This window comes from Physcomitrium patens, chromosome 13 (assembly GCF_059467195.1).
Source record: "Physcomitrium patens ecotype Gransden chromosome 13, ASM5946719v1, whole genome shotgun sequence".
Classification (NCBI taxonomy): domain Eukaryota; kingdom Viridiplantae; phylum Streptophyta; class Bryopsida; order Funariales; family Funariaceae; genus Physcomitrium; species Physcomitrium patens.
In genome coordinates, this window is record NC_143422.1 from 10561201 (window position 1) to 10633289 (window position 72089).

Below are 72089 nucleotides of genomic sequence, written 5' to 3' on the forward strand. Positions count from 1 at the left end.
AGGTTGAAAGCCTTACCAATCTAAGTTATTTCTACAAATACTCCTATTGTATTGATGAACTTTGACATCAATGGATAGAGACAAAATAGGTATAAAAAGTATTAAATAAGCATAATGAAATGAGATGCCTTTTTTGTCCTTAGAATTGGATTTTAGCTATTCATGTTTGGAATTACAACCCATATCACAAACTACAATGGTTCTTTTTAAAATACTTTATTCAACATGCATAGTATATTGTGTAAACATATTAACATGAAAATTTAGAAATACAGCCGCAAGGTTGACAAGGCAAGAAAAGCAAGGCGCAACATAGGCCAAGGATAGAGTGCAACATAACACAATATTAGAGGAAAATAAAAGGTGTGGCAAGAATACTAAATCAAGATTTGTCTCTTGCTCCCTTTTAAACAAAAAAATAGGATTTTTTTTGTAAGAGGCAAGAAATCAAGTGGCTACTATGATTGTAACAATAATAATAATTAGAATTAGAATAATGATGAATGTGGTTGATTTTCATTTGTTAAAAACCTAATAATAGAGAAATGAATCCAAAGGTTTTTATTTATTTATTTATTTTTTACAATAGTTAAAATGAGAGGATCAACTTAATAAAATCCTAGATTATTTTGACATTTCCTATAAATATAAATTATATATTATTTTAAATTAAACATAATACACACATTTTATAAAAATAATATACAAACTAATGTATATATTCTTAATTAATGTTTTATTTGATTTACATTTCCAATATTTATCATACAACTTTGACACCTATAAAATCTCATAGAAAATTAGAAAATGAATTATTATGTGATTTCTTAAAAGAATGGTAAATTCAATGTAACACTATTGTAAAGCTTTTGCTAAGAATATATATTGTGTGAAAATTTGAAATTCATGAGAATACAAATGGGCTTTTATATACATGATCAGGTTTGCATGTTCTATCAACAATTTATTCAAGGCATGTAGGTTGAAGTTGAGCTCCTATATAACTAAGTCTAAGGAATTACTTGGAGTGATACAAATATTATTAATCCTTTACTTCCAAACTTGTAAACTAATATACATGATCTTTTACTTCCAAACTTGTAAACTAACATACATGAACTTTTACTTCCAAACTTGTAAACTAACATATATGATCTTTCACCTGCATTCAATGTTACCAAAGCTCTTCTCCTTTTTATAATTTTAATTAACTAATTTTTAAAATTTTGACAAACTGAAAGACATTTTAATTTACCCTAATAGAACCCAAGGATACAAGGAATACCTTGACAATCCACCTCATGAGTAACATAATCCCTTGTGAAGCGTTCTACAGAATCATGCAGAAAGTTACCCCTGATACTAAAGAGTATGAAGTACCCTGCTACAGAAAGTCCAGCAAGTGTAAGTAGCCTTGCCAACAAACACTACTTCCACATACTGCAGGAGAAGTATCCACAAAGCTGAGAAGTGAAAAGACAATTCGTATATGAGCAGGTCTTGCAATGACATCTCACGTCAGCGTGCGGATTGAGAGGAGGAACTTAGGCTCTCAACTTGTTTCTGCAAGTTCCGAAGCTCACGCATCAGTTGCAGTACTTCGGCAGAAACATCGGTTGCTTTCAGATTTTCCTTGAGCTTCTTCACTTCAACTTCCAGCAACTTCACTCTGTTCTCTTGTTCCTTTACCGTGACATTCATATTCCCTACACTAACGGCCTCTGATCTTTGGGCTAGTTGTACGGCCTGTATTGGCACAATCCCTTAGAATCATCCAAAGAAAACACAGAGTACTATGCAATTCTAATACATCAAAAATTCCAGGAAAGAGAGTTACAGACGAATGAAAGGGGAATTGTTACTGAATTCTGAAAACTTTGGACGAAATCTTCAGCTAAGAGGTCCAAATACACCTAAAGCTTTTGATGTCAGTTGCAAGCCTTGTGTTGCTGATGAACCCAGTACTCGCCCGTGTTAGAAAATTGAATTGAAGTAGAGAGTAGTTCACCTTTTCTACAAAGAGAAGGCTCTGCGCATGAGCTTGAAGGGCTACATCATGGTTCTGTACATGTTGTAAAGTCTCCAGCAAGTGCTGCCCCACATATTCTGTACAATGGCTTTCCAATAAACCCTGCCACAGGATACAGGATTTGTGAGTATATCGAGCAAGTTTTCCAAATCCGAACAACTTATATCACTCACAGAGCATACAAAAATTCAAACATTACTTTGTTACATTGAGATAATTAAAAACTTATCTAAGCAGGCGACTTTGTCAGACTAGTGAAGAGTGAACCTGAGCCATAACATGAGGGCACCCAACCGTATGATAAGGGCATTTGATCTTCTTCATTGGGCATACTGTTGCACAATGATTCTCCATCTCCTTGCGCTGCACCGAAGACTCGCATTCAAGGAAACATGGGAGGAGTTTGTAAACGCATGAAGCATCATGTGCATCTACATGTAAAGCAGAGAAGACATCACCACAACCCTCGTTGGGGCATGTTATTGGCCTCAGGACACAGCTGGTTTTGTGCTTATCGAGTTCATCCTCAATCTCAAATCTCATCCCACAGTGGTATGTCTTCTTTTGATCAATTCTCTTCAACAATGCTTTGGCTAGAACCTGATGAATAAGATCAAAAAACAAGAATGTGATTGAGAAACTCACCCCTAGCCGTTTGCAATCATATGCAGTGACATTATTAATAAATTTGTTGAACTATCATTGTAAGAGCTGGAAAATTTGGTTCAAAGACAGGGACTATCTAATATTGTTATTGTTGGAATGATAAAACAAGATGCAAACCTCTCTCCGACCAGCCAACCACATGTCTGTCTGATCCAGCTCATGAACAAAGTCATCAATTTTTTCACCCTTGTGTGCATCAATGACAATACCCGAGACACGAGAAAACATGTTTCTCTTTGATTTGATGAAAGTTTCAAGCATATCCTTCACAATATGTGTTGGATATGTGACCTGGGAAACAAACACATGCTTTCAGAAGAGCACATTAAGTAACTTGAGAAAATGAAAACTAACCAAGCAAGCCCTTGGACATGCAAGTCACTCTGATATTGTGGAACTCCAAAATTACAGGACATAATTGCAGTCTAGCAGAAAGGTTGTTCGGAAGGGCCGTTCTGTTCTACAACAGAGAACCATCATACGCAGGCTGCCTATGATAGGACATTCCAAATGCATGAAATCCATGGAACATAAATAGTTGCCAAAAATTGCAAGGTAGCAGGTCTAAGAACAGAATTAACATAGACTCTTACTATGTTGAAATAATCAGATAGTTGGGAGTGTGGTGGTGTACCTGTAAGGAATTGCTGCGCTGTAAGCTTGAGCTGCTATTGGCATAAGTCTGGCTTTGCTGATTCAGATACTCAAGCATTTCTTTCTTGACACCCGGTAACACAGCCACCCGTTGGCTAAGTGTGCCTGAGGTCTTTTCCACACAAGCTGCCGCAAGAGCGACGAGTAAAGCATGTGAAAGACGCTTCACCTCCTCTACATCACAAAAGTCACACTCGAAAAGCTCTGATGAAGATGACTCTTGCATTTGATCACCTGCACAAGTTCATCAATTACTAACACAATTCACCTTCACAACTAACAAGATAAACTCCGCGCAGTTGTTTAAATTGTTTCGAAGAAAGTGATGTTGCGCGAAGAGGTGCATTAATCAAGCGATGTACGAAATTTCTAACTTAATACACAGATCTTGATGAAGAAATAAGGGGTACATCAGTTTGCAAAGAGATTAAGAGTATCCTAAACTTCCACGAAGACCATTTCCTAAAACATTTATTATCCCGGCAATGACAGAAGACATAACTAACAAGCAGTTATGAACTTGAAGTGGACGATGAGAATAAGGAGAAAATTGCAGCACAATCTTCTACATGAAACTTCCTGAAGCAGCTCTCAAAACCCTGGAACTTACAATGACAGAACAGGGTGTAGACAACGAAATCAAGGAGAGTGAAACTGACTACCTGTGACAATCGTTTCAGTTGCCATGACCTTCTCACTGCCAGGAAAAAAATACAATCGTAACTCAGTCGCATTAATCTCACTCACATCAGCATATAAAACTTCCAATCCAGTATCAACTCTTCTTGAAACCTCAGAAATGATCCATCTACCTCGTTTTTTTCTACTTTCATCGTATTCAATAACTATTCAAGAAAGCACGTCCTCAACCATTGATATTGCACTCTTCGAAACACCGCAGCCGCAATCGACGCTAAAGAAGAAAAAATGGTTGTCTTCTGAAAAAAAAGAACCTCCTCACTGGGCTTGGCTTTTCCACCGCCAACTAGACGCGGGAATGGGAATGGAGTTTCCAAGCCAAGAAATTAGCAGGGGTGCGTCGGATGCGACTGCAACGCAAACCAGGTTACTAGAGCTACGCAGGTGCGATGGAGCGGCAACTCGCGGCGAGAGCCTGCGATTTCTAACTGCAGACGTGGTAATTGAACTCTTCCATATCGTCCTGAAATATTCGATTTCTAAATAAGCAGCAACACGGAAAAATACGCAAAACACCGATCGATGTGACAAGAGTGATTCAGTCCAACAACTACAAAAACTGTGATTCCAAAAAGAGCACAACAGTCAAGGCACGCAACTCAAATTCCTTAAAAGCTGTGTACTACAAGCGAAACGTTCAAAGAATGAAAGCAGAGACAGGGTCGCCGAAAGGACCTGTAAGCAATGCAAACACAAATCCCACCTAGACAAACCTGACGCACAAAAAAAAATAAAATGGCCTAAGTTAATCACAAATTGTTTCGAACTCTAATCCTCAATCCTCCGACAAGAAACCGCCTGGATCCCAACCCTATATCACGGATTCCGGTCACGGTATCTTCACAGTTAGTCAATAAACTAGCCAAGTGTCGGGTTCAAAGCAAGCCGCCATTTGTAACAACTCTTTGTTGCCAACACAGCGCGGATCACATGCCCACTAAAAGCATCAGAGATGGGCCTTTCACTTGCCAGGTCAACTCTGAATCAAACATCCATTTTGATGTTACATAAGTTTACAAAAACTGGCTGAAAAAATGGTGCCACACAAGAGCTTAATTCATTACATGCAGTAGAATCCGGAAAGTCTGTCAGAAAAGTTTGTGCTATTGTTGGGATCAAGAACTCTCTTGTGTGAATAGTTATATCAGATGTTTCCAACCATGGCATAAACCATCAACTTGTTTTGTTGGCTGTGCTCGAAGGTTACATGAGAGATATTTTCACTCTAGAACATGAACCCTGATGCCTCGGTTTGCTTGTAAGATGTGTGTCGTGAAAAGCAAGAAGAAAGAAAAGCTATTGGCCAAAAGAAGTGGTGCTCTGTTGGCTAAACTCTGTGTACCACTTCGTCTCCAGGCAGAGAGGTCGACTTCTGTTGGATTCCGTCAGATCTTCACCAACTCGCTGGTTTAGGGAGCAACAACATGAGGAATCTGGTGTGGGAGTTACCCTTGAGAGAAACGTCAGGGCACACATTAGTCAAAACCACCTCGGCGAAACGAGTATTAGCCTCCTACTTTCCCCTTAAAAAGAAAAGTGAGAAAACTTCTCTTGTCAAAGAATGAATATTCAATACCATACGTTCAGTTGTTACTCTCTACTATCATCGGCTCAATGAATTAGTCTAATGTCGAATAGTTTGAAATTTATCTCATGAGTTCTACCCCTGCAAAGCACAGTTGGTACAGATATGCGAGATTTACTGCGGCTAAGCATTGCGATTCCTGTCCATTTAGAACAAACTTTTGTAGCTCTCTGTTACAGCCACTCACTTCGCTAAAAATTATATTATTAAAGGATGGAGGTAACATTTATCAGAGTAAGCTCAGCCTGGTTATTTTAAAGGGACTTTGCTACACTGACGTGGAAGATACATTTCACATCTATATTGTCACAACCACAATGTCAGAAGCTCCCGAAACCCGCGCCTCGGTTAAGTTGATCTCGTCTCTCTTCCTGTGTTTCTATATATACATATATATGCCTCGGTTGAAATTGGGTTCATTGTTGCTAAGTTTTCAATCAAGATTGATTCATCTCCATAAAATTTTCAGTCAGAAATGTATTTTGAAGATCAGTAAGCAACAAGAAATACGCCGGCGTGACACGCACATCAGGGGTGGGAGCATGAAACAGTTGGGTGAGCGTAAGTAGTGAAGAGAACGGAGTGTTAAAGATGTATATAAATTGTGAACGCAAATATGGAACTACCAAGCTGGGTCCAGCTACTGATTTAACACGGGGATGTAGTTCAGATGGTAGAGTGCTCGCTTAGCATGCGAGAGGTACGGGGAATAATACCCCGCATCTCCAAATAGTCCAAGTTTGCACCTCTATTGGCTAGAGAATCCCTGCAGAGAGCGGGAGGTTCAGAATTCAGCACTCTGTGGAAGTGATTCTTCATGTTTCAATTTCTTCCCCCTTTTTTCATTATTTACTAATCGATTCTTGCCGTGTACATACACAATGCGTACAGGTTTTCTCTGGTTCAATCGCATAAAGCAGACCAATTGCCCGGAAATTTGTGCCGTTACCTCATCAACACCCTACAATCTGAAAAACAGAAATATACACGATCAGAATGAGAGAACGTGCTCTCAGCGAGACTGAAGAAGCCATACCAAAATGGTAGTGCATAGAATCAGAGCTGAAAGTTTGAAGGTAGATAGCAGTGCACGCTTGATTCAAATACATAAAATGCGTCAAGTGAGAACATGTTAGAAGTTAAACTTACCCCAAACATCCATAGAGGCAAGAGCCACATCTCCGGGCAGCAATGAAGTGAGAACTTCTAAGCAGATGTGGATATTCTGGCACTCAAGCGGAGAGAGAACTCAGTCTCGGTTCCACACCAACCTTGTCCACCATCAACGCCAGGACATTCAAAAGACAATGTTTCGATGCTTTAGCTTGCGACTCATGGTCAAAGACGCATTCCAAGTTTTTGCTTCGCAGAAAGCCACCCACTCTATCAATCAAGCAGGCACTGTGAAAGACATGGAAAACCTGCAAGTTCTGAAACTTATTTTGGTGAGCTCTCTCTACTCAGATCCGAGTGGAGACATACATTTGTGTACTCTAATTTTGCTTTAAGACGTAATCAACAACCGTCCTTGTTCATTGGTTCCAACGCAGCTTGTTTTCCACGTTTGCTGACCTTGTAATTAGGGGTTTTCGAACCTCAGGATGCTATCAATAGAAACCCTGTGGAAGTGCATCACCTTCCAAGACTAGTGAACTAAACGAGACAGAGGTTGCATTCACGAGATTGCACGAATTCGTAGCTTGTAGACCTTCCCTTGCAGAGTTTCTTTTACTATAATTGTGATGGACCAGCGATGATCGGCATGGCCGTACTTAGTTACTAATGAACGACGTTCGTCCAGTTACCCCTTCAGATGAATGAGAGGGGGCCGAAACAGAGCATTCGAGACTTCCAGCGCCTTCCTTGTCTTCTTCTTCTCGGCCACCGAGTGTCTCCAGCAGTCTCTTTCTTCGGGGCGTCTGTATGGTTCTGGCGATCGCTCCAAATTTCTCTGTTTGGCTTGCGTGGGGTATCGTCGGTCGCGGCGCTTTGGAGAGTTCCAGAGGGGTTATCAGGGAGCAGCAGTTGGTTTTTGAGCCAGGGAAAGGGGTTTTTGAAGCCAAGAAAGTGGGATTTAGGCTTCCTCTGAAGTGAGGTTGGAGTGGTTTTCTTGATTTGGGATTGTTTTTGAGAGTGAGGAAGGGGAGATTTTAGGTTACGGGAGTTGGAGTTTCAGGTATTTAGAGGATCGGATTGTCGGTTTTGAGGGCTTGAATTGGGGTGGGGAGGAGCAGAGAAGAGGGGATCATTAGTGTGGAGTTTACAGTAGGAAGAGTGGTGGGGGAATTTTTGGAAGGAGACCTATGCTGGCAGCAATTGCACCCGCCGCTATAAGGCGAGTGAATGGGTTGAGAAGAGTAGTGCCCCTCCCCTGTGTCAGGGAATGGAGCTCCCAGGGGTTACAGAGGGCGGACCGAGCGCCTCTGTTAGTGCTTTGGGACTCGATGGTGCCGCGGTCGCGTGCCACAGCGAGTCCCTTGTGGTCTCGCTTTTTGTCCTCGTCGGCTTCGGGGTCGGGACATGGTGAAGGCTCCGATGGATCAGGGAAGGATGGGAAGGAAGGGGAAGGTGGCATTCTGGATGCAGCGCGTGAAGATGGAGCTTTGAAAGAGGAGTCCGGTGAGAATGAGGTAGTCGGAGAGACTGGGAAAACCGAAGTGAGTGGTAAGTGGCCACAGGAAAGATTTGGAGTTTTACATTCTCTGCTAAGTGTTACGGATTAGTTTTAGCTAGCGTTTCGAAAGAGAATTATACGAGGGGTTTTTGCCAGGAGAGAAATGCGCTCTGTTGGGAATTTTTGTAGGACTTAAGACATTATTGGAATCTTCAATAATGCAACATTGCAAGTTGTTCAAGGACTTACTATCACGTTTAGAGTTCAGCTTGTGCGCCAAAATTTTGATTTGCCGTCGATACTTAAAGATCAGCTTGATTGGAGATTATTGATAAAAGGCATCCAGTGTTGGACGGCCTACGTCCTCTACTTTGAAACCCTATATCCTCGACGATAAGCAGTATTAGGTCTGCCAATGACGAATCGTGTCACCCACCGCTTTCGTTAATCATGTAGGGTTTATGCAGGGTTTAATGACTTAGTGATCAGATGTTAGGAATCCTTTGAAGATAAGGGGTCCATGCATAGTATATCTGTGACTGTTAATTCGATTAGAAAGTACGGGACGTGTGCTGCGTGTGACATTTCCGAGTAACGGTTTGTGGTTTTTCAGTGCGGTATATCTGTGCCTTAAAGGAATCAGTTTGTGTCGCATCTTATTTGTTAACAGCACATGTTGACTCTATGAACTGTAGGTTAGTCAAAACTCAGGACGCTCTGTAGTCGATTACACACTAGCGTGTTCTGCAATTCGAAATGCTTGTTTTGTCTGCGCTAATTGATCTGTCTGTGAACGTAAAAATGCGTTTGCCTGCTCGTACTCTTGGACCAGGTGAGAAGTTGAAAGAGCCCAGAGATGATCCGAAAGAGAGTACTGGAGAGAAAGAGGGTAGCGGCGCAGCGGAGTTGAATAATAGATCTCAACATGGTGCCATTGTTCCTGCTCTAGGCCCTCGGCCTGACCGGGTACGTAGGTCCCTCTTTTCCGCGTATTGGTTGTGGTTGAATCGAAATCCAACTGTAATTTGAGTTGAAGTTAAATGGTTGCCATTTGTCTGTCCTTGTTTCATTTCAGATCGTAAACCTGTATTCGACAATAAAGGATTTAGACCTGATATTTCGAAACTTTTTACGAGAAGTTTTCATATACATAGAAGTTTATTCATTCAATGCTATAGTGTCAATGCATTATGTGCACCTCTTTTCTCATGGCTTCTGGTTTAGTGTATAGCTAATATGAATTAGTTGGTTTAATCTATAGTGCTAGTTTGTAGGACGTTTTGTCCTTGATTAATAGCTTATGTCTGTCGAGTGATGAAGTCTATTCATGCTTGCGTAAGGCTCTCATACTTGTTGAACATTGCAGGTGGTAGCTGTTCCATTAACAAGGAGGCCATTATTTCCCGGATTCTATGTCCCCGTGTCTATCAAGGTATTTCGAAATTACAAAGCTTTCATGATCTGATACTCTACCTTAAGTTTAATGAAATTTCAGGAATTTGAAAGTCGATGCAAAAGTCATACTCATTACGTTGGACACACGGTTCCTCCTACAGGATCAAAAGCTTGCAGATAAGCTTTCGGAGTTAAAATCTGCTGGAACACCCTGGGTTGGAACATTCTTGCTTAAAGATCAGAAAGCTAGAACAGATGGCTCTCAGGTGTTGTCTACAGCTGAGGGGGGAGAAGGCGAAATACTTCGTGGAGAAGAGCTTTTCAAACGGCTTCATGAATACGGCACATTTGCACAGGTGAATATTAGCCAATGTGTAATCTGTGTCGAGTCTGAATGGTTTATTTAAATGGCGTAAAAAATTCTCTGAGTCTTATTTACTTGTGCACATGTTCATAGGTTGCCCTTAAGTTTCCTCTTTATTATTACTGATTAGATTCTGGTGGTTAGTTTTCGTCATGTTTAATCAACTTGATTCTTTCATTTAGAATTTTCAAATAATCGTGGGATGAAATTATCGCCTTCTAAAATATCAACCTAGTTAAGACCTCTGCGATGAAAAGTGCTTTAAAATTTGAAGGGTTCAGTTTTCTTGATTGTGTTGTTTATTGTTGACAGATAACAAATGTGATGAGACCTCTTGATGGAGAAGGTGCTACTCAAATTCTTCTCATGGGGCATCGTCGTCTTCGAATTACTGGCATGGTATGCTACAATTTCCTTTGAAGAGTCTTTTCAATGTATGGTTGCACTTACTATTTATTCTGATCATTCATCCTTGCAAGTGTTTCTTTATACTGTTTTGATGTGTGTTAAATGTGGATTTGATTTGGTTGAAGCTGGATACTGAGCCGCTGTCAGTGGGCGTCGACCATCTTAGAGTACGTGACCTTAACCTCTTGCCTCTGTCATGTCTGCCTTGAGATTTTTTGGGGATTGTTGAACTATTACATTTGGGGATATTCAGATTTGATTGTTTTTAAATAGATCTATTTAAAAACTACGGACTTTCTTGTTTTCAATAGTTCGTAGAACCGTGAAGCTGATTTATATATGAAGGTTGTCACTAGACATCAGCAATCCTGGAAATCGCTTATTTAGCACACAGTTCACCCCTTGAGTCTCATGAAATTTGGAATCGATCCTTTTCAGATCTAGAATATTTGAACTCAAACTTACTGACAGCATTACAGGATAAACCTTATGATTCAACTCAAGATGAATTAAAAGCCACTATCCTGGAAGTTGTCACAACGATGAAGGACCTTATGAGGCTAAACCCTCTGTATAAGGAACACATTCAGATGTTTGTGCAGGTACGAACCTTTCGGTCAGAACTTGTTGCCATTCCCTCTCGTTTCTTTGAATATCTTTTTGCTGTGAAGACCTCGATCAAAGGTCTGTTTACATATGTATGTAATATCTTAGCCACATTATATCTGGGAGAAGGTATCTTTGCGACATATCTGAATGTTAGAGTTCGCAAAAAATATATCGTTTCGACCGTCGTACTTTCAATTTTATGAGGATTGTAAGAGTGACTCAAATGATTGGCTTGAGCAGCACATGGGCGAATTTAATGCCTCAAAATTGGCAGACTTCGGAGCTGCGCTTACAACTGCAGATGAGCCCGTGTTGCAAGAGGTTCTTGAAGAGCTCGATGTAAGCATCTTATTCTTTATATCTTTTCTGCGTATTACCGACAATGTTATTTTGTTGCAGAGTGGGAAGCGGAATGTTCATTTTAAATATCTTGTGTTTTTGTTGGAACTCAGTAGTGTATGAGATATTCTTCGGAGAACATACTTGTTTTTTCTTGGGGTGTGTCATTTCAGCACTTAACAAAATGTGCTGAAGTATTATCGAAATGCAAGATTGACTATTTGTGTTAGTTATGTCATACATTTCTTCTGAATTGTTGTTCTAAAATCTTTGCTCGGTGTCAAGAAGGTGATGAAAGTCCAGTAGTTACTGTTTCAGCTATCAGCGTTATGAAGATGTAGTGTAAACTACAAGTATTTTACATTTGTGTTGCTGGCTCTACTGTATATGCCCAGGTTCTGAGACGATTACATTTGACGCTTGTTCTGCTAAAGAAAGAGTTCGAACTTAGCAAGCTTCAGGTGATTTTTTTGAACGGGAATGTTCTCAATAGTTGCAATTGTTCATAGGTTTGAATTCTAATCCACGAGCACTTAATGAGATTTGAAGTTAAGTGAGAATTTTTGCGGAGTATACTCAGAAAGTTTCATCAACTGTTCGTTGCAGCAATCGATCGCAAAAGGAGTAGAGGAGAAAATGACCGGGGATCAGCGGAAGTATTTCTTGATGGAGCAGTTGAAAGCCATCAAAAAGGTAGGGCAATATTTAAAGTATATTGTAGATATGGCGTGATGCATCTACGTCAACAGTCAAGAATTATCACTTTCTACGTAAGTTTTTTCCTGTGTTGTAAATAATATACTTCCCAGTAGACATACTCCCCGTATTGAATAGCATGTGTAACTGATGAAACAGGAGCTGGGATTGGAGACTGATGACAAAACGGCACTGACAGGTCTGTTTACATCTCAACTTTTCTGTCTCTTGATGCACATAATTTTATCGTCAACTGCTTGTGTTGTATATGTCCATAATGTAATCAAATGGTTTCATCCAGGTTATCTTTGGGCGATCCATTTTTTATTACGTAGATTTTTAGTTCAATCAAATAGCTTTTAGTGCATCTTTTTGTGATCTACCATCTTTTGTTGGCTTCTTCTGGGTTTACTCACATTAATCATGATGGTTCAGCCAAGTTCCGGGAGAGATTGGAGCCGCGTCGAAAAGACTGTCCTCCTCATGTCCTGCAAGTGATTGATGAAGAGTTAAACAAGCTGCAAGGACTAGAGTCTAGTTCCAGCGAATTCAATGTTACTCGCAATTATCTTGATTGGCTCACGTCTTTACCATGGGGTCATTTCAGGTTTGTTTCTCTGAGGATGATTTTTTTTAACAGACCAAGCAGCGGGTTTGTGGAAGATTTTTTCGGTTAGCATATAATTTATGTTTTAGGCAGTAGAGAAGCATTGTCGATGATTGCATTAACATTTTGACCATGTTGAGGGTAGTTAAAAGTATGTTGGCACTTTATGTTGATGTTGCATGCAGTGAGGAGAATTTTGATGTCAACCGAGCACAGAAGATTTTAGATGAGGAGCACTACGGCCTGGAGGATGTGAAGGAGCGCATTCTTGAATTTATAGCTGTTGGTCGATTACGAGGGAAAACTCAAGGTATGTTTTTCTACATGGCCTTTATTTTGTATTGCATTCTTTTTGGCTAACTTCTCAGTTTTACTTGTTCTCGTTCATTTCTATGAACAAAGATGGCATAAGAGTTGCCTCAGCGGAATAATCTGCAACATAATGCAAGCCAAGCGCTTTGATGAGTAGGTTCGTGTATATGTACGCCTTAACATGGTTTTTATAATTACGTCTAGATGCGAGTTATTCGGTATTATCGTATTTTGGTCAAAGTGGTGATTCATCACCTCCTATGTTCTGACTTGTATCTATGTTAATCTAACTTTTGTATGCAGTTGACGTAATTGTATGTGGCCGTCGAATATTTGCAGGGAAAATTATCTGTTTAGCAGGGCCACCAGGTGTTGGCAAGACGAGCATTGGGCGGTCCATAGCCCATGCTCTCAATCGTCAATTCTACAGATTCTCTGTTGGAGGATTGGGTGATGTTGCTGAGATCAAGGTAAATTTTATTCTGTGTTTTTGTCTCCTTGATCTTGTTGAACTAGGTGTATATACAGAAGTTTATTTACAATATGTCTTGATTATGCAGGGGCATCGTCGAACATATGTTGGAGCTATGCCCGGGAAGATGGTACAGTGTCTGAAAGCTACTGGTACTTCTAATCCGTTGGTGTTGATTGATGAAATCGACAAGGTACTGAAATCTCTTGCAAGCATGTTTAATTTCATTTGTTGCTACATAGCACTTAATGTTTATTGTATGTCAGAATGTTTAGTAGCGCATGGTTTTTGATAGTTGCATATTTCAATCTACACTTTTCAATTTGAAACAATCTAAGGGCCATGTCTTTCCCTTCGTGTGTTACCAGCTGGGGCGTGGGCATTCTGGAGATCCTGCCAGTGCACTTCTGGAGCTTTTAGATCCTGAACAAAATGCCAACTTTTTGGATCATTATCTTGATGTACCAATTGATTTGTCAAAGGTAATTGATTTGGTTCCTCATTGAAATGTCGTATTTTTCCTACATTGAAATGAACATAGAAGTAGTATATAGAGTTGTATGAATGTATTTGGTATTTAACACCATATGCGTTCGTTTAGGAACTTGAAGACTCAAAATTTTGAGCGCACACCCTGAATTATCTGGATCCGTCATTGAATTTGAGGTTCTTGGTGTAATTACAGCCCTATTGTGTGAATGATACTCTCTTAAGAGTGAATACAGTATTCACTTAAACTTAATATCACTCAGTTCTGCCTCCTGACCTTTTCCTCTTGATGTAGGTTCTTTTCGTATGTACTGCCAATCTAGTGGAAAATATTCCAGGTCCTCTATTGGACCGAATGGAAGTTATCCGCCTTGTGGGCTACATTACTGCTGAAAAAACTCATATAGCCCGTGGATATTTAGAGAAAGCAGCACGTGAAGGTTCAGGTGTCGAGGCTGAGCAGGTATTATTATGACTTACATTCAGAGCTGTACTTAAAACCATTTTTGACCTGCTATCAGCAGGTTATGTCGTAGCTTACTAAATCATGTATAAGGCAAAGTATTCTTTCTTTCGAAAGACTCAAATATGCAAATTCTTATGATGAGTTCTATCCAGGTGGACTTGAGTGATGGAGCATTACATACGCTGATTGAAACGTACTGTCGGGAAGCCGGAGTACGAAATCTTCAGAAACACATAGAGAGGATATATCGCAAGGTAATGTTGCCTCATTTGTTAACTTTCACATGCTCCATGTGATCATATGATAATAGGTCAAGAGTGTTTCTCGTTAGTCATTTTCCAGCTAGGATTCCTGCCATCAGGTGTAGGTATTGTGGAGGCTCTGTAACCAACTTAATCTGACGAACAATTTAATGCAAAAACAAAATTCAGTTTTAAATGCCAGAATCCTGATTGCAAGGAGATTTGATGTCCATTTTTTGTGGTATCAGCTACGATCTTACGAGGAAGAATTGTGCTGTGCATGAATATTTGGTACTTTGAAGCGGAGTAATAATCAACTTTTACTTGATTTGCAGGTTGCTTTGAAACTGGTTAGGAAGGAATTGGAAGCACTAGGTACAGGTAAGGAGGTACCTCTCACAATTGAAGAAGTGCCAGTTCTCACTGGAACTGCGACTGAAATGGAACAGGAAGGAAGCGCTGAGAAGACAAGCTCGGATGTTGTACTAGTTGAGGTGAGTGCCCATTTCGAACGATTTTACATTTGTTACAGTAATGACTGATAATCGGTGTGTGTTTCTGAATTGGAGAGCGGGAGTTACTTCTGTGGGTATTTTATTATTCAATAAGAACTTCCGTGTGAGTTGTAGACTTGAACTTGATCTTGAAGTCATTGTAAAATCTCTAAGTGTTGACCCAGCATTCTTGCAGAGAGTATGGTCGACACTATAAATGTCCCGAAGAATTTATGAAACGGTTTTACATATAAATAGGTGGAAACTCAAATGATGTTGCATGGATGCTGCGGTACAACTAGTGATGTTACGTCTGAATTTTTCAGGAGCCCAAGGACGTGAAGGAAGATGGTCCAGTTGAACCAGTGGAGAAGCTGCTTATTAATGAAACCAATCTTCCTGACTATGTGGGTCCTCCAATTTTCCAAAGTGATCGTCTCTATGAGCAGACTCCTGTGGGTGTTGTGATGGGGCTAGCTTGGACAGCTATGGGAGGATCCACGTTGTATGTAGAAACGAGCCTAGTAGAGCAGGGGGAAGGAAAAGGTACACTACAAATGACGGGACAATTGGGAGATGTAATGAAGGAAAGTGCATCAATTGCCCACACACTTGCTCGTCAAATTTTGAGGGAAAAAGAACCAGAAAACAACTTTTTTGCCAATTCAAGGATGCATCTACATGTTCCCGCTGGGGCCACCCCAAAGGACGGACCTAGTGCAGGATGCACTATGATTACATCGATGCTCTCTCTGGCTATGAATATGCCTGTGAAGAATGATGTAGCAATGACAGGCGAAGTTACTCTAACAGGACGTGTTTTACCAATTGGAGGGGTATGACACCTTATATCCTTACAACTTCATGTCCATCGATTGGCTGTTTTGTGTTTTTCTCCTAATTCGTTTCCTGAACAGTTGGGGGTGATGAGTTTTTTTATCAACTCGTCAATTTTTAATTCTTGGTTGTTGAATCGTAACTCCTTTATTATTTTTTCAACTTTGGGGTTTGTCCAGCTTTTAACTTACTGTTTTTTTGTTGGATTTTAAAAGGTCAAGGAGAAGACTGTTGCAGCAAGAAGAAGTGGGGTCAAGATGGTAATCTTCCCGTCTGGAAATAAACGAGATTATCTCGAGCTTCCAGCTCATGTGAAGGAGGGTCTAGAAGTTCATTTTGTAGATCATTATAGTGAAATCTTCACTCTCGCTTTTGATGTCAAACCAGAGTCGGAGAAACAATTGACTCCCATTGAATCTACTGTAGTGTCACAAAATGACCCAGGAGTACTTTTACATTCATAGTGAAGAGAGCAGTATACGCTTACATCTCTGTAATCCCTGTTAACTTGGGGACGACATCTCTAAATTTCTTTTGAGGTTTCTAGTAAACTCTCAGTTCAGTAATTCTACGCTCACATATGCCATTTGGTTTCTTTCCCGCTGTTCATGCGATAATCCTCTTATCCCTAGAACTTCAGGTGAGTCTGGAAAGCATCTGATCACTAAAAGACAGTAACGATTATAAAGTGATTTGGTAAAAGAAATAATTCTTAGCAGATTCTTTGTCTTCTTTATGATGAGCCAGCTAAAATCCGCTGTGAAATGGAAAAATCACATCTAAATTTGTACACTTATATTTCTCCCATTACTTTTCTGCAAACACAAAACCTGTAAGATAACGATGGGAAGAACAACGCTGAAATGAGATCGATGGAAAAGGCTGTGAAGTTCCAAGGGACGCGCCAGGTAGGGGTCGAACCTACGACTTTCTGCTTAGGAAACAGACGCTCTATCCACTGAGCTACAGGCGCCCCGCAAATCCCATTCCCACTCATTGATGTGCATAGAACATTTGTGGGATAAATTTTATAAAATATTAACTCACTAGTGGTGCTATTCGATTTGAAGCAGTCCATGTTCCTTCTGAAGCAGCAAGTCAGCCCTGCTCTGGACAAACATGAATACTAAACACGAGCAAAAGCTTCAGAAATAGTCGTACCTCAACATCTTAGAGCTCATTGTTTCCGCTGTGGGTTTGTGAGCTGCAAAGAAGGATTTCGACGAGATCATTCTCTGTGCTTCTTCTGCTCCTCATGCTCACAGCGCTTTCACGGTGGAGCTGCCGCAGCAAGTTTTGTGGTAGATCCGTGTGTTGATTCTGTGCAGCTTCTGCGAGTCGATTGGTTGGGCTGCATCTCCAAGAAAAAAAAAATAGCAACGGATGCGTCAGTTGAGTTGAGTTCAAGTAGCAGTGAGACCAGAGCGGATGATTGCGGGACACCTTGTGGAAACCCTAAAACCAAAACCCTAAACCGAAACCCTAAATCCAAAGGCTGCACTGATGATTAAGCAAGTGGGTAGGGGGGGTTTCTGAAACCTCTTGAACTAGTGAAGTCATATCTCAAAGTTGTCATTTTCATTTCCAAGTTTCAAAAAATAAGAATTTTCCACTTATTTTGCTTTTATGTAACATGCTAGTTGAATGTTGTGCAAATAAGAAAAGAAAGTTGTGATTGAGTAATATCTGCAACTACTAAATGCAACATCTGCACCTTTGTCATAAGTTTAATTCTATTTTTTTGTCATAATTCTTCTTGTGTAATTTGGAAGAGTAATAATGTCCAATTCAACCATAAAAAGATTGTCACATGTTTCTTCAAAGAAAACACCCTAAGACATACTATTGAGTACCATTTAAAGAAAATACATTTACAACTCATTACCAATTTGGAGATAGCTTTCAAAAAAAAGGTACATCTGTAGATAATTATTTTTGACATTTTATCATTGTTTATATTCAACAATCAATTAATTTGAATTAAAATATATTAAAATAGGAGCAACAACTTCAATACATAAAGTTTGCAACCAAGTATTAGGAAGTGTGAGTAAATTCAACTCCTCAAGCTATAAAAATAGGATATTGTTACTACCACTACAATCTACCATCCATCACATGTCTATAATTTTTGCTACTACCACCACAAGTTGCAACCCACTCAACATGTTTCTTTATTTTTTTTTTCCAATAAAAAATACTATTAATATTTCAATATGTTTTCTTTTTCTTTTTCAAATTATATAAAAAATATTGTGGATGAAAAATAGTGGTGGCAATAGCAAAATTTGTGACAGCATTAATAACACCCTAAAAATATAAGATATTTTAAGGCTTTTCTTAATTTTATATTTTCTTTGATTTATCTATATTTTTTAATGTAGATGTGACACCTAAATTGATATTCCTAAAGATATGTAAATTTAACAAGATGAATACTTTTAACATCTAGTTTTTAAGCTTAAAAGTATCTCAAAAATAAATTTATATCTATATATTATATAATGCATGTAGATAACCACCTAAGATTGGATCAGGTGAACAAAAGAAGATAGTATGCACTGAACTAATGAAGAGATAAGGAAAATAAAATAAGTTAAAAATTAAAGTGAGTTAAGAATAAATAGAATAAAAAATAAACCTGTACAATTAAACATAACTATGACCAACATCAAATAGTTGTAGCTTATTCGAAGTTACTTCAGTTTTGTAATCCAAATATTTTTCTATTTATAAGAAAAGACACAAAAGTAGACACATTTAGATCAATTTTAAACTGAAATTAAGTATGAAATTGTATTCTTAATATTTCTATCCTGAAAATGATATAAAGGAGTTGAAACATGTTTTGAATGTTTATATAAGAATTTGTTGAATTGACATTTACTTGTGAAGGTTGTGGTTTTTCACAATTTTTTTTCATTTGAGGATGTTATTTTTTTTGTTATTATTGTTGTTATTTGGGTTCAATAACTTATTTCTGTTAATTTTTGAAAGAATGATTGTTTGACAATCATGTGATTATTGTTAATATTATTAGTATTATTAATATTCAAAAATCTCTTTTTGTTATTTACCTAAGAACTGAAAAACAAATACAAAATAAAAACTGTGGAATACAAAAACTCTTGGATGAATTCAAATTATGAGTTGCATTAAAAAGGCACTTGAAGATTTTGTATAACTTAACAAGCTAAATACAAGACTTTGATATCCCTGTGCATAAATTTATCTAATAAAAGTCTTTTAATATTATCCATGCAACATTGTTTAAAAATGTATTATTACACAATATTCATACATATACAAACAAGTAATTGACACTTCTAACATGAGTTCTAGATAAATTAGAAACTATTACAAGCATAGCAATGAAACCGAAAAACAAAATTTCCATCCACTAAAAGCTGATGAATTCAATTCCTAAAAAGAAGAGAAGTGTCAAGCATAAAGAACATATTAAACACACTACCCACTGTGGAGTATACTGTCAAACTGTCCACTGTGAACCATATGCAGCATAGAAAATCGACACAACCATGCCATTCACAATGCTACCAGACGGACTTTGAAGCCTCGAACAAATTGTCTTTTTATGATGTTCTGCTTCTACGGTGAAAAACAAGGTACATGCTTGCCCCACGCTAGATCAAGTACACAATTAACCCACATGACAGGAGCTACAAGTACCGTAAAAGTGAAGCTCTTTATTGGCAAGATGTGCAACCCCAACGAATCAGTAACACCACGTCCCCTTAGAGAACTTGCAGCAAACATCACCAACGCCGCAGCTTGGGTTCATGGCTGAGCTCCATGTGTAGCTCCAATCTGCAATGCACACTTAACATACAGCCATGCTCCAAACATGTTTATGTACAAAAGCCATTGCTCAAGCCTCCATGGGTGAACCAGACATGAAGCGATCATTAGTGTTTGACAGTGATCAAATCAAATGCGAAGTGCCAGCCAGACACCAAACATCACAAGGGAAACTGAACCCAATTGGTGAAAGAAGAGCTGTTCCCGTATACGAGCGGATCAATGCTACATTCTTTACCTGAACATCTTTGTATAGGCCACCCACTTCCCGGACGTGGGCAAGCAACACCAACCATGTGCAAGCTGTTGTAAAGGAACTTGAGCCTGTAAAGAGCCCCTGTTCTAATATTCTTCTGCTCCGACCCCAGTGGGATGTTGCTGGAAGAGACAGCGAGGGAGACAGAACAGTACGCACCCTAACCTGAGCCTATCTACAAGCGTTGGATTGCCGTTCTGTACAACGATAGTACTATACATTAACAAGTCGACGATGAAATCGTGGAGTTGAGCGATTTCTACGCGCATGGAAGCGACCGGGAATTCAAGTGCAAGTCGTGATGTTGGAGCTGCTGAACTTCTCGCATGTCTGTACCGCCTGCTGCTCCACCACGGGTGTCTTTTTCGGTTGCCCCGCCACCTGCAGCCGCAGCCGCATTATCTCCAACTTCAGACTCTCCCGTCTCTCCATGTGCTTCTCCTGCATCTCCAGCTTCCGGTCCGTCAACTTCTGCTGCAGCTCCAGCCGCCGCTCCTCCATCTTAAGCTTTCTCTCCAAGTACTTTTCCTCGCACTCCTGTCGCTTCAGCTCCACCCTTTCCATAAACTCCAGCCGTCGCAGTTCCATGACCATGTTCATCTCCATCTTGGCCTGCTCCACTCGGGCGTAAGTATCCGCAAAGCCCTGGACAATCTTTGCTAGATTCGCAGCTGTGATGCCCGCCCCTAGCTTCCTCCGTTTCACATTCTCTCTACCGTGACCCTCACCAGGATTGCCACGGCACTGGGAGCACGGAGAGGGAAGAGTCTGATCGGCATTCGGGGGACAATGTTCCTCATGGCAATCGCCGATCCTCGACGCCGCAACATTCTTCAAGTTCAGGCCATGGCGATCGTCATTCAGATGCACTTCAGGCTGCATCGCGGCTTGTAATGGAACCAACCGGCTGCTATCCTGGTGCTGCATTATGTCCACCGAATGAGCATGGGCGGCCTCCACACGGTGCTGATGTTGGTGCGCCCCTCTCACCAAGCCCATGCCAACGCTGCTCATCTCCCGCGTCGAAGTACCCCACAACATGTCGCACCGGTCGTACCACTTCCACGTGATCAAATTCCGGTCGCTCTCCCCCTTGCTCAGCTTCTCGCGCTTGTATCGCTTCTTCAGCGAGTCAATCTTGTTCTTCATCTGCGGCTGCTCTCGCTGGTGCGTCAGCCGTGCGTTCACCTCCCGCACCACCGTTTCCCAGTGCCGCTTCCCCAAATTCTCTCGCTTCACATGAATGTAAGTATCACCCCACACATCCAGCAGCGCCTCCACCTCTTCGTCAATCCATGTCTCCCTTTCTGAGCCGAGACTCTGCAGACCCGAAGTACCATCCATCCTCTCCCAGAAAAGGATGAAGAAGGAGAAGAAAAGATAGAGAAAAGTCCTCTTTAAGCCTCCGCACAAAAATCAACGTCCTCGCCAGCTCTTTCCCTCACAATCCACAACGTAAACCCAATGCTTCACACGACGACATCGTCGATGACACCAGCAGCAGCTCAATCAGCACTGGCAGCAAGCAACACGAGCTCGCCTCAGCCACAAAAATCTGTAATCATTCCACCCCACCTGGGCACCCGAGCGACAGAGCACCCGAATACCAAACCCTACGACAGCCCTGCACCGGAGACGGAAATCCGACTCCCGACCTCAATTGGTAACCGATTCGGGAACAGCCAGGCGGGAACCAGCGGCATCACGAGGCCGCGCACGAGCAGCTGCAACTTTACGATCCAAACAGGAATCCGCGACTCGGTGGCCGAGCGCAGCTATGCGGCGGTGAGTCCGGGGGTTCGAGGTCACGAAAGCCAGACTGCAACCCGCCCTCACTCTTCCCATGGCTTGCGGCAGCGGCCGGCCTGCTTCCCTCCCGCCCCCACTTTTGCCTTTTCCTGCCCTTTTGCTTTAACCGTAGACTGCCTTAAAGTAACGCCATAAAGTATCTGCGTAATTCCTCCGCACATTCACCACACCCACGTCGCCCATCAAAAGCGGTTATTTGCGTGCCACGATAACATTCGCAGGAAATATTTGACTCTTCCAAATAACACCGAATCTTCAGCGCGAAGTTTTGCATTTTCTACTCCAGATTCATTTCTTGTTGCCAGTTTGCTTGTGAAGACGAAGCTTGTGGGCGTCAAACCGCAATATTTTCAGTGTGGAATTGTTCGGAATGTTATCTTAAGTTCAGGTTTAGTTACCTTTATTTTAGTAATTGTGTCGATACACAGAATTAACTTAAGATGGATGCGCATGACGTTGGATGTTGTGAAAGAAGGGGAGCATCACAATCAAGGGTAGAGCAGTCGTGCAAATTGATTAGAGCTTTGAATTTCTCCTACCAGTGTACAGAAACATGTGTCTAAGATGTCTACTTACGTAGCGTTGCTGTCCCTACCCATGACAATACTATTTTCTGCAACAAATGTGAGCTGTTCCGCTACTGCGGCGTTGAAGCTCATGAGCGTGGAGAGAACTTGCGATGTAACCGCCAGCTCACCGCATCACTGTTCCTTGAATCGATCGTAGCAATCAATGCAGCTTTGCGGATTCTGATGTTCCCTCTTGTGATTCCGAGAAATGCTGTTCCTGAGAACTTGCTGATCATCCTTCATTTACCGATTGACGAGGTAAACTACAACGGCCACTGGCCTGTTTCTCCTTGCGAAGTTTAGCCTTGTTCCAAAAGAATATCGTTCCTACGCTTGAAGTCTCCCCACCACAACCATGAACTCGGGAACTTCGATGCTACGCTTAAGCACCACATGAGAGATGGTATCCATGAGATCCACTGCTTCCATGGAAGGCGTTATTAAAGACTTTGTCTGTTGCTTAAGAATGAAGCTTACCTATCCGCTGCTGCAATATTGTACAAGCGGTGTTGTCACCAAGTCTGACTCGAGACTTGATGCCCATGTATGAGGGCGTTAACCATAATGATAATAATAATAATAAAATTTAAAGGGGGGGGGGTGCCATATTGTCCCCGCAGAAAAACGAAAAAAAAAAATTAAATATTTAAAACGCGCCATCCTGTGCAATCAAGTTCCGTTTTCCATATCCGAGCGGGCTTCTTCTCTCCAAAAGAGCACAACTTCGTCCTCCGTCACATGAATCACGGCTGCTAGCAGCCGCGAGGTGGCCAGATTGATGCAAATTGGAAGTGTAGCATCGAAGCATGTGATCGATGCACTGGAAGCGCCTATAGGATCCCGGACCGTGGGATTTGGCTGCTGGGGATTTGTCGCTCCGAAGCTTGAATTTCGAAGAGGTATACTTCATGAAGGAGCAAGCAGCTGCGAGTTAGTCAAGGGGCCACGGGAGCTGGTGTGGGATTCCCTGCTACTTTGGATTTGGCGCAAGGGACTAGTCTGAGAAACAGAGTGTTCCCTTTCGCCTTGTGCAAGCTCTTCACCCTGGACTTCCGCTGATGAAGCACAAGCAAAGGGAAATTGTCAGTGTCGCCATACAAATGCATCCAGAAGACTGACCGGAAAGCGATGGTTGAGAACTTGATCACTCTTAGTTGAGCAACTTACCATCAAAACGCCGTGCTGAGGTGATGCTCTCCTGCAGCACAAGGAACTTTCTCTCGGTAATCCACGCTGAGCATCGACCCTGTGTTTCAAACAGAGATTCATTTACAATGTTGAGGCACGTATGGTGAATGCTTAGTTTTTAACTCATGCAGTCTATTTGAGATTACGGCAATCGATTGAGAGAGCATACGCTTACGTGCTATTGCGGATGTCAGGTCTTGCTGGCGCTTCGCTGTCATTTTGCTGCTGCGAGCTGTTTCTCTGAGCTGGATGTAGATCTTCAACCTCGCCTAGACGATCCTCGAACGTGGTGCTCAATGGTTTCTCGTCTTTGGGAGGTCTTCTGCCACCACCTACGCTACCGAAACTGCTGGAATCTTTTGAAGCCACCCTTATCTCCCGCACATGAATGGCTGTCTTGGTTCCTTTAGAGCTTGCTGCCTTTGCATCCCCGGATCGTCTCCCTCCCCGTCTCCGAATCGGTGGCGACCGGCGAGGAGTAATGCCCTCTGGCTCTGACTGCTGCTGAATATCCGGTTGAATCTCTAACCCCTCTGTGGTAGAGGATACTTGACGATGCCTTCGGGTTTTAGTGGCTCGTCTCTGATGACTAGGTGAATGCGCTCCCTGCGCATCCTGCACATGGGCACCATGAGCGATGGAATCATCATCTACAACACCCTTGTTTTTATGCGGTTGTTGAGTAGATGGTCCAGGTTGCTCAGCATTAGAATCCTCAGTCACGATCTCCAAGTCCTCGTGATGAGTGGATGGACCCGGCTGTGCGTCGGCCAGAGGTTCACCAGCACGTGCAAGCGCAGCATTGTCGAGAGGGTTGTTGCTCAAACTAATTTGAAGCTCAACATCAGTGTTGAGCACGGCTTGAAAGGTAGAGGAGATGGTCCTCCATGACCGCTCCGCTTTGTACTTATCACGCGGATGGTCGAACTCCAATGACACAACAGCCAATGACCCATCTGGAGTTTCAGAGCGAAAGAGCGGGTTAAAATTACATGTCACAACCACTAAACCCTAAATCCAAGGAATCTCTCACAGAAACGAAAGCAGGTGACGCAATTAACTTTCATTCGCAACTTACCACTGGCGACGCCTCCTGCAACAAGTTGCCCATGAGTCTGTAGTAGCTGCCTCAAATTCCTCGACGTGATGTTCCAGAGCACTGCCCTCCAAAGCTCCACCAATTCATCGTCTCGAAATATCTGAAACCCTAACGTCGTCTCTGACGCACGTCTGAGTGGTTCTGAAGTCTCTCCGACATGCTTATCCATCGACTTTTGTTGAGCTGGCCCCCTACCCCAAGCTTCTTCCAATTTCTGCTCCGACAAGGACATCCCACCGTCCTCTTCTGGAACCTTGGCAGAGGATTTCTTCGGCCTTCGCTTGTCTGGTTGGGGAGTTTGAACTGTCCTTATAGATTCTGTAACTTGAGCCTGATACTCGGGTTCGTTCATCGATAGATGCTCTGTCTTGGAAACGGGGAGACTGGTGGATGGTCTCGCGCTTGTTAGTGCCACATCCGTACTTGCTTCGGAGGGAAGAAATGACCTATCGGGTGCAAACTGCAAAAGCGCGGCTGTCAGCCAGGTTGCTTTATCGCCTGCTCCTCGCAATTGCAGTTCAGCTTCCGACAGAACCTTGAGCGCTTGTCGTAGCCGATGTTGCTCTACCTTCGCAGCTGCAATGAACGACAGAATTGCTTGTTGACAAAAACGTACGTATGTAACAACAACAGTAATAAACCGCCGAGTGTTGAAGTATGCATTCAACATGAGATGATGAAATGGAACTGAAAAAACAACTTCAGGAAAAGAAAAGAAAAAAGAAAAAAACACTTACAGAAATTCCGATTGAAGAAGGATCCATCTTTCCGACTGCCTCGGTCCACTTCGAGGCTGCCAGCGAGAATGTCAGTAATTAAGCCGCCCAATTGAGAGACGAGCCTGAGAGGTTCTACACTGGAGGCCAGCACTTCTCGCAAGGTCTTAACTGTGTTGATAGTGTCGGCTGAGAGAGCAAAGTCCAGCAAATCCAAATTCTTGTTCACCGGGGGAAGGCCACCAACCTCTCGAACTAAATCCACCGACACATTCTTGTCCAAAAGGCATACTTGATCGAGAAGGATTACAGCATCTCGAAGCGACCCGTCTGATCTCGCCGCAATTAGCGACAACGCGCCCGCCTCGACGTGCAAACCCTCCTTCTCAGCCAAGTATTCAAGCCTTTTTACGATATCTGCTTCACTCACTTTGGAGAAATGGAACTTCTGGCATCGCGAAGTTGCAGTCGCCGGGATGCGCTCCGCATCCGTGGTATTGAGGACAAACACCACATCTTTCGGGGGCTCTTCCAATAATGTCAAAAACGCATTCCATATGTCGGTATTCAGCAAATCGCACCCCTCGACGATGATCACCTTGTAGCGAGCGTGTGGCTTCAAGCTGCCCATCATAGCTTTCAGACTCGCCATGTCCACATTCGAGGCTGCCTCAATCTGTCGCACGTCTGTGTTCCGGTTAAGCACCATTGTCGCACACTCCCGGCAAAGTCCACACGGGCGTGTTGAATAGTCCAACGACTCGCAATTCAACCCTGCTGCCAACACTCTAGCAGCCGAGGTCTTGCCCGTCCCACGGGGACCCATGAACAGATACACCGGGGCCACTTTCCGTTTCATGATCGCGCTCGACAGGCTCTTCACGACCATGGGTTGACCCACAATGTCCTTGAAATTCTTGGGTCTATACTTGAGTGTCAGCGTTCGATTCCCATCTGATGGTGCCTCTACTTTCGACCCGCTCGTGGAGGCTGCTTCTACAACTGGAACATCCTTGACGGCATTTTGAAGCAATACCCGACGATTCCTCTGCCATTGCTTCTGCGGAACCTCTCGAGACCTCATCGTGTCAATGTAATACCCCCCACCATCGCTATCAAGTGTTTCCTCGCCGATTATGAATGGCAATGCGTTCGCGTCTGAATCCAGCGAAGAAATGGACTGCTCATCCGGGGGATTCTGCCCACTCAATAGAGAATCAGATCCGTGACGCCTTCTCGACTCTGAAACCGCCCGTGCCAAATCAGTCACGTCAATATAAGCTCTATCGCCATGTCTGTGTATCCGAGACGAATCCCACGGAACTGTAAATTCGGTTTGCGGTGGGAGTTCAGAGACATCGAGCTCATCGTCTATGACAACAGCGCCACGAAGCGGAACTCCATTCTTTGAGCCCGCTGCAGCTTTACCAGTCCTGACTCGAGTTAAATGGGTATTCCTCTCTCTTGGCCTGAGCTTCCGCCGGCCACGAGCGATTCCAGGCTTTGGCTTCTTAAGGTCCTCTTTCCCACGCGACGCTGAGCCCAAATGTGTCGGCGATGCAGGATTCAAGGTTGCAGGCTTCGGTCGCGTCGTCTCCCTCTTCACGAGATTGGCGTCGTCCGCATCAGTCTCGAACGCACTCTCGCCACCGCGATCGCTACGACGCTCTTTATCACCCAACGTGCCCAAGAAGTTAAACCCGCTCCGACTACTTCCGACATGATTCCCCAGAAGCTGTGACAGAGAAGACATAGAGAAGCCGCGCTCATCGATTACTCTCCTCGCAAGCTCTTCTCGTCGGGCAGGCCCAGATTCCCATCTCTCGTCTGACCTAGGAATGTTCTCCAGGTCTTTCTCTACTTCTCCCGGCAATCGCTCCCGAGTTTTCAGTTGCTTGAGAAGTTCCTCCTTTCGCAACTCCCCGGAATAAGTCCCCGATGTGGATCCAGCAAAAGACTGCTCAATTTGTTTAATTCTCTCTCTGACATCCACCTTCACTGGATTCCGCACGCCATCTTTCTGGTCATTGCCTGGAGACGGAGCTTCCTTGGATGCCATTTTCTTTGACACGCCCCTTTTGGGCTGTTTGTCTATGTTGACACTTTTATCTGCTTGAATTTTTCGTTGTATCGATACTTGAAGGCTCCCACCATCGCCCTGGGAAGGAAGTTTTGCTGACTTCGCAAGTTTTCCCGACAGCTCGATAGCGAGCGCTTGCGCATCTTGGTGAGGATCGCCAATCAAGGTTTTTAATTTCGCCTTCTTACTGCCAGAGGAGACAGAGGAATTACTCCCCGGATCTTTCAAGGCTCGTGCCTTCCGCAGAGCTGTCAACTCCCTCATGTGAGGTAATTGTGGTAACGGCGTCCGCTGGCCATCCACCATAAGACCGCTGTGCGCTCTCTGCAAGAGCAAGTGAAAGTGGCGCTTGATGTGAATATTGTTCGTCAAGTGAACATGCTTAAACTCTCCGTGTTTGAGATTCTTCTCAATTCTCCGTGATTTCTTGTCGATAACTAAACTCTCACTTACATGAGCCTTGCCAGCCGTTTGGCTCATACCTCACAGGGTGCTCTTGCATTCCTCACTAAACTTCAAAAAACAAATTAACGAGACACACACACACACACACGGAGAGAGAAGAAGAAGAAGAAACAAAAAAAAAAAAAAAAAAAAAAAAAAAAAATTAGGAATGAGACTAAAATAGAGATACAGACAAAGACTCACGGATACAATTTCAATGTGGCACTACTGAACAGAAAAATTCTCACTGAGAAGCCTTAATTTAGAACCGCTCAAAACTCCCACCCAGGCAAACACTCCTAAAACCTCATCACAACATCAATTGGGAGGCTGCAGGAATCCGCCATGGAGCTCGAGAGCGGCGCGCTTCCGAACTGAAGTTGAGTTCAGAGTTCATGGTCAAGGTACTGTCACAATATCCCACTCACGCTCGTCGATTTTCATTGATTCAGGAATCATTGCATTGTTAACTCCAGAGAAAATGAGATTTGAAGTTCGGTGGCATCCAACAACCGTGCTAGAATTTTTATGAGCCACTCAACCAACCCTAAGGCTTGAAAGCACACACTATTCCTGAGACTAATCTTAAGTACCCGATAATCTAGAAAATTTCGCGGGTCCTGGACGGAATGAAGCTCACTAAACCAACCCGAAAACGAACTCGAGGCAGCCTAATAACCCCGTCATGGAATTATCGCAATTCGGGGTGTCTGACGTGAACATCACGAGTGATAGAATGAGATTGCAGAGCTATAATTTCAAAAGAGCGGAGCGTAGAGGGCCACTCTTCAATGCGCCTACTTGCGACGAATCTCTCCTAATGGACGAAGTCAAAAGGTTGCAGTCCCCGACAAAGTCGATCAGCTATGATAGTGGACCAGTCTGCCACCACCCTCCTTGCCGACAATGATGAAACGAAGCCACTGCATCTTACAAAGCAATCTTGATCTCCAAAACTCTGAATTCAAAACTACTTGCAAAACCCTGGGAGGAGGAGAATCTACGGCGGGGTTCTAAGGCGCAGGCTTCCTCGTCACTTAAGGCAGCGATTCAGTGATATTATATCGCAAGCCGACAACTTAACCACCGTTGTCTGGACAAACGACATTAATGCTAAAGCCGACAAGAATTCGGCGATATTTTCGAAATACCAAAAGGAGGAATTATTTTTTGATTCGTCGATCCCGCTCTTTCCTGAGCATCATAGAGATGGGTTCATCGATACTAGAAGATAAGAGATCGCGTGCACGCACTGCTGCACAGCCAAGGTCAATGACGAACCCACTTCTCCTGCGAACGACTCCATTCCAACCAATGTGCAGCCAAAGCGTTCGATAAGCCACCACAGAATTTTAGCCTCTTCGGCGTACCGAAGCAAGTTCAAGAAAGGAGAGGATCGCGGGATAATAGACACAGGACGTAGAAATTGTACGAATGCCCTCCAATCACGCCTTCGGAAGTCTAATGCGCACGCTACTACTCACTGCAGCGTATTTCTATGCCTCTCGTACACACGAATCGAAGAGAATCGTTAACAGTATCGAAAAAAACACAGAAAACTTCAATCTGCCCGTAACATTCACTACATTACGAACCGTGTTCTTCATGAAATTGAGTCCGCTTTCGAAGGTCAAACTCCGGCCTCCCTACAATGCATTACCCGCGCTAATGGAGGAGACGCATTTATTACCTAGTCTTTTCCACCACTCCGCAACACTCAACCTCTAGACAACCTCTCATTCCCGCGAGGATCCACACCAGTCAGCGCACCAGGCAAGCACCCCAGCACTTACTGAACTCGGTCTAGCCCAGTCACGTAACCACGAAGACGAAGACGACGACGGCAACCGCGACTTCACTACTAATCACGATGCTTGCTACTACTGCTGATAGTTCCTACATCTCAAGGCTCGAGAGCTGACCTGCGCAGTCGACGACGGTGCAGCAGCAGCAGCAACCCCACACCGACATGGATGGCGGGGTTTGACACTTCGACTGCTACGCTTCGCGCCCAACCTGTCCACAAAACTCTCACTGACCTCGAGATTAACTCTCGGCGCTCCCCATAAGTGATCAGAGCTGGTCCCCCCTGAAAGAAAACATCCTTCCGAGTCCCAGTCCCAGTCCCAGCGCCACGCAGCACCACCCTTCACCCTTGGAGCTCGTCGCACCCGCAACCTGGAACCATCCCCACGTCTTTTGATCGTTTCGATCCGCGTTCTAAACTGTGTAATAATTCTCCGATATCCAGGATTCCGAAGTGGCAATCTACCGGGGAGAGATGCCACGATTCCTGGCGTTACCCGACCCAGCTCTTGACTTTGTATTCTACCCCTAGCAGCGTCGACGAATTTCGTCCACGGAGCCTGATGGAGTCAACCCGTCGTGTTGCACAGAGCATAGTTTGAGAGGGTGCGAGAGGCGCTGGGCCCCCACGCGGCACTCGACCCGACAGGACCCAGGTGAGGATGGATCGTTGTTGCCCTCCTCGCATCTTTTTGGGTGCTGCGTTGTTTGGCTTATATTTAGCTCCCGGGCTATGCCGGACTGTGCTCCCGCGCTGTGCAATCGGAGGAGGTGGGGTTGCTTCAATCCCCGAAGCACTCAATCGGAGCGGCACCGCGGTCGTTGCGGATCCTACTGGGCGCGCTGACGCGCATACACGCGACACTCACCCCCTATTGCGTGACAACGCGTCGCGTTAGGTCGCGGCGCGGCGCGTCGCGGCTCGAGAGTTTCGGTCGCGAGTAAAGGCCCCACAAACTTCTCTTTTGTCTCGCCCTCTTTGTTGATGGCTTAATCCATGTTTCTAAAAAAAAACCCACTCTTGAATTTAATATTAAGAAAAAGCACCAGTTCCTTTTATCTCTCATTTTTTAAGTTTTTGAAGCAGCAGAGAGGGTGTCTATATGTCAGTTGCCTTCAGGTAAGGAAGGAATTTTCTCACAGTTAGGGTTCGAACCGCCAACATCTCTGGTACAAATTTGCCAGCCTGATATTGATGCCACTTGCCATTCTTTGACGGTTAATAATAATTCTTGCTTTTTTTATTTTTTTATTTTTTTTGTATTTGGGTGGACTTAGTCAAGAGTTTGTGTTTATCATCATACATATTGCTTTTTGCTGCTTTGCTATTTTAGCTATTGTAATTGCCTAAGGTTGTACAGAGAAGGTAAATATTTAATGACAAAACTTGAATTGCCTATGTTGATTGAATGATATCACCAAGTGGATTGATTGATTAAAGTAGTGATTTTATCTTCTTTTTTATCCGAAATTTGCATCGAAAGGAGTAGTGAATTGAAATCCCAATCAACTTCAATTGTATCAAAGAATACCACATTATCCAAGACACTCTTGTCCTCCAAGCCTTAGTTTAAACCAACTTCTAGGGGTTCCAAGCATGAAATTTGCTTCAATTGCTTCACGTTTACTTGACCTAGAGCTTAGGAATGAAAGGGCCATTAAATCATATATGGTAATGTTGTTTGCACAACTTACTGTTGCAAAATTATGCAATTGTGACATGTAGATGTTATATTTCCACTTCTTTCAAGATAGTTAATTAAGTTTTGTTAAAAGATTGTGTTTTTTTACTAACAACCAATGGCTTTCTAATTGGTCTTGCTTGTTTTTAATGAAGAAAAAACACTTGTCATATTATTATTTTTGTGATTTTTTAAGCTACATTCCTATATATACACAATTGAATAAACATGGTTGATTTTTTATCTTTTTGTAAGTATGCACATATAAATAAATACATATCTCCCATGATGTAAATGCAAATGTATGAGCCCAAATAACATTCGTCTCAAATTTCCCCAAAACAAATCCTCTCTATGTTGAATTTTGTTAGTTTATTCATTATTTGTCATTGCAAGTTGTAATACCAAATCATCATTGATACATATATATATATATATACATTTCATGTTATTGTCAAGCAGTTTTTTCATACTAGATATTAAATTTTTGACAAACTAAGCACATAACATAAAATATAATTATCTAAAATTCACAACTTTCAGTTTAACTGGGAAATTCATTGTTACCATCATATCAAGTATCAATCATCTTTTGCAAGAAAAATATATATCACATCTTCTTATACTGCTAACTTTTATGTTTCAACCATAATGACAAACATAAATGCACATAAAAACATATATTATTGCAGACGCCAAATTTCGATAAATGCTAACAAAAACCATAATCAGAATTCATTTACCTGCCATTGGTCTTGCACATTAATGACTCAATTTCACATCATATTCCAAAACATTTAGCCAAAATTTAAAACATTAAAGAATAAAAGAACAGAAATACCAAAAACAAAACCAAAATGTTTGGAACTTCAAATGTCTAGAGTGATTAGCAAAGCCATTTTTATATTTTTCTCATTCACGCATGTATGAATACAAAATTTGAAAACTATCTTTACTAGGATACTAATAGTTACAAAATATAGTTCATATATAAACTGGCCAATTCTTAAACACATGTGCCAGCTCGGCATGAGCGCATGAGGAACGAGTCAAAGTAACGGAATAGAATAAATTTCATTAAAAATAAATAAATAAATATTTATTTATTTATTCATATTTTCACTTTTTCCAACGTCTTTATTGGGATTAGTGTCGGAAGGCTCCTTCGCCCCTTGAAAACCACACCCAAGAGCCCTAAACCTTGAAAAGAGAAACTTTGCCTTCATGTCTCTTGGGATGTGAGTTATGAATTCTTAAAGTTTATAGTTAATTAAATATATAAATCATCTAAGTCAAAGTATTTGAAATTTGTACCCTTCAAAGAGTCATAAGTTAATAAGAGTTGACTTATTTATAACACCGAGGTTGACACTTGGTTTAGAAAAAAAAAAAAAAACAAAAAAACAAAACAAAACAAAAAAACAAAACGGAAAAGATGTGATGATAGCACGGTTGCTTAATAATAGGGTGCTTTGTTTCAAATTGACTTTAATGCATGTATATTTATGTAATGCACATCAAAATAAAGTTCTTTAAGAGGAAGTTTTGTGTGGACTCTTTATGAAAGATTGAACCAAGGTAACATAAAATTTACATTGACTACATACAAAATAAACCACAAGATAAAAATCAATGCCAATGCTTATTGAAGAAAAGCTTTAATGCTAAAAAAAAACAATATATATGATTGAGATGAGAATGAGGCAATGTATGTTTTTAAAAAGAAAAAGAAATTAGAAACTCAATTTGTACAAAATATGTACTTTAAATCTTTGTAGTAAGCCATGTCAATGGATTTTGTGACATCTTTGATAGTTAGAGGTTGGCATTCCAAGTAAAGTTTCATTCTTTTGAAGTACAAAGTGTATGACAAGTTTTTCTTTTCTTCTTTTCTTTTCTTGCTTTTTATTAGTGGTGTGGTATCAAACTTTTGGTGTTGTTTTATGTTCTTTAAATTGTCTTGATTTAGAATATAGCATACACAATATTTAGATCCATATTTATTGAAGCATTTTTCTATTTATACTCTTGTTCTTATAACAACCAAGTAATTTTTATGAATAAAATACACTTTTTCTTTGTTTTTTTTTAATTTGTTTTGAGACTCTTTTAACTGAGATGTAACAATCAGTCAATTTTATGCTTCAAACTGACAGTTGCTATCAAATTCATGACTTTTGATTTGTAGAATGTTTTCAACGATTTTATTACATCCATACAACTTTTTTTTGTATTCAAATAAATAAATGAATAAATAATTTGAAAACTTCCTCTCTTTTTCCCTCCCCCCCCTTTTTTCCCCATGGAAATAGCAATTCCAACCTCAAAAACCTCACATACAGTTATTCTTATTCCCTCACAATACATCTTTGTTTCCTTTTTCTTGTGTGTATATATGTATATATATATATATATATAATTTTTCATTTGTTCCTTTTCTTTTCTGAAGTAATTGTATATTTTAAAAAAATAAAAATTGAAGTCTTCCGACCAAAGTCCCAAATTGATGGACCCACAAAGAGAGAGAAAAATGGTGCCTCCTGTAACTGTGTTGTGCTCCCCCCTGCATTGGGATTTGTGACACTTTGGCTTCAAACAATCTCAATTAGGGTTACTAAACTCTGTGGGCCACATGTATCATGCATCAAATTAGCTGACAAAGAGCGAAAGCAATTTCAAATTATACTACAAGAACAAACCATCTTTACTTCGAAAATGTGTGTAAAATAGTATTGTTCTCCCACCAATTCTGCATCAAAAAATAAGAGATAAGCAAACAAAAACGAAAGAAAAAAACTTAATGAACTTTTGATACTTTACTTTCAAAATTCAAAAAACACAAAGTTGTGGTTGGTTGAAGTCATCAATTGTGCTTGGAGAGATTCCCGCTACATCTACCGAGTCATCAGAGATGGAAATTGAAGGAAGTTGAAAGAGATCAACATGGAATCTTCCGAGGCATCTGTAATTGTTCAGTGGATGCTTGTTTTCATCACTTGTTTTGTGATTGCTTCAGGAATAATGCCAAAAGAGATTATTCGAGAATTGTTTAAATCTCTCTATTCTGAATTGTTTTGTTTTGTTTTGTTTTTTTGTTTTTTCTTCCTTCTTCTGTATGTATGTATATATAGGAATGCGAAATAGATCTAGGCTTGAAATTTACCCACTCATCTTAACCATTAGGAAAAAAGGAAAAATCACCTCTTGATTCATTTCTCCACTATTGGATCTAAAACCAATGAAAACCAAACACATTCATCATGATTACCATATTCTACATCATAGGTAGGTTGATTAACTAAAAAGTTGGGTCTATTTAATATTCCCTTTATTTATTTATTTGTTAAAATACATATATATATATATATATATATATATTTCTAAGCAAGTGAAAGTTGAAAGGCTCCACATTTGTACATTTGAAGATTATCAGTTCACTCTAAACTCTAAACCTGGACACTTCCGTGGCTGCTGCTGTTACCTCCTCCTCCGAGTCCTTGCTCTTGGTCGCAACGCGTGCGGTATCGCTTTTTGTATGCCAAGGAGACTAGCGTTGTTTCGAGGTCATGGGGCGTGGTTACTCTTTTGGGCAGTTGGGGTGCAAGAGATTTCTCACCTGCTTCTGAAAAGAGAGACTAAATAACCAGACCTTAAAATTACTTTTCATCCCTCTTGCCGAGGACTCTCAAGCTGGGGATGCAGTTCATAGTGAACCAGTTGTTCAGTGTTTCGATGAGGCGGTCGAGCTCCATCTGTGTAATCCCGTGTGGTGAGTGATGTCATGTTTCAGACTTGGCAGCGGGAACATACTCTAGTTTGAAGTCTCGTTGTTGTGGTACACAGATCTGAGTGGGCTTTGCAGGTCTAACTTGCCATTTGCCTGGATGTAGATTCTGACGAGAGAGCAAGAGAGCGAGAGGAAGGTGCGGATGAAATGGGCTTGCGCATTATCGCTTTAAATACGCATCTCGAATAGCTTATTGAAATTACAGTCTGCACAATTGGATTGACGCCATCTAATCCTCCTGTACGAGAATGCCTTTTCATGCAGAAGTCGGCAGAGCCAGTCACAAGAACCTGGACTAGAGGGGGATCAAATTTCCTGTTTCATTCCATTAGAGGACTGTATATCCAATCCCACTGATGAAACCCTACAGTGGTACTTTGTACTTGTCCTTGTGCTCAGGTTTGTGAAGCTTGTAGATTGGGGGCTACTGTTGCTGAAGAATCTGCTGACTCAAAATTCCGTCAATGAGGTCGCCATTGGGCCTACACCATTGTACGAGAACACCGCGCCTTTTATGAATTTCGGTCACATAATTGGCAGTGGTGCTTAGCCAGGGTTTAGTACAAAATGTCTGTTAGGTCCGGAGAAGGTAGCACGTGGTTTTCTTTCCTGTGGTTTGGACTATCCCGAGCTCATCATGTATACTTTCCTTGGCATTGTTACCAACAGCAAAGCGCTGGGGCTGTGGGAGTTGCAAGCTTCATGTGGTGGACTGTTGCGAAGTATACGAGAGTAAAAATGCTGTCTCTTCTACAAGCTTTTTCCGTTGCGGCAAAGATATTTAAGAGCTCTGAGCAACATCTGCCAAATGACATAGTAATGGTATTACAGGTTGGAAAGTGTATCTCGTGATACAGCCACTTATTGCAAGTGACTGGAAATGCGTATGTTCCCCAGAAAAATAAAAGTGAGGCTCGATAATGCTTAAATCTGAAGAACTCAGAAATCACTGGAATTACTTACTCACACTTATGCAACCTTATTCTGGCCAAAAGGTGTGAGGAGGAAGATACACTGAAACGAAATGTGTCACAGATATTTTCTTCCCTCCCTACTTGCCACCTTCTTCGCACGTAATCAAAAGTCACCACCTGTGTCATTTCTTTGGTTCCTCCATCTTGAAGACGAACCTCAAAGCTTTTGGGAAAAGAATTCGACCGATTTGCAGAGTGAGCAACGAAGATAGTTCCTAAGATTATAAACGTATGGACTTCACAGCTGCAGATTTAACGTCACAACCAGGCATACATGACACCACATGTTCTTTTTATAGTTTTCTAGAAATATAAACTAGTTCCATCCAGTTCCCTCCAGTTACTAGGTAGCTTGGATTCGTGTATATCATACTTTGCAAATGAAATTATTCGTGGCATGTATTCATGATTGCTGAACATGCAATGCTGTCAAGAGAAATAATTGCTGTTGACAGCATCACTTTTCCCGAAACATCACAGAGAACATGTTGGATGCAAATATGGGTTACCCGTCACATGAGTCGCCTAGAGTTGTCGTTGTTGTGGTCCTTAATCTTAGCATCTTGCTGAATTCTATTACGTTATGCCAGTCACCTTTTTCCGATCACGCCTCCTTCCAGATCAACGCAGACAACTCCTACGGAACATTTTGTGCACTTCATTGACGTAGCTTGTCACGTCTAAGTCTGCTTTGTGCTCATGAAGGAAACCGAACACGAGGTCTGCAACCAGGGCCAAATGAACTGTCAAGTACACAAACCTGCAGAATGTACCCATTTTGATATTGAATCAAGGATTTTATTTATTTACTATTATTATTTTTAATCTCCACTTTGAGGATCTTGATAGAAAGAGATGTTAAACAAGGGTGTTTATTATGTCATTTCAATATTGGTGCAAAAGTACACCCTCAATTAATTGTGCACTTTGGTTAACGTTGTAATTGGAAATCTTAGTTGCCTCAAGAATCCTATGTTTGATACCACCATTCAGAAAATTCATACGACATGATTGAACACTGCATCTTTGGTCTCTTAACCACTACGTAATTGACTGTTGAATGAAATACCTCCACATTTTGTGAAGCCTTGGCTTTGACAACTTCACGATGAAGATCAAGGAAACAAGCCTTGTTCCTAAGATTGAGGCATTGCCACCTTCATCTGCGTCTCCATGAGCATGGGGCAGCTTTCTTTCAAATGCATATTCAGAAGACCGCTCTATCTTTACAGAGCATACCTGCAATACCCCCAGAAAGTACATTCTTGTTGAAATGCCGTGGAAGAACTCAACTAATACAAAACAAATGTACTTTACATAGGAACCACTACAAGACAAAAATGTGTAAAAATAGAAACGAAACAAATACCATGCAATACAAAATAAAAAGAAGGCATTTTATTCAAAGAAACATAAATCAGCTATAAATGATAGCATAAACCCTTGTAGATGAAAAATACTATCCATTCATCTATCTTGAGAATAACCCTTGTACTCTATACATAATGCATAGATCCATTCTAATCTTGTCAATTCAATATATGTTTTGTTATTTTATTTCTACATGGTATGAGAGCAAGCTAGGTCTTGGATCTCTTATCTCCTAGTACTGGTCTATGCATCAGCAATTTATTTTATTTGATACCATAGTTAGCTTACAAAATCTCTTTCTCTTTGTATAATATTAAGCAAACTATTCTCCTATGTTTGATCTCAATAGGCACAATGGATATTGAAGTTTCTAAAGAAGTCATGTATAGTAGATCTTCAAACTTCGGACTTTAGAGGTCAATATTCCTTAGCATATTTCTCACAAACGGCCTTCAAGACATAGTAGGAGAAGCACCTACATCTACACCAACTCAAGATAATACTACTTCAAGAACAACAAGTTCATCAAATCGAGGTATTGATTTTGTCAATACTAGCAAACCTGCTATTCTTCTATTGATGATATTTGCAATTAGCAAACCTCTTTAAGATGGTAAAAAGCTTTGACTAAAACAACAACAAACATCTTCAAGCATTGAGTTTTTTCTACAATCCAAGCTACACATATTTATAGAAGACATCTTCAATCCACACCTTGCATGGAACAGACTTGCTAATATGTACCATATGAATACCATTGCCAATACAATGGTTATATTTAATAAGTGGAAGAACTTGCAAATGTCCAACAATATAGATGTCATAATCTTCATAACAAGAGTCTACAACATCCAATGAGAATTCACTTATATCAGCTAGCCATAGACCAATACCATTATTGTACACAAGATTCTCAGTACATTATTTTAATGCTTCAATCTCCTTGCTCATCAAATTCAGAATGAATGCACCATTTTCATATAATATTATTGTATACCTCCATACAACCAATCTTGTGGAGCTTTTCAACTTGACCATATAAATCATGATACCTTCTTTTGTACATGCTATGGTAATCATGGATATACTTCCAAGTATTGTCTTGCATCCACACCTCTATATACTACACCATCTCAATTTTTTAGACCACCACATCAAATCTATGCATCTCAAAACAAGAATTTTATTCCATCTAATCAATTGTCATGTATGGACCTCTTTGCCCTTCTCTTGATCATATAAATTTAAATATAACAGAGCATTTGGATCCGTTTCTGGATGAATAATAATACTTTGAAGAACTATTGAAAACTACCCTTGATAAACTTACAATCCATGGCAATGTTTCCAAATAGATAGTAGATTTTGGTGCATTGGTCCACTTTTTAGGAGATAAAAATTCTTTTTAATATTTAATACTTTCTACTTCATTTTTTATAATCTTGACAAGAAGCAATATTCATGTTATCAAGGAACAAGACTCAATACATGTATTTCTTTCTTTGAGAGAAATAAAAATACTTAAAGTTGTTAAATATAATTTAGGGCTTCATTGTAATATTCTATCTATTAGAAAGCTTATTAATGATGATCATATTGTAGTTTTTGACCATTCTTCTTGTATTATATTAACTTCGACTAAACCCTTTATTCTACTTACTTTGAACTACGAAGACAATACAACTAGATTATATAAATTACTCACCATTTTTAATCAACATGAAGAACTTTCACTGACTTATGAAACTCAAACCTTAATGAACTTATCTTATCTATTACATAAATAATTGGGTTATATCAATTTTGAGAGCCTTAGCTTGATAAACAAGGAAGATCTTGTAATTGACATACTTTCATTATCTATAATACCTCAATCATGCATAACTTGTCTTAAATAAAAACAAATCTACTAGTACTTTTTAAAGCATTCTTCTCATTGCATGACTAACCTATTTGCTATTATCAACACTAACCTTTGTGGTCTACTTTCAATCCAATTTCTAGGTAAGTCTCATTAATTCTTATTGTTTACAAATGACTAGACCAAAAAATTCTAGATATGTTTTATTAATTCTAAAGCTAATACTTTTGCAAATTTCAGAACCTTTCATTTAATGATAAAGTAATAAAGCAATCATCCACTATTTCAACTACAATCTAATAGAGGTAAGGAATTTACTAGTCATGAATTCATATAATATCTTAAATAACATCACATCTTTTGTGACATCACCATTATCCAGACACACTTCTCTTTCCCTCCAATAAAACAAGGTTGCTAATTAGAAAAATTAGATTGTATTTAATAAGATTTTTTCTATAATGATAGGCTGAAGCAATACATATAACAATCCAGCTAATGAATTATTCACCAACAAAATCCAACAAACATACCTCACTAAAAAAATTATTTAGTGGAATTAAGTTAGACCTAAGTTAACTTTGTGTCTTCAAGTGTATTACCTATGTTGACCAAAGAGGAGGCAATAAATTCATCTTCCATTCTATTAAAGGCATCTACCTTGGATTCAATTCAAAAACTAAGGCCAATTAAGTTTGGATTTCTTTACTATGACAACTTATAATTACTCAAGACATGGTTTTTGAAGAACACAAATTTTCTAACATGCTCAAATCTTCACTCAATCATAGCAAATATTGGCCATTAACATCATCATTACCACATTTTTCATCACAAAAATCATAATCCATTGACAATCTAATATAATATTTATTAGCGAGCTAGATATTAAAGATCCTCACTAATTCTTCAACTAAAGACCATTCCATAGCAATATAAACTATTTTTCTTGACCTCGCTTCCTACCACTATGCAATTGACAACCTCAATTTTTGATTGTCTACAACAACTTTTGATGAATGTCTCTACTACTATATTAGGCCAAAACTATAAGTAACACTAATCTTTCTTTTTTATCAATCCATAGTAAAATTTAAACTAGATGTATAAGGCATCTACTAAGTTAGGTAAAAGAACTTTGTTGGCCTATATAAATTACTATTGGAGCCATCAAATTTTTAAGATGCCATTATATAGCCAAAATGGTATAAAGTTATATAAGATGAGATATCTTCAATTTATAAAAATGGTATGTGGATACTTACTAATCTACCACCTAAAAAAACTTGTATTAGTACATAAATAGGTATTTAAAGCCAAATTTAAAAAATGATGGAATCTTATAAAAATATAAAATATGCCATACAGTTAGAAGATTTAAACAATAAGTAGGCATAGATTATGAAGATACCTTTGTATATGTAGTAAAATAGGATACAATTTGGTTGCTATTAGGACTTGTTGCACAAAAAAACTAGCTACTATATTATATGGATACCAAGACAATATTTTTATATAAAGATCTAAAACATGAAGTATTTATTACATAACTTCAACGTTTTTAAGTTGTAAGTAAAGAACATCTTGTATATTGTCTTTACAAAATATTATATGGACTTTAACAAGCACTAAAGCAATGGTACAAGAAAATAGATACTTTTCTTTAAGGTCAAGGATTCACAAAAGGACAAAGAGATTATAATCTATATGTAGTTTAACTTGAAATAAAATACATATTTTGATACTTGATAAGTATTTAATATTTTAGAATTTGTTACAAAAACAATGTTCACTTTCACATATTTGTTTATGTTCATGCTGATAGGACAAGTGATCTTGAAGGTGGAAAGTCAATAATTGATTTTTTTTTTAGTCTTGATTAAGCATCCATCATGTGGATGTCAAAGAAACAACAAATAGTCACCTTTAGTTCCTCAAAAGTTAAATACGTGGTTCTTTCTACAACAACCAAAGAAGTGTCTTCGCTACAAAAATTGAGTAAAGACCTTTGTCTAGAATTTAATTGACATGCTATCATTTAGTGCAACAATGAGGCTAGCATGAAAATGGGAACAAATCCAAATAGAAATCAAGTTACAAAACATATCATAACATATTACCAATTTTCTCGAGAAAGGATCACAAGCGGCCATATACAACTCAAATTTGTTCCATCTATAGAACAAAATGCAGATTTCTTCACCACACCTTTGGGAAAAAAATTATTTCAAAAATTTAGAAACAAATTGCAACTATGCAACTACCATGACATTATCAAATCCACTGATATTCAAGCATTGAGCCACTAAGAAATATCCAACTCTATATTGAAGATTACTTAACAACTTGCATTTACTCTCTGCAAATCTTCAGCAAAAACAGCAGCTAAATGTTCCATGTAACTCTTTTGACTCAACAACCACGGCTCCTATTCCAACAAGAAATCTTGCCAAAATTGACATACTCTTCTTATATTCCTTTGTACCTTGTAAACTTCATTTGACCAAGCCAGATTCATGAGCAAATGAGGAATGATCACGCTGTCCAATTGCTCCTTCGAAACTGAACAGAGACCAAGGGCTTCTTTTTTGATCTCCTCCAAAGCATCTTGAAGAATCTCCTTCTCTGCAATAAAGTTATCTACCTCTTCTCAATTTCTATATCGAAATTCTGCCTCTGAATTTCTTTGTACTCCTCATTCCTAAATTTTGCCGTTTCCTAAACCTCGGAATCAATATTTCGGATGAACAACCTTGGGCTCGCACACATATTCCATGCAGAATCAACAACAGGCGTAGAAGATACCAAACAATATGAATTATATACATTCGACACCTCCTCCGTTGGTATCCCTCAATTGTCTAGATAAGGAGATATAACATCTCCTCTACGGAACCAACAAGACAAGAAGACTAACACCATCCATAACAACCTCTCTTCTACAGTAATAGTGATCACCACAGGTTTCTCAGCTATCAAGAACAACGAAGCAAACACAACAACAACCAAGTGAACCTTCATAGTTTTAGTCTATTACTCATATTAGAATTAACAATTTCTGCTAGGATTTCTTGTAATTCGGTGTTTCTACTGTTACAGAGTAAGAGGGCGTGATAGCATAAACTTTTGAGAATAAGCTTCGTACTCTTTATGTAATGCGTAGACTCGTTCTGGTCTCGTCAGTCCAATATATGTTTTGTTATTTTATTCCTACAATAAACCTGATCATGAAACGCCATAGAATTCGACGTTTGATTCGATATTGGCGCTTAACACTTTTGGAGGACTGAAATTCCCACGGGGAACCATACATCTTCTAATGAGAAGTTTGCTAAACAACTGCCCTGCTTTTCTCCCTGCTGAAATCTAGCTACAAAATTCTACAACCTTCTAATGGAGAGATATAAACATACGAAGTGCACTGCCGTCCCAATGCAAAGAAATAACACATAACACAAATACCATGCATTGCCAAGTGATAGGATGCATGTAAAGGCAGCTATCACAGGAAAAAGTTCGGCTTAGAACTAAAAAAACATCATCTGCGGGACATTTAGCTCCAGCATTCCTTGCCCTTCAGTAAGCCCTATAACAGACACTTCAACGTTGGCCACAAAATCACAAAACACATCTTCCAAGCTACTGATTTGTTTATGCAGACCCCTTGTCAGTGGAGAACATGCTTTCTACTAAGTCTTGCGATCCGCTGCAGCAACCGAGCAACATAGGGCTACAATTCCATATCCACTGATGGCCACACTCTACTCCACCATTTGAGAACAATCTGCAACTGATGTTCCAAATTTGAACTCGGTTACATAAAGCCTTCATCGTTTAAGACAATAGCTAGCGCCGCATTGAAACATCTAATAAACTTTTATGTGTAAAAGCTACACCGAAAACCCTGAATTGGAAGGGCAAGACCATGCACAGCTGCTGAAGGACCCACAAAACAAAAGGGTTTTCTGTGGGATTTCTGTGGTGTTTTTTTTTTTTTTTTTTTTTTTTTTGCATTATTGCTCATCTGGTTTGTTGCCACATCTGAGTTGTTGGCTCTCAAAACATATGCCGCATGTGGGTCAACACCATTTATCCATCCTTCTCATTCTCACGTGCTGTGTGTTTGTTTGAACTTGCACACTAACTACGACTTCTCTGACAAGCTCTACAATGCTGCACAGATCACTCTGGTGTGTACAAATGTGTGCGCAATTGTGTGTGTGTGTGTGTATATATATATATATACGATTATACTAGTGTTCGTTCTGTGCGTAATGCACAAGTTTGCATTTCTGTGGAAGTGTTTCCAAAGAATATGGATGTCTCTGTGGAAGTTTCAATTGTCTCTTTCAAGTTGTGTTGTGTTGAAGTTGTAGCCATTCACTTAACACTTTTTAGACTTAATGTTTTAGTCTAAGCAATTATGTTTTTAGTCGTAACACCCAGTTTAGGAGCATTTTAAAACTTAATTTAGTCTTTTTTTGGATATTTGTTATTGGAATGCACAATCATAAAAGATGTAATTAAAATTTTAACTTAGACATTATTTTATCACTTTTTTGAAGTTTTTTTGGAACAAATATTAATAATAGTTGAATATGGATTGGTACATAATCAATTAGGTTCTCACATAAAAACTTCAATAAAGATCTAAATTCTATATGAAATAGATATAATCTAAATGCTTCATTATGAAATATACTTGCTAAAACCTTGCTAAAGTTAGCTCTTAAGTTAAAATCATATAAGATTGTATAATAAAAAATTTAATAAAAAACAAACAATACACTTGAAAACATAATTACAAACAAATCTTTCTAAAAGTAGTTATTGATTTAAAATCAAATCCAAATACAAGCACAAACAAATAAAATATATATATATATTTTAAAATTAATTTTTAAAATTTAAAATCAAAAGTAAAATTTTTAGCATTGTCAATACAAAAATAAAAAAACTGCATAAATAGAAGCAAAGAACAAATCATTTTTAAAAGTTAGTATATAATATATTAAAAATTATATAAAAAAATTAAAAATCTTTAAATAATTAATATGTAAAATATAATACACACTTAATATATAAGTCAATATAGAATGTAAAAGCTAAAGTCAAAAAAAGGTTTATCACTTCTATTGTAACATCCATACTTTATTTTTTTACATAGTTAATTTGAGGTAGTTCTATAGTTCAATTACAATTTTTTTAAGGTTAAATTTGAAATCAAATAATGTCCATGTTTATGATCTAATATTGATATGAAATAAAAGAAGTTATTCTTAAATTTATATTTTTCCATTTATCCTTGAATAAAATAGAGATAGAAAGGTTGGAATGTTGACGATGTGAATTTGTGCCTCTAATGTATTATAATTCTTTAGATTCTCTTATAAGACTACTATCAACCTTTCCAATGCTTTTGATTTTGCTTATCTTTGCTCAATTGTCTCTTCTATATCTATCCCTACTAAACTAATCATTATTTGCCTACAGTTCATTGTTCACCTTGATATCACTCACATGCTATATAGAATCTAGATTCTTTGTACAATACATTGAAATTTTATAATAAATTAGTCACATTTTAATTATTTAAATGCAGTCACAATGTGCTAGCAATGAAGTAATAATGAGTGTACTACAAACATTAGCATTAGTAGTTAAAGTAGCAAGAAAATGCAAACATAAAATTTTGAAAGATAGCAATAATTGCAACAATCACACACTTCAAGAGAGAATGTAGCAAAGGTTGCTAATGCCTCTTCAATATGAATAATGATTGTGATAAAAACATGATGCAAATCTCTCTAATATATAATTTGTATATTATTAATTATTACATTTTTAATATCTTCTTATATATAATATTATGCATATGTCTATCATATCCACCTTTATTTAAAACTTTGATCTCATAACTATTGATATGTCAAGAAATAGCCACAAAGAATTGTGTATGAAAAAATACATGGTTTGAAAGATATATACCAATGTAATTTATTTTTTAGCCTTAAATTTTATTAATAGTCATAGTATAGGCCACATGGACTAAAAATTAAAATTATTGTAATATAAAATGCTAATCAATGTAAGTAAGAGTAATAACAATACATAGAAAGAATACACTCATGCTGATGTAGTTCTCAATAATGATTTTAGCCTTTAGTATACATTGCATTAACTTTGATACAATAAGCCTTGTTCCATTACATAATCTAACTGACTAATTCAGATTGCATAAGAGAATAATTAAAAAACCAAATTTAAATTATGTTTGGTAGTTTACAACACCATAAAATTCTAAGGTATTTAAAGATTCAATTAAATACAATGCAATATGCTCAATTTCAATAATGATGGAAGATGCAACATCTTCTATTCCTTCCAAAATTTTGATACTTTTAAATAGATGATTCTTGCCTAATAGAGAATAAATAATGCTATCATTAATTTTATAAACAACTTTATTTTTGAATACAAGTATATGACATTGTATCAAATAGTTGATATCTTCAAAGTATTGACTTTTATTTGGACGCTTTAACTATAATAAGTCTTATTAGTATTTTTTAATTTCGAAAAAATTGCAAGTGAAGAATAATGGGAATCCAATGAAGTTTTATACCTTCTTCTTTTAGATAGTATTTATAATATCATTTCTAATATTTAAAATCCATTGTATAAAATTTTGATTGTAATTAAAAGTGGCATCTCTAAGTTATATGTTGATGCTTAAATACAATAATGTTACATGTTGCTAGAATTTTAAGTAAGCTAAGAAATCGCCTAATATGTATTCTATAAACTTACAAAAAATAAAAACAAACAGTGCAATTTACTAATTCATCAACATTGGCATCCAAAGATGTCAATGCTAGTATTAAGTTTCATTTTTAAATGGCCTTACAAAATATAGAAGAAGTCTAGTTCATTATTGTTAGTAGAGTTTCTACTTCAAGTAGTGATAATACTATCTTTTTTATTTTAGAACATATAGAAAACAATAGATTATATTACAAAAATATTGATTTTTTTTCTAAAAGCAATAAATTTGTCTTGCATTGCTTACATTCAATATTCATATTTCTAACATTCTATTGTCAAAGAGCAATACTATTAAAGTTAGCAAATGCTTTGCAAATTACACAATAAATTTTTATATGCCAAGCTTGAGACCAATTTTGACGTTCTATAATACAAGAAAAATACATTTCGAATCTAAAATATATTAATAACCAAAAATATATCATGCATCAAATCAAATCTCTAAAAAATAAATTCTACCAAAAAATTTATATTTCTCTTAAATAAAAAAACATATACTATGTAAGTGTTTTACAATTATATCAATCTTTCTTACCTTGTATGAATCTCTAATATTTTCTTTAAAAATTGGTTTTAAATAAAAAATTATGTGACTACATATAAACAAATGATTCTCTTTTCATAAAGACAAAATATTATTAAATTTTTACATTATAATATGTAATTAGATAAGAGTCTTTATAATTAATTAGATAAATATCTTTATTAGTACTTATAGTATAAATATACTTTTACTTTCACTTATGCACTCACTTATTCACTTTTATATACATATATATATATACACATACATATTTAAAGATGCACTCTACTTTTAATGGCTCTTCTAAGTATTTATAACCTCTAAAGCTTTAAAAAAAGTATATTATAAGTTTTAAATTTAGACCATTACAAGTTCCAAACATGTACTTAAATATTAAAGTTCTTATTAACGTCTACCTTTGAAGATACTCTACCATCACCATAGAACCTTTATATTAAATAAGGCCATATCTAGACTACTATAAATTTAAAATTTAAAAAGAAAATTTTCCATATATTACCATATAAAAAATCCAATACCAACCAGGAGCTTCAAAGTTGCAAACTAATCTTTTAGCTCCAAATAAATAATATAAATTAGCATATCCAATAGAACATAGGAAAACTTAACCATTGAGCCAACAAACTTAAGGTGACAACATAATTGATGTCATAGGACTACTATTTATATTGCGACTGCATTCTCTTTTTTTATTATTATTTTTAATCCAATTAAAATCATATTAATGCATCTCATTGAATATCAAAAAACCTAACTTTCAAGCAGATATACATGGAAGGTATAGAAAATAATAAAATATTTATGACTATAATAAAAAAGAATTTTTTTACCTACATTTTATATCTATAGCTTGATAAATTTTAAATTAAAATAAAAGAGATATTGGACATTAAAGTGAGATTTTTCAATTTGATGGCAAGAAGTAATGTGATAAGTTTTTAGCTTACATTTTTTTAAGTGTGTGTTATCAAGTTACAAAAGCCATAAACTAATTTTGGTAGAATTTGAGTTTTGGATTTTTGAGATGTAAAGAAGATAGTACTTAGACATTTGTAATTAAGGGTTTAAATTACATACTTGGATTTCTAAGATTCCAAAGGATTAAAAATAAATCTTCCAACAATTTTTTTATGCTAAAACTAAAAAAATATGTATTATCTTATTTTAAAAAAAATTAAAAATAAATGGTTAGATCAAAAGATACTAGATCCTAAATTTTGAGAAAAATAATCTTTTGCAAATAAATAAGGTGTTGAAGAGGTTTTATTACAATCTGATCATTTTATGTAAATTAGAAGATTTTTGGAAACCAAGGCTTAGTTGATGTATCAAAGATAGATATATAGAGCTATGATAATATTTTGATATGAAGATGAAATTTTGAAAGAAGATTATGAAATTTCTATAAATTTATTGAGAATCTAACTTACTAACATTTGAGTAGTTATGGTTTTCTTATCAAAGACTGTTAAGAGATTTATAGATGCCATAGAAAGAATTATATACAAATCTATTTAAAATGAAAGATTCTTATTTGTACAATTTTTGTTATTAATATTTTTATTTATTTTTCTTTTATATTAAGCTCAAAATAAATTCAATATAGCTAATTATTTGCAGTATTTTCATGTTGAAAATCATACCTTATAACAAAAAATAAATAATAAAAATAATAAAAATAATAATCTTTAGAGTTTTGTAAATAAAGATGGCTTAGAGAGTAAATTGCTACAAGGAGTAAGCTTCTACTAAATAATTTTGAGGATATCAGAGAGTATTTACTTAAGAGAGGGATCCTAAAACCATAACAATATCATTCAAAATAGGTATTCTAATGATTTTGCAAGTCTTGCTACTTGCAACCATAAATCTAACAAGATTTGTATTATATCAACCTATAACTACAAAAAACCTTTAGATTTTTTTTTTCTCCACTATTATTATGTAATGAAATAAAACCAAAAATACAAATGATATAAAGAAGAAATTTTCATTGAAGATTGAATATTCATATGTAAAATTAAAATCAAAGCTGAAACAGCCTATACTCTTTTATAATTAAACCATTATTCTTTTATTCTCTCTTGTAAATACCATGCTTCTAATATCTTTGTAGTTTCTTCTCTTTTTACTATCATTTAAAAATAAAAGAAGAATAAGTCATTGAGAAGAAGAAGGCCATTATTTCAATGCCAACATTTAACTTCAATAGTTCTACTTTGAGTCCTATGGCAAAGATTATACACTTAGTTTTATTTCTAGCTCTATTCTAGGCTTACATGAAATAAGCTTGTTATGAAAATTTTATTATATATATAACTAAAAGAAACTTATGTTATTGTATATTACAATCTTTGGCACATCCAATTATTACCTAGTTAATCCATATTTTTCTAATCCTATGTTCTTTGATTTCCATGTTTCCACGTTCTTTCATTCCCATTTTCCTATATTTCCTTATTCCTTGCTTTCTACGTTCTCTAGTTTCTTTGTTCTCATGTTCTTTGGTTCTTATATTCTTTGCTTTCCTTATCCTCATATTCCCTAATTTCTATGTTCATTTTCATGTTCTTTAAGTTTTCTACAATTTCTTCTTTATGACTAATCAAAAGATTTTTTTTTTTTTATTATTTTTTTATTTTTTATTTTTTATGTTTTATCCAAGCTATCTTATATAATAGATACATGAATATGTATATGTGTGTGTATATATATATATATATATATATATATTTATAATTTAACTACTTTTAAAGTTTTTATTATATAATATTTATATTTAATTTGACTTTCTACTTAATTGATTGTTGTTTAATACAATATAATAAGATTTTGACTTTCATTTTATTCAAAAACTTTATTCACATTCAAGATCTTGCAATAAACTTATTATATCTCATAGCTTGATCTTATTTGATATTAATATTTTAAAATTTTTAATGATTTAATATTTTTTTAAAGTATTTCTAAGATTATTTATGGTATAAAAATAAAAAGAAAATAATTTATTATCTTTTAATTATTTTATTGATAATTGAATAAAAATGTATTTTTTTGTGAGGGTGTTTACCTAGCTCAAGGATATGTAGAAGCCTTTCATAATGAAATTATAACATTTATCAGATTATTCTTTGTATTAATTTAGAATCATATAATAATTAATATTAATAAAAATTTACATTTATTATGCAAGTTTAAAATATCTTGTAATATCTTTTGTAAATTATAAAATTTTTAATAATTTTTTATTCATATATTGATGCATATTTAAAATATATATTTTCTAAATTAAATAAACTACTTAATAATATATTCAAAATTATATTTTTAGTTAATTTTATCAAATTTTGTAGAACTTATAAATATTTATAAATATAAAAAATAAAAAATTAATATTATGTTAGTATATCAAATTATAATTATCTTTCATAAATCATAATTTTTATTAATATATTTATATACATACTTATTATTATACATTAGGATACTCTTAAATTATGCTTCTTTCTCTATAATACTTAAAATATTGCATATATAAGTATTTTTTTAAATTAATATTTACTATCTTAACATCAATTCTTTTATTATTATAAAATAGCTCAAAATACTTATTTTGTTGAATAAAATCAATGTTCTTATTAATTGCATTGCTAGTTGATGAATTAATATTGATATTGTTATTTTGTGTAGATATTTTTTTAATTTTTGTAAAATAAAACTAATAAAAAATATTTAAAGATTTTTCTAAAGTATTAATGTAATTCAATGATTTAATTGATTTTTCTAATAAAACTAAAATTATGTATGGTATGTATATAAATATATATTTATATAATATTTTTAATACTTATTATTTTTATTATTATGGTTAAACAAATTATCACCTCCAAAGTCTTTTAAATTATTTTTAGATTTATTTTTAAAATTTTTATCATTCTAAATTTATATCTAAATAATATTGAATTCAAAACATATTATTTCTATTTTATTATTTTTTAATTTATTTTTTAAAAATATTAATTTTAAAAATATAAAATATTTTTATATAAAATATTTTATTCTATTTTTTAAAATTTTGAAGTAGATATTAATCTTTAACCTTATAAGAAAAAAAAATCTATAAATTTATATTTAAGTATTTTGACTACGATATTATGCACACTGACAAAAAATAATAATATTATTAATGTTATATGTGGATTTATTTCGAACTATAACTTAATTGTATCTACTTCATTTTAAAATCTATAGTTCAAGATATGCCTTGAAGTGGATAGTGTTAAAGATGTCCCATCTGTTATTGTGTGGAGTCTAATTCATACCTGCAACGAATGTGGGAATTAAGGTGGGGTGGCAACCCCCCCTACGGCGGCCTTGCTAGTTTCTGGAGGCATAGTCCCTGAAAGAAATTTGATTTTTGCCTTCTGATGTATTTGGTTTTTTCTTCTCTGGAAGTTGTTCCGTGCGGAACCGTATTGTTGCAAATTTCAGATTCTCCTCATTAATTGTGTTTTGTCAACTTTCTCAATGCCTTTTATCATTCAATTATGTAGGTGAAAACCTAACAGCATCTCAATCACAACACCTTTAATCCCTTGACATATGATCATTCACATCATATTTCTTCTTTCTTCTTTTCATCTCTGTCTGCATTTATGTTCGTTTCATTAGGACACACAAGCAAGTAATTTTTTTTAAAGAAAAAAGAAAACTAAATTCCAATTGCATTGTCTGCTTTTACAATTGAGCTCATTTAAATGCATTGATGTAAGAACTGAAACTCAATACAAAACCTTCTTCAACTGTGACAAACAAGCCATTCACATAAACTAAAATAGGGCTATTAATTTTATCTTTGATAATACTAGACACGGAAAATAAGTGTTGGCATGTCGAAAAGTACAAACTGCTGGAGCTCCATGAATGGGCTGCTAGTATCATCAAAATCTTCTCTTTCCGTTCACGACATTCTATGCATTGCATTGAATTCATGTTCAGTTGTCATGAAGAAACTTTCCTGAAGAGCTGGACTTGCACCAATCGCATTGCAGTACTGGACACGAAAGTCGCCAATTACGGAGTCTTTCTGCAGGTTCCACTCCAAATAGGAAGATGGGTTCAGCCCACAGGACATGCAGATAAACTGTATTCGTCTGCTACGGTACCAGATGTAAATCAGTGTAGCGATCTAGAAGAACCCACCGCACGTCTATGCAGGCTGGTTCAGATCAACACTCCTTTTCTTCCAGACTTGAAGGTTTGCACCGCAATCTTGACAACACGACACTTCGACCGCTGGTCAGTCCGCCGCTCCTAGTTGCCATCGTGAGGCGAACGTTCCGGATCTGGTTTTCATGTAGATGTTCAAATGGGTGTGGACGTGCCATGTACACAACTTGATGGTCACATGAATTCTTCTGACAGTTTGAATTGTGGCGTTTTTGCACCGACAGTTTGTTGTGCGTAGTTCCGCATAGTTTCTATACATAACTTGGATAATGTGGGAGGGTGGTATCAGTAAGTATTAGCATGTAATGAAGTTTCCTAGTTTCCTGGAGTTGCTGTTTGGGGTGATAACATGAATGCCCATACCACAATTTGTTTGTCGTCAGGTTTAGATGCCCCCTTTGAAGTCCTCCAGAACTGGTTGGAGGGTCGGCTGTGATCGTGCAACATGCCTGGCAGAGAGATCATCTGCGGAGAGATATTGTATCTTTCACGTATGAAATCTCCACAATCAAATATTAGAAGACAACTATGTTTCGGAGAAATCGATGAGCATGTTACAATGCATTACCATATCCCCAAGAACACAGCGTAAGTGTTTTTAGCGGCTGGTCTGTGATCAATCAACGTCTAAAATCCTCAAATCGACTATGGAATTGAGCTCCGAGTTAGATTGCATTCTTTGAGCAGGATCTCAAGATGAGAGATACTTACTGCTTGTTTATTTCTTTATTGAAGTCAGAAGCGTATCTGAGACTGTGACCAAGTTGATCACTTCCTCAGAACGTTGTCATTCTCGGAGTAGACCACAACGTAACAGCACCCACGAATCATCATCAGCATGAGACAGTGAGAGTGCCCATCACGACCCGTCAACATAACCTGAAATGTTGACAGATCGTCATGGACATTCCCAATGCGACTGCCAGCCTTGTAAATACTTCGATCACCAATACAGCACTTTGCAATTCTCTCCCTTCAAATCACTGCATTCAATCCTCAAGTAGATCATTTTGTCAGACAGGACTCACGGAATGCAAAAGCCACCCTGTGGCGATCCTTTGCGGACACACACGAACCTCTCCATGACTTCCCTACGGAATTAAGCATATCATTAACCAGAATTTTCTTAGATGGTATCTGCATTAGGTACGAATTCATCACTGGTTTCTATCATGAAACGGTCATGTCTTGAACGTAGACAATTTTATTATCTCAACGACAGACTGTTTCTACTGAGACGCAAACAAAAAGACAAGGAAACAAAAAAATGAAATCATACACCTTCACAACGAGAAATAGCAGTCTGAGAGCACATATCAGCCATTCTTAATGCTCGGAATCAGTGGCTCTGGCTTATGGAAACACGCGACGAGTCTAGGTGACGGACCCACAGCTGAAGATATTGAAACCTAAACAAACGAAGAGTACTCAGAGCTGTGCAAGTTTAACTGCTGCATCCATGGAACAATGGAAGACAAGGGCCGGACAGTGAGAGTATATATAGTGTCCATCGACAGTAGGAGAATAGAGAGAGAGAGAGCGAGAGTAGAAAGCCATTGCCACAACTCATCATTAAAGAGGTGGGAGGCAGCCATGCCAGCCACGGTTTACCAGGAGTACAACTCCAACGCCTAGCAAAATAAATGTGTCATGTACAGGTCTGCTGTAGTGCTCATCAGCAGGTTACTCTGGGCTCATCTTGGCCTTCACCCATTATCACCCTAAGGCTAAATCTGCTCTCCAAGATCACCACTTCAACATGATTCAGGTAGTCAGCTACAAGAGACAAATACTCACACCCACTTACAAGCAAAAAAAACTCTCCTTTCCCACCACCACCAACAAGCAAAAGGAAAAAGACAATAGAATCAAGGATGCAGACCAGAGATTTGGGGGGTTTAAGTGGGAGATTTGAGCAGCAACGACCTCGTTTCGGCGCCAGTACCAGGCTCGAGCATGCAACGTTAGACCAATGAGAAAACTCGTTCTTTCTCCCTCACACAGCAGAAGTAAGAACAATAATAATACCTGGTTTGGTGCTCACTCGTCAGAAATCATGTTATCTGAGCCTGCATGTTCACTTGTAGAAACACTTGACCATGCTCTCATTACAGAATCATCGATTTCGGCTTCAAACACGACGTACCTTTGGACTCGGCCAATGAGATATTTAGTCAGTCTTAAATGAGACAATCAAATGATGTCCAATTCCTGCAGCCAGCAAAACTAGGCACCTGACACAATCAGACCCACGTTTTTAATCCTGCACACTAATTTTTGAAATAAGCTGCATTCATCATGTTCTCTGGAACTGTAATTGTAGATAACTTGCTGAGCTGCTTATGTGGGTACATGCTTTGCTCATCAAATCCTAGTAACATATCAGATCTTGAGCTTGTTCATCATGTCTTGAGAATCAACCCTTTTCTGCTTCTTCTCCCATTCCTTGAGGACTTCAACCGTTTTTACTCCCTGAAAGCACAAAATCAATGTGATGATGTGAGCAATATAATTATACAGTCATGATGACAATATTAATAATAGTAATAATGCTCCTTCTGAGCCACAGCAGTACACAAAAATTTAGATAATCTTAAGGCAGAAGTAACATATATTGCTTCCTTATTGGATGTTCTACTTTCCTTCATTTCATTTTTGTTTTACTTCTATGTTCAGTTTTCCCATTTCTGGGCAACTATCTCCATTACTACATGAAGGACTGCCTCTCAGAAACCCAGTAGATGCTGCACAGCTCAGCTCACTGACCAAAACATAAAAAAACACACATACACATATTTTAAAACAACTACCTGTGTTGCCAGTTTCATGAAACACACAAGCAGAAGAAGAAAAAAGAAAACTAGCAACAAAGAAAACATAAAATAAAATACAATAAAAATCTCTTCCCTCTCCAAGTGTAAGTGTATGTGTTCGTGAAGAGAGAATACTCCACAATAGAACTTTCTCTGTATGTCTCTACAACTTCTCTCTGACTAGAACTTTTGTGCAGCAGTGTAGAGTAATAATAAAGCTGCACTCCCAGCAGCACCACCAGTGATTGTCTTCTTGTAAACCTGATTTGGAGAATTGGGCACTTCTATCAGCCAACAATTACACCATAGAGCCCCTCATGGCTCCCTCCACATACACACACACACACTCACACAAACACACACACACACTTGAAAGGTTTGAGTGCAGGGTCTGGGATGGCACAAGAATTTTCAAGCACTAATCCACCACCACTCTTCTCTCAACTCCTCTCCTCTCCTCTCCTCAAAACCACAATTAAAGCCCCACCCCATCCCCCATCTCTGCACCCTTTTGTCTTTGCCTCTCCTTGCCTGTCTATTCTCTTCTCCTTTGGTGACTTCCACCTCCCTCTCCTCCATTCAAAGGGCAAGGCTCAGCTCTACAGGATGTTGTTTCCATGGCACCCTCTCTTCACAGCATCCACCCACCTTACCCGCTCCATAACCCAACTCACTGTGCCCACTCCAACGCTACCTGCAATTACACACACACACACACATACACACACATTGCAGACACACATGTGTAAAGATCATGTATGTGGAAAAGAGAGACTGAAAGAGAGTAAAGTAAGAATGAAAGAAAGGGAGATGGAAAAGGAAGGAAGGTAGGAACGAAGCAGCTGCTGCTGCTGTTGAGAATGAGTGGGTTTTTCTTATGTTTCTTTTGTCAAACCCTTTTGAACTTTGACAAACCTCCCCCCCCCCCCACATCAAATTCAAGCAGCAACAGCAACAAGGAAGAAATAGAAGTGAGAACATTCACATAAAGTATGTCTGTGTGTATATCATTCATTTTATTATATCTATATATATATATATATATATGGAGTGAGGGATTGGAGGAGATGATGCTCCTCAAATCTCCACAAAATCCTACCCATTCCCACATCCCCATCTCATCAAGAGGAAGCAAGGGACCCACTAAAGCCTTTCCATTCTTATTCCTATTCCCATTCCTATTCCTTCCTTTTAGTAAGAAATTTCAATAAATTAACATTGATACTGTTATCTTTTATTGTTCCATTTCTCTTAAAAATACTTCTCACAAAGTCACTACTCCCTCCTTAACCCACACACAAAATACTTAAAAACAAAAGGTCCCCACCCCCAAAATGCTATAAGCCCATGCCAGTTTGCATGCTACAAAGCTGGTACATGTAGAATTATTATGCCTGCATGTTTACAATAAGCTTTGGATTTGAAGAAATAAATAAACTTTTTTTACTTATGAGAAAGAAGGGTTAAAAGTTTAAGGAATGAATGATCTGAAAAGTTTTGAAAATGTTACAACCTAATAAAATGATCAATGAGTTCTCAAAAATAGTTTTGAATTGTCCATAGAGCCAAAATTCACATAGTATCAAATTCCCATGAGTAATAAACATAAATAAAAATAAATAAAAATAGCTTTTGTGATGAAGATTATGAACAGAATAACAAGCCTCGAGATATTCCTTCCAATCAAACATGGGTCACCTTTATTGAGCAAAATCCTGCCCCACAAATATTTAATATATATATATATATATATATATATAAAATCAAGTTGACCAACTTGAAAAACTCATAACCCAAATCCTTCAGAGTAGACACCTGAATCTGTTGAGACATTTTGTTTCAATTATTGTAAACATTTAAATAGCCACTTGCACCCACTTGAATGATTGAATGATTTGATTTTGATGAAATATTGTATTTATACTAATGAAAATTTTGTCATTTTCACTTTTTCTAAATAAGTAGTTCTGAACTGAGTTCTGTAAGTAAGTTGCTGGTTACACAATTTGGGAACAATTATTTTCATCCTCTCTTTTAAAAAAACAAAGCATTGGTTGCACACACTACACCACATTCAAATGTAAACAAACTTAAACCTACTACCAAAATCTCTTGTGACTTGTTTAAGGGTTTGCTATTCTACTCAAATGGATCTAATACATTAAAGATATCCTCCTTTATCAAAATTATACATATAGCACAAATGGTAGAATGAGTATGGATGGTCCTTGTTTATTCATTAACCAATGTGTGCATGAGCTAGTACAAGAAGTGAGTGTTGCTATTTTATATGATAAGGTGGCCAAATATTATGGTCCACCAACCACATGGTTATCAATACCCAACTTAACCTATTTATTGAAGAGCCTTTTACAAAATTAACAAAATATGGAGGCCTTATGATTGTCATGCTACAAGGGCAAGTACCAAAACACAATACATTATTTTTCATTATGAGATGGGCAATTGAGCACCCATTATAAGCAAAAGGTAGATGCTTGAGTGGCACCTTTTTTTTCTTTCATTTATTTTTCTCCTTCCTCTTCTTAATTAAATATATATATATATATATATATATATATTTGCATATGTGGGAATTTACATAAATTTTTATAATAGTATGTCAAATATATAACAAGATTTGAAAATATTAGGCTTATAATATTTTTGGTAGTTACAATATAAGGTGTTTAATATTTTTTTCAAAAACTTTACTTTAAGAATGCTTCCATTAACCTTATGTACATATTTACACACACACATATGTATGTATATATATATATATATATGTATATTTGTTTGCTAAAGAATGTTCACAACTTTTCTATGACATTTAATTGAACCCTACAAAAGCACACCTTATGATTTACACACATACCCATGCATTATTATTAATCAATCAATCAACAAATAATTCAGTCAAATTTGAGTATCTTAGTGCTTTAAAAAAGTGGTCTCCTTTAAAAAGATTGCTTGATGCCCTTGATATTAGTGTCCATCAAAGATCATTTATCTCGATACAAAAATGTGGCATTCTCTACCGTGATTACTGATATTGTTGGAAACCAGATCTTAATGACATTTTCCACCTTCTTTGAATGAGACTTGTTAAAAAGAGAGTTTGGTTCATTACTAATTATTATTGTTATTAACATCAAGTTAACAAGATAGGAAACATATACCTTTAAGGGGAAAAACAAAAGGATAAAAGTAATAAATTAAAATTATTACGCTTAATACAATAACTCAGTAATTATTATACACTTAATATAAGTCTTTTGTAATTATGGTTTTTCGTTTTCTTATTTAAAATTGTGAGAATTTATTTTTATTCCAACCAATTTTGCTGCTTTTATGACAAACTAAAAATGTAAGTTTTGCTAATATCTAATGTTATACTATGAGAAAAAAATAATAAAATTTTATCAAAGAAAAATCAATGCATAACTATTCAAAGTTGCTTTGAAATGAATTTTGTTGTTATCATGATTGGCTTTGTGAATTATTGCTCTTTGTGTTGATTCGATTTGATTTGATTTTTTAAATTTAAATTACCCAAAATGTTGATAATGGGGATCACAATACACACAAATTCTATGGATAACCTATGGATTGTTATGAATATGTATTGAAAGAAATAGGATCCTCACTTATATTGAGCTTTTTTAGATGACTATATAAAACAACTGCTTGAGTAAATTTAATTATTTTTCAATAGTTTGAGATATCTCTAATTTATGGATTTAAAAATATGTAATATAAATAAGATTGAATATATTCTTTAAGAAACATATTTCTATGACTTTTTTGGTTTTTGCTAGTTTTTATTTTTTTATTTTTTATTTTTATAATGTAATTTATTCTACTTTCTCTGAAGTTAAAAATTAAAAATTGAAATGTTTTTGATTTCTTTTAAAAAATGCAGCCATTATCATTACATAATATTTTTTTGCTTAATCAATATATTGTCATGCAAAATATACTATTGAATTTTGTTAATTTTAATTCATTTCAAGCCAATTCTATATAATCACGCAGTTTTAAGCAAAATTAAGATCTTAAATACTATGTAAATTGTGAATGTTTAGCACTTCAAGCTCAAACCGATTTTGATCATTTGAAGCAGTAATACGATAATAATAGTAACGAATAGTTTTCTCTCTTTTAGCATTCTAAGTTGCAATTTTTCGAAGTTGGCTCTTGAATACCTCCACTATATTGAAAGCTACCAGCATACTTTGAGGAAGGCCTTCTCTATTGATCAGTTCGACTGATTGTTCACAAAATTGTTTGCAGTTGCTGTTCTAGAGATGGCTCCTGGAAACCTTATTCTTTTTTGAAAGAGACATTCAAATAAGCTAGCTGTTGACGGTTGCAATGCGAAGTTTGCAAACCACCCGACATTAAAACGACGCTTCTTGTGCATGTGCAATGAACTAACTGAGCCGCAGTGGAACAGGATAGACCATACCTCGGGCAGCGAAGTCTAAGCTTGCATACTCGAAGTATGCGCCTTCGGTCAAAGATCGTAATCAATTCTTTACAATTCGGCAATAGTTTATATCATAAATTACAACAGCCTGCGTTCGCGTTGCTAAGTATGTCTTCCCGGGAAGGTGGCACAGAGGAATATCTCGTTGTGTTGAGCTGCATCGCGATCGTTTCTAACTGATCAGCGCCAGCCCTCGCAATGGAATCGCCCTCGTTGCCAGCGTGATGCGGTGGATTTTCGCTCCAGGAGGAGCCAAATGCCCTGCCGCAAATGGCGCAAGAAGGCGGTCAAGGTTCGACGTAACTTTGAGCGAGCACCAGCATTCTTCGAAGTTCGTTGGATTTGGATCCGAGAGGGACGACAAACCTCGGAGCAGTATTCGCACGTCAGATTCTCGCAATTCTTGTCTGAGAGTTTAGAAAAATAAGAAAAAATCTATAATTAGAAAACGCGAAAGCTGAGCTCCAGACTTGGATTCTGTGCAGCTCTGGATTCACGGCATAGGTTCCTGCAGTAGCTATGGACAAAGAGGCCTGATAGCCCTGGATCTAAACCTTCAGCAATACTCGTCGTCCTCCTCTGACCGGGGGGGGGGGGGCTATTTCGAGTTTCTCCTGTCCCGCCATCGTCATTTTCCTTGGCAATTTTTGAAATTCTTAATTTATTTTCGTTTCCTATTTAATCGTTACCAAAACCTATATAAACGTTCCATAGCCCGACAAAGGAAAACCCCTGACACTGCATGAAAGAGAAGGGAAGGACTGGAAATGAGTTTAATGCTGACCAAATCCAAAATAGGAAATGCATTTAAGAATGGGGGTGCTACTTAAATGCCAGGGGCTCACGTCAGAGATGTCGTCACGAGTGACGACATCTCGTTCCAGAAACTGTTTTTCCTTTATGCCTGGAACGAACGAGCCTTCCACAGGGATGGATGAGAACCATTCGATGGATGAGAACCATTCAATATATTCATTCATCCACTTCTTGAGCCTGTGAAATTCTCTCCATCAAACTGCAGTGCTGGTGGTTGATAATTCTGGTTTGGATCTGAACCATATGGAACAAAATACTATATAACTACATAAATAAATAAATAAATAATATATATATATATATATATATATATATATATATTTGTGAATGAATGAATGTCTTCCATGTTTTGCTCCTTGGTTTTGGAAGAAAATGATCGTCAAACGATGGCATATCCTCCTTACCTGAAATAATTCCGATTAATTTAATTAAAAATAAATAGTAGCTAGTTTTTTGGGGATCCAGGAAATGATTCTATAATGATTTGGTCAACAAAATTTTTGATTGATTTATATTTGAGAAAAAAACAACACAACAAGCTTTTAGACTGGAATCCAACATATTCCTCAAAAGAAAAGTATCGGCTCTTTCAGGAGCAAACTTGGAAATACAGTGATTTTCTTGAATTGTCCAATTATTTGTGACAGTATAGTTGTTTAAGCACTAGGAAGACCTTACCAAACCACTCGTGCCATTCTAAAATGGGTGGCAATGTCGAGCTTGCAGGAGCGTATGAGCTCCGCAACAAACTAGAGCGTCGGAGTTTTTGGTCTCCAATGACACGATCCTGCAACTTTAGACTATAAGTTACCGGTAATGAATTTGTATTCGAAATTCTCACATCTACAGAATATAAGCATAAGTAGAATATTTTATTGCTATTATTAAAAGCATAGGAAATATAGAAGCAAAACAAACATCGTTGCAGGTGTCATCGACGATAGGATTCCTGGTCTGTAGCACCACGTCAAGGTTTGTCCAGCTATCTACACACACATTAGCTATTTTTTTCTATTTCTTTCTAATAAATATTAATGATAAATTCTTTCACATGTGTAATTCTTAATTTTAAAAAATATTTTTTTATGTATTTATTTTTAACATAAATCAAATATTATATCTGCAGATATGTAAAATAGATTAAACACATATATTGAATGTCAAAACTTAAAACCATCTTGTTTTTATGCTGTATTGTTTATAGCAAAATTTCCAAATGATAACAACAATACTTTAAATGAGTATCATGTATCTTCTATTCATTATTAAATTTGAAATAACTTATCCAAAAAATTTCACACATGCATATCTTTATTTAATTGCTACAAAGACATCCTTGTAACTAAAAAAAATGTTGATTTATTATTAAAACATATTAATCAAAATTTTAATGATTTTTCTACTTATTTTGAGGATGAAAAGAAAAGACAAAAAGAAAAAATCAACATTCCAATGGTGAAGGAATTCTTGACAACTAATTAATAATCCTAGCAAAGGAAGTATATACACAAAAAAGAAGCAATCCTTGAGAGTCACAAAGTGGTGAAAAAAAGAAATGGAAGAAATCAAGTAATCTTGGAATAGAGAACAAAATACTTATTTGATCATCCAAGTGATTTAAACAAACAGCGGCAACTAAACTAGGAATCATTATCATTTTATTTAATTTTAAAATAAATACTAAATTAGTATTGACTACAAAATAATGAATATAGTAGAAATCAATAGTTAATTAAATTTAATTGATTTTAATTTTATCACTATATTTGAACACCTCTTCTTGAATATTACTTATTAGTAGAAAGGTTGTAGTAAAAAAACTATATGTACTAATCTTAAATAATATTAAGTAAGAATTAAAGTAAAGTAATTAGACTACTTCTATTTTTAGCCAAAAAAGATTTATTGTGATTATTGAATTTTATGTGGATAGCAATTATAGAACTATTATATTTTAATTAAAAATATATATTGAAGTTTGATTGAGCTTTATTTTTCTCTAACTTGTATTTGAAAAGTACCTTGATAAATATATTTGCAATTTGAAACTTTGATCTGATGTAATTGATTGTAATTTCTTCCTCAAGTACTTTTTTTTAACAAAATGATGTAATATTTTCAAGTACTTTGTCTTGGCATGAAATACATAATTTTTATATAGTTTAATTACACTTATGTTATTGCAATAAAGATAGAGATCTTATTGCAATGGTGTAAATACCTTTAAGTAATCTTTGGCAATATTTGCATTATTGCAGCTTAATTAAATATTTAGAATATGAACTTGTTGTAATTCTTCAATAAGACATTTTAAATAGATTTTTTAAAATATTTTTTCTAAAAATACTTGATACATAGCTTTTGTAGTAGATATAGAGATAATACATTGTTTCTTTTTGTTTTAAGTGTCACAAATATATATCTACTATAATTATTACTTAGGTAATATGAATACATAGATATAAATAAAAATAGATTAATTTCATAATATCTTCTAGAAAAGCTTCTTAAAAGCTTTTTAGATGTTTTTTTTAATTTTACATATATTTGTAGTTGATTATTAGGTTAGAAACTTGATCAACAAGCTAACTACATGCCATATGTATTGATAGCTTGCAGAACAAGCAAACTACATGGCGCACACATAAAAAATTTGCCTTGTAAGTTAAAATACATATCATGTAAAGTCAATACATTTTTGGAGGTCTTATAGAATATCACTACATAGATACTAGGTAGATAGTATATATAGAGGCAAGAATAAAGTCTTCTTTACTCTTATCAACTCCTTTCTTGCTTTTAATCTACTTACAAGAGTCTCTTTGTGTTTTAGCAATAGCCATTCCAGTTTTTTTTTTTTTTAATATATATACTTTTCTATTTATATTTTATAATATTTCTTTGAAAGAGTCTCACTTGTTTATTTTATTTTATTGAATTCTTATCCTTCATAGATTGATAAGAGTATACTTACAATATCAGAGCTTTAGCTTTTCTTGATTAAGAATGGATTACTTTTTTTTCTTAATAAGGCTTAAGCATATTAGGAGTTGCAGATTACCTTCTTCTAAACTAATATTGTCCTCAATATATATATATATATATATATATATATATATATATTATTTTCAAATCTTTTCTTCTATTTATTTTGAGCGATATTAGATATCTTTTTTTTTAAAGTTTTATTATAGCAGAGCTTCTTAAAATGAAGAGATTAATGATACAAATACAAGAGCAATTGAGAGAATTAATGTTTGTAATGCATCAATTCAATTTATTGCCTTAAAAAGTAATAAAAATAGCAAAGAGCAAAGTTATAAAGATGATTGAAATTGCTTCAACATTTGCACCAATTCATGTTCCTTGTCATATGGTGGAATATCCTTCTAATGTTAAAAAACCAAAGGTCGCATTGCTCAAAAAGTTTGATGGCATAAGATCTAACTTTTGAGGATTTATCAATGAAGTACAACTGGTGATTGAACTTCAACTCCAAAGCTATCCAACTCCAAGATTGTAAATTAGATTCATTAATACACTCCTTTTAGATTCAGTATTATTTTGGTTTTTATCTTTTTTTAAATGATGAGATCCAATATTGAATAATTTAGAGGCTTTTTTGGCAAAGAACATGATGCAATTCGTCTTACAATCAATAAGATTCATATTTTATAACAAAGCAATTAATCGATAGCATTATATTTTTCACAATTTCAATAACTTGCAACTAATATCAAATGAAATGATGTTGCACTTATTAATCAATTTTTCTATAAATTATAATATGAGGTAAAAAAATCAATACTCAACTTACTTGATCTTCAAATATTGAATTAAGTAATTAACTTTATTATGAGATATGATAATTTATTTTTTAAATTTCAATTGGAGAGTCACATAAATGTACCTCAATGTTACTATAATTCAATGAAAACACCAATGTCTTTTCAACACACACATTTGGAAGTAGAGAATATACAAATTGATGTAATATATTTTAAACTTTTTACTGAGCAAGTATCAAGGATATGAATATCAAAGAAAGAAAATCCTCAATACATTCTTGTGTCAATGGAAGGAACCAGAAAGTCACTCAAAAGGTGATGCAATATTAAATTAGAATAGCTATTGCCAAAAATAAGCAGGTTAGAAAGTCTTGAGATAAGACTAAGATTAAAAAGGCATTAAAAAGAGTGAAGAACGCTTTACTCTTGCCTCCATAAATACTCTTAATTAGGAGCTATGTGGCAATGTTCTATAGGACCTCTATAACATATTGCTTTTACTAGCCACATGTCTTAACTTGCAAGGCAAGTTATCTATATATGCGCCACATAATTAACTTGTTCTACAAGCTAATACATAGAATTAACTTATTCTATAAGCTACTACTACGTGGTTAATTTGTTGGCTAAGTTTCTATTCTACAAATATATCTAAAGTCAAATCGCATCTATAAAGCTTCTAAGAAGCTTTTCTAAAAGACTTTATGAAATTAATCTATATTTATCTATTTCTATCTAATCATATAAGTAACTATTATTGTAAATGTATATGTCCATGATATTATCCCTCCTTTTAGGGATAAATTCCACAAAGAGTGATTATCATCTTTCATGGATCTTTGCAAGTCTTCATCTTGGTTTTAATGGATGTCAGCAATGAAAGGCTTCAACCTTCTTTGTTGTATTTGTAGGATTCTTTGTTGGCTTCCATGTGCATTTGCTAATATCATATCTACACCAATGAATGAGATATTCCAACCTATTTTGGCGCCGCCTTGAATCTAAGACTTCTTCTACCTCGAACTCTTGATTATTATCTACTTCTATAGGAGGAGGTGATATTTTTCTTCTTCCCAAGATATTCACTATCTTATATGGTTCAAGAAGGGACATGTAAAATATATGATGGATCTTTATAGACTCCATTAGATGTAATTGAAAAGCAACAAGATTTTTTTGTTTACAAATAAGAAAAGATCACAACCTATAATAGTCCAATTTATCACAAAGATAAATAGTCTTAATATTATGACAAAGTAATCATACCTTGTCTCCTATATTGAATTGTAGTTGCTCTTTGTGATAGGCATCTGCATTGGTCTTTTGTTGTTCTTGAGCTTCTTTTAATTGTATCTTCATTGTTGCATGTAACTTTGACAAATGATTTACTAAATCTTCTGCTGCCAGATTATCAACTTTTGAAAAGTCAAAAATATCAAGTTGTGGATGATAACCATAATTGGCAAAGAAAGGTATTTGTTGAGTAGAAGAATGTATAAATTTATTGTATGCAAACTCTACCAATAACAAAAGAATTGTCCAATCATCTTGATGATAATTGATGGTACATCTCAAATACTGCTCTAGAACTTGATTCACTCGTTTTATTTGCCCATCAATTTGAGGATGAAAAGTCAAAGAAAGTTTTATATTTATCTTTAAAATCTTGAATAGGATTCTCTAAAATCTTGATACAAATTGAATCTCCCTATTTGATATAATATTCTTTGGCAATCTATGATAGCGATAGATATTATCAATAAAAAGCTTACATGTTTTTTCACCTAAAATAGATTTTGTACATAGTACAAAATGTGCCATTATGGTGAAGCAACCTAGGATTATGAATATAGAGTCATATGAACTTGAACTTGAAAGATCTGTAATAAAATCCATAGAAATGGAAGACCATGGTTGTTCAGATATATGCAATGGTTGGAGAACTCCATAGAATTGATAACAAGGAATTTTTCATCTTGAACAAATGTCACATGACTAGACAAAGTTTTTAACTGCCTTCCACATTTGCAGCCAACAAAAATCTCTTGATATAAGCTCTAAAGTCTTATTGTATCTAAAATATCCTACTGTTAGAAAGTCATGACATGCTTGAAGAAAACATAAACAAGCTTCTCTTTTTGAAACATATATGGATCCTTTGAAATAAAGAAGGTTGTGCTTAAACTTGAACTTTGAAACATCATGAGACTTAAAAGAAAGATTCTTGATATTATGAATAAGAAGATCAAAGGACATACTTGATTGGATTTGTTTGACAAAGGTCAAATCAACAATCAATGTTCATTTCATTGCTCGAAGATGAAAATGCTTTGCTTTCAAGAACATTATTTTTTATTTATCAAAAGATATGTCTCCTTCTTTTAATGTAAGATAAGAGCGTTGAGAAAGAACATCTGATAAATCTTATTATTTTCTAGGTCAATATGTGATCTTAAAATCAAATCTTAATAATGACATGCTCTAATGAGCTTTGCAACAATTCAAAACACATGCTAATATGAAATACTCAAGATCCTTGTAATTTGTATATATTATAACTAAACTTGAAGCACCTTCTAGATAATGATCCTATTCTTGAAATGAATCCTTAATTGCAAGAAGTTATTTGTCGTGGATCTCATAATTAATCTTGGTTGTTGAAAATTTCTTAGAATAGAAAGCTATTTGACGGAATTTGTTATCTGTTCTTATTTCTAACAATATTGCATCCAAGACAAAGTCTAATACATTTGTTTCTATAAAGAATGCCTTAGAAAAGTCGATGTAATACAAAGTTGGTGTAGAAATAAATTTCTTCTTCAAAGTGATAAATAATGCTTCAACTTCTTTATTTCACTCAAGTTTGTCTTTACAAGTCAAACATATAAGTAGAGTTGTAACTTGAAAAAAGTTCTTAATAAAAATTTAGTGATAATTGATAAAGCTCAAAAAGTATTATACATTTTATATTGTTCTTAGAATCTTCCAATCTTTGATAATTTGGACCTTTTTAGGATCCATCATAAGGCCTTTGTTAGAAATAATGTACTCTAAAAAGTCAACTTGGTAGTATAGAATATATATTTTTTCAACTTGGCATATAATCTTACATCTCTAAGTTTCTGTAACATGTGACAAATATGAAGTTCATGTTCTTTTGATTTCTTAGAGTAGATTAGAATGTCGTCTAAATAGCAAATGATAAAATCATCTAAAAACTCACAAAAGACATCTTTCATAAGATGTTGAAAAGTAGCCGATGTATTTGTGAGTCCTAAAGGCATGACATTATATTCAAAATATCCATATCTGGTTTGAAAAGCAATCTTCCATTCATCCCTTTCTTTGATACAAACTAAGTTATATGCTCTTTATAGATCTATTTTGGTATAGATCTTTGCTTCATTGAATTGGTCAAGAGGTCTTGAAATTAAAGGCAAAAGATATCTATTTTTGATGGTGCTCTTATTGAATCCTCGATAATCCATATACATCTGTAGAAATTTATCTTTCTTGTTTATAAATAAGATAGGAGCCCTAGCTAGAGATTTAGAATGGCATATGAAGTTCTTTGCCAAGTTCTCAAAGCATATAAATTTGACATTTTTCTACTATTAGAAATGAGTGTAGCATATATGACAAAAGATGATCCTTCTTTTGTGGCATGCATAAAAGTTGTCGCACCTACAAGTAAAAGTTTGGATGTACTAGACTTATGTACTTCTAGTTCACTAAGGCAATGTTGGATTATACTACCAAAAAAATTAAGATTACAAAAAATCCAATCTATTTGAGGGTTATATTTTTTTAGCCATGATAATCCTAAAATAATCAGATTGAAAGGAAATCTTATTACATTAAATACTTCTATCATATTAAAATCTTTAATTATTACATCTAAAAGAACAATCTCATAGATAACATTTTTAGAAGACAACAAATGACCATCTATGATTTCTACATGTATAAGTTTAGTTTTCTTGACTAAAAGTATATTTTGATTTTTGACAAAAACTTCATTTATAAAATAGGTTGAGGCTCCTAAATCTAATAAGGCAAAGACTTTGTGATTTTTAGGTCCTAAATACACATCTATTATAAAACAAGGTGAGGGATCTGAAAAAAGAATATGACCTTCACTATGTGTTGCAAATGATTCCAACCACATGGTCTCTATTCTAGTTGGAAAAACTCATTTTCGGATGTTGGAGTAAAGAGAGTTTGCTTCAAGAAAGTGCTGGCCTTCTGACTACCACTAAATCCTCAATCAAGTCTAAGATATAAAAGTACCAAGTTTATATATATAATATATACTTTTTTAGGGCAATTACATCAATACATAAGCCCAAGTACTAAGAAAACATCCAAATGTATGATAAAGTATCTTAAATCCTTATATTTCTTTATGAGAAATATTTCTCGAACTTCAGTAGCTCATATCTTATAATTGGACTATCCAAACAATCCTAAATTTTACATAAAGTATTGATATACTTTCAAAAAATACTACAAAAAATTCAACTGTAAATTCGTTATGGATCTTGAGATATCACCAAAATCTTAACAGTAGCTTCTAACCCTAGCTTACATATACTTGCATGCTATTTTCTTCATATCTCACAAAATAAGTACTCAAATACCATGAAACTTTGATCTATAGCTTCTTAACCTAATAACTTACACTTATAGAAATTTTGAGCAAAAAATTCATCCAAAATCCTATATAATATAAATACTATAATCAAAATAAATAAATCTCCAAACAAATTTTCTTATATCAATTCTCTTTAAATTTATTTATTAACTACTCTAATCTACATCAAGACTTATAAATATATTATATGTCTTAATTAATTTTTACATACTATTAGCAATTATAGTACGACACTGATATATTATTTTCTTTGGTAAATGTGTTCTTCATTTTGTAATTGTGTTACTTCTTTGGACAATGTTGAACATTTTTTTTTAGCTTTTCCACAATATAAAACAAATCTTCTTGATAACATTGAGTCTTTTTCTGCTCTGTGAGAGGTTTAAAATGTATTGAATCAATTTGTATTGATTTTGACCTTGATGAATACGTTTCAAAAAACTTGGGAGTTGTTACCATTACTTGACTTGTTTCTCTCCAGCCAAGTCTTTGTTCTTGATACCTTTCAAATAATCATTTGTTGCATGCAATGGCTTGAGTAATAAATTATTTTAAAGATTTTTCTTTCCGCATTTTTAATAACAAATCTTTGATGCTATCCTTCAATCCATATCAAAATTGATTGATAAGTGCTTTGTCATTCCAATCCATGTCGTAAGCAAGATTTTGGAATTCAACAGCATATGAGGTGGTTGATTATGATCCTTGTCATAAAAATAAGATTTTGAACTCTACTACTTATTCTTGACCACTTTTTCTAAATGTGGCTGTAAATACTTCTAAGAATGAATTTAAATCATAAATAAGTTATAATTTTTTTTCCATCAAAGATGCAAATAAAAAAAAAACACTTCTTGATAGAAGTGCACCTATGAAGCCGACTTGAGTAAATCCATCTACATATTAGAAAAGGTGTAACCTTAAGTAGAACTTAACTTATTGTAAAAACCCTCGAAAATTTGATGTTATTCCATCAAACTTCTTAGGTATACTAATTCTTACCTTTCTTAAGCTTGTAGAAGCAAGACCCCTAAATTTGGTTGTGAGGTTGATAGACTTTTTTCCCTCAACTACATAACTTCTTGATGTAGACTCTGAACTTCTTCCATAGGTATAGAAGTAGTGTTCCCATGATTGATATTGGTAATGCATGAAATTTTTGCCCTAAGAGTGTTGACAAGCTTGTGAAGATTTGCAATAGTTGTAAATCTATTCTCACTTCTATTAGGAGTAGCATCCATTATCTTTCCTTCTATAAAAAACTTAAATAAATCAAAAAAATTAAATTAGAGGAGGATAATCCATAACCTCTAATAAAAATTTCCACAAAGAGGGATAATCCACTCTTTTTAAGAAAAAGATCAATGTTAAAAAATATGATTTTTTGTTTAAAGGTGGATAGTTTGTAATCTTTAAAATATAATAATAGAAGTGAGATAATCCACTCACTTCTAAAACAAGACAAAAATAATATGTTAGTATTCTTGTTAAATTATTAAGGACATGAATCTCAATGAAAATCCTCAATACCTTCTTATGTCACTAAAGAGAGCTAAAAAATCACTCAAAAGATGATGCAATATTAAACTAGAATGGCTATTGCTAAAAAATAAAAAGACTAAAAAATCTTGAAATAAGACTAAGACTAAAAAGGCGTTGATAAGAGTGAAAAAGGCTTCACTTTTTCTCCTATATATACTCTTAATTAGGAGCTACGTAGCAATAGCCTATAGGACGTCCAAAAACTGTTGACTTTGCTAACCACATGTCTTAACTTGCAAGGCAAATTATCTATGTATGTACCACATGGTTAGTTTATTCTACAAGCTACTATATGGAGTTAACTTGTTCTATAAGCTATCAATACTTGGTTAACTTATTGGCCAAGTTTATATTCTACAAATACATCTAAAGTCAAAACCACATTTATATTTACATACTACTATTTAATCATATAAGTAACTATTGATGTAAATGTATATGTCTATGACAACAAGAAAAGACTTATCATCATTAAGAAGAATTGTACTTGTATTATAAAAAATCTAAGCACACTCTTCAACATTATCCAAAGAAGCAACACAACCACAAAATAAAGAGTATGGTCATTAAAAAAGATAGTATGACAAAAAACAAATTATAAGGACCATGTAAGTGGAATCTTATACAATATCAAGTGAAGGTTGTATTCTTTATTCAAAACCGTCTTCTTGTTTTATAATAAATATTATTTTAAGACCTAAATATCACAAAGCCTATGCCTTTTTAGATTCACAAGCCTTGGCATGTTTTTTAGATGAAGAATTTGCTAAAAGACATAGCATATCTTTAGTAAAGAAAACTTAACCTATTCATATAGAAGTCATATATAGTTGTTGATTATCTTTAGAAAATATTACTCATTAAATTCTTCTTATAGAAGTAACAACTAATGGTCATAGTAGCTTTGTACTATTTAATATCATTAGATTTCTTTCTAATCCAATCATTTTAGGTTTATCATGGCTAAAAAAATATAATCCAAAAATAGATTAGATTTCTTATAGTCTTGATTTTTTTAAAAGTATAACTAAGAGTATAATTGATCAAGTAAAAAGTCATAAGTGTAGTACAAATAAGCTTATATTTGTAGGTCTAAGTATTTTCTTGCATGTTGCAAAAAAATGATTATTTTGTGTCATTTATACTACATTTATTTCTAATAGAAGAAAGACTTCAAGTGGCATTTCAAGTCAATATTAAGATTTTAAAGATATATTTGAGAATAAAATACAAATATTCTATTAAAACATCGTCCCTATGATTGATCAATTAATCTTCAATTAAGAGCTCAACTACCATTTGGACCAATTTATAATTTATCTCAAAATGACTTGACTGAACTTAAGGAGTATATTGAAGAAATTTTAGCTAAGAACTTTATACGCCATTTCAAATCTCTAATAAGAGCTCATATTTTATTTATAAAGAAAATAGATGGATTATTATAGATGTGTATTGATTTTTGAGAAGTCAATAAAATCATCATCAAAAATAGGTACTTGCTACTTTTGATATCTTGACTTTTTTATCAATTGAGTCAAGCTAAGATCTATACAAAAATAGATCTATAAGGAGTATATAATGGCTTAAAAAGTTAAAAGACATAAATAAAAGATTGCATCTCAAATAAAATATAAATTTTTTTAATATAACATCATATCTTTTGGACTTATAAATATACTAGTAGCTTTTTAATATCTAATAAATGATATTTTTTGAGTATTTTTAGATGATTTTATTATCTATTACCTAAATAATATCTTGATCTATTTTAAGAATATAAAAGAATATAAACTTCATATTTGTCATGTATTACAAAAACTATAAGATATAGGATTCTATGCCAAGTTTAAAAAGTATTTATTTTATACTACTCAAGTTGACTTTTTAGGATATATCATTTTAAATGATAGACTTATGATGGATCCTAAGAAAGTTCAAATTATTA

General features: G+C 35.9%; 4 protein-coding genes, 3 long non-coding RNA genes and 1 other non-coding gene across 24 annotated transcripts; 2 read left to right on the forward strand and 6 right to left on the reverse strand.

Moving 5' to 3' along the window:
• Positions 1-1028: 1028 nt before the first annotated feature.
• On the reverse strand, positions 1029-5200 carry LOC112290439 (uncharacterized). Of its 4 annotated transcripts, none has more exons than XM_090255315.1 (7): positions 5113-5200; positions 4012-4046; positions 3330-3583; positions 2813-2986; positions 2297-2629; positions 2009-2131; positions 1029-1746 (listed from the first exon to the last, which is right to left on the reverse strand). In XM_090255315.1, the coding sequence occupies exons 2-7, from the start codon at positions 4034-4036 to the stop codon at positions 1519-1521; spliced, it is 1137 nt and encodes a 378-aa protein (XP_090111441.1). In that variant the 5' UTR covers positions 4037-4046; positions 5113-5200; the 3' UTR covers positions 1029-1518. The 4 variants fall into 4 exon arrangements, with proteins under 4 accessions (XP_090111441.1, XP_090111440.1, XP_090111438.1 ...); XM_090255314.1 differs by lacking the exon at positions 5113-5200 and adding an exon at positions 4724-4836; XM_090255312.1 differs by lacking the exon at positions 5113-5200 and adding an exon at positions 4162-4700.
• A 1031-nt stretch (positions 5201-6231) lies between these two features.
• Positions 6232-7170, reverse strand: LOC149987939 (uncharacterized). Its single transcript, XR_016506059.1, has 2 exons — positions 6783-7170; positions 6232-6601 (listed from the first exon to the last, which is right to left on the reverse strand). It is a non-coding gene; the product is annotated as an uncharacterized LOC149987939 (long non-coding RNA).
• A 702-nt stretch (positions 7171-7872) lies between these two features.
• On the forward strand, positions 7873-16543 carry LOC112290438 (lon protease homolog 1, mitochondrial). The gene is made up of 21 exons (XM_024536653.2): positions 7873-8297; positions 9080-9213; positions 9614-9679; positions 9804-9998; positions 10319-10405; positions 10540-10581; positions 10894-11016; positions 11264-11362; positions 11758-11823; positions 11969-12055; positions 12218-12257; positions 12494-12665; positions 12851-12975; positions 13317-13447; positions 13538-13642; positions 13818-13931; positions 14234-14401; positions 14557-14658; positions 14982-15140; positions 15467-15976; positions 16193-16543. The coding sequence occupies exons 1-21, from the start codon at positions 7937-7939 to the stop codon at positions 16439-16441; spliced, it is 3135 nt and encodes a 1044-aa protein (XP_024392421.1). The 5' UTR covers positions 7873-7936; the 3' UTR covers positions 16442-16543.
• A 334-nt stretch (positions 16544-16877) lies between these two features.
• Positions 16878-16950, reverse strand: TRNAR-CCU (transfer RNA arginine (anticodon CCU)). The gene has a single exon. It is a non-coding gene; the product is annotated as a tRNA-Arg (tRNA).
• Positions 16951-19664: 2714 nt separating this feature from the next.
• LOC112290371 (uncharacterized) lies at positions 19665-21862 on the reverse strand. The gene has a single exon (XM_024536549.3). It carries the CDS (start codon positions 21394-21396, stop codon positions 20338-20340), a length of 1059 nt encoding a protein of 352 aa, XP_024392317.1. The 5' UTR covers positions 21397-21862; the 3' UTR covers positions 19665-20337.
• A 505-nt stretch (positions 21863-22367) lies between these two features.
• LOC112290370 (uncharacterized) lies at positions 22368-30238 on the reverse strand. Of its 2 annotated transcripts, XM_024536548.3 has the most exons (6): positions 29880-30238; positions 25455-27837; positions 24697-25293; positions 23794-24574; positions 23598-23676; positions 22368-23485 (listed from the first exon to the last, which is right to left on the reverse strand). In XM_024536548.3, the coding sequence occupies exons 2-6, from the start codon at positions 27817-27819 to the stop codon at positions 23366-23368; spliced, it is 3942 nt and encodes a 1313-aa protein (XP_024392316.1). In that variant the 5' UTR covers positions 27820-27837; positions 29880-30238; the 3' UTR covers positions 22368-23365. The 2 variants fall into 2 exon arrangements, with proteins under 2 accessions (XP_024392316.1, XP_024392315.1); XM_024536547.3 differs by lacking the exon at positions 29880-30238 and having other exon boundaries at positions 25455-28114.
• A 4883-nt stretch (positions 30239-35121) lies between these two features.
• Positions 35122-36167, forward strand: LOC149987940 (uncharacterized). The gene is made up of 2 exons (XR_016505922.1): positions 35122-35214; positions 35336-36167. It is a non-coding gene; the product is annotated as an uncharacterized LOC149987940 (long non-coding RNA).
• A 14792-nt stretch (positions 36168-50959) lies between these two features.
• Positions 50960-55856, reverse strand: LOC149987941 (uncharacterized). 13 transcript variants are annotated; one of them, XR_016506071.1, is made up of 5 exons: positions 55381-55856; positions 54183-55110; positions 53963-54064; positions 53648-53769; positions 51543-53019 (listed from the first exon to the last, which is right to left on the reverse strand). It is a non-coding gene; the product is annotated as an uncharacterized LOC149987941 (long non-coding RNA). The 13 variants fall into 13 exon arrangements; XR_016506068.1 differs by having other exon boundaries at positions 51543-53769; positions 54183-54508; XR_016506064.1 differs by having other exon boundaries at positions 51543-53769.
• Positions 55857-72089: the final 16233 nt, after the last annotated feature.

Coding starts and splice junctions, on each gene's coding strand:
- LOC112290439 (XM_090255315.1), bottom strand. CDS start 4,036: ATGGCAACTGAAACGATTGTCACAG. Junction 2,630..2,812: donor GGTTGGCTGGTCGGAGAGAG/GTTTGCATCTTG, acceptor CTTATTCATCAG/GTTCTAGCCAAAGCATTGTT. Junction 1,747..2,008: donor GCCTTCTCTTTGTAGAAAAG/GTGAACTACTCT, acceptor GTGCCAATACAG/GCCGTACAACTAGCCCAAAG.
- LOC112290438 (XM_024536653.2), top strand. CDS start 7,937: ATGCTGGCAGCAATTGCACCCGCCGCTATAAGGCGAGTGAATGGGTTG. Junction 11,824..11,968: donor TCGAACTTAGCAAGCTTCAG/GTGATTTTTTTG, acceptor TGTTCGTTGCAG/CAATCGATCGCAAAAGGAGT. Junction 15,141..15,466: donor CGGATGTTGTACTAGTTGAG/GTGAGTGCCCAT, acceptor TGAATTTTTCAG/GAGCCCAAGGACGTGAAGGA.
- LOC112290371 (XM_024536549.3), bottom strand. CDS start 21,396: ATGGATGGTACTTCGGGTCTGCAGAGTCTCGGCTCAGAAAGGGAGACA.
- LOC112290370 (XM_024536547.3), bottom strand. CDS start 27,993: ATGAGCCAAACGGCTGGCAAGGCTCATGTAAGTGAGAGTTTAGTTATC. Junction 24,575..24,696: donor TGCAGGAGGCGTCGCCAGTG/GTAAGTTGCGAA, acceptor CTGAAACTCCAG/ATGGGTCATTGGCTGTTGTG. Junction 23,677..23,793: donor CCTGACATCCGCAATAGCAC/GTAAGCGTATGC, acceptor TTTGAAACACAG/GGTCGATGCTCAGCGTGGAT.